This window comes from Physella acuta, unplaced genomic scaffold (assembly GCF_028476545.2).
Source record: "Physella acuta isolate Inbredline_101_S28 unplaced genomic scaffold, ASM2847654v3 ptg000007l, whole genome shotgun sequence".
In the NCBI taxonomy this organism is placed as follows: domain Eukaryota; kingdom Metazoa; phylum Mollusca; class Gastropoda; family Physidae; genus Physella; species Physella acuta.
The window spans coordinates 1,697,290-1,761,573 of NW_026731527.1; the positions used below are offsets into that span (position 1 = coordinate 1,697,290).

At 34.7% G+C, this 64,284-nt stretch overlaps 3 protein-coding genes across 7 annotated transcripts; 2 read left to right on the forward strand and 1 right to left on the reverse strand.

Moving 5' to 3' along the window:
- The first annotated feature begins 2,795 nt into the window (after positions 1-2,795).
- Positions 2,796-8,409, forward strand: LOC131943253 (serine-rich adhesin for platelets-like). 2 transcript variants are annotated; one of them, XM_059303307.1, is made up of 3 exons: positions 2,796-2,926; positions 4,946-5,438; positions 5,850-8,409. In XM_059303307.1, the coding sequence occupies exons 2-3, from the start codon at positions 4,984-4,986 to the stop codon at positions 7,273-7,275; spliced, it is 1,881 nt and encodes a 626-aa protein (XP_059159290.1). In that variant the 5' UTR covers positions 2,796-2,926; positions 4,946-4,983; the 3' UTR covers positions 7,276-8,409. The 2 variants fall into 2 exon arrangements, with proteins under 2 accessions (XP_059159290.1, XP_059159369.1); XM_059303386.1 differs by lacking the exon at positions 2,796-2,926 and adding an exon at positions 3,018-3,097.
- A 2,874-nt stretch (positions 8,410-11,283) lies between these two features.
- On the forward strand, positions 11,284-32,795 carry LOC131949114 (sorting nexin-4-like). Of its 2 annotated transcripts, XM_059310915.1 has the most exons (15): positions 11,284-11,413; positions 21,129-21,235; positions 21,322-21,460; positions 21,644-21,721; positions 22,323-22,394; positions 22,534-22,581; positions 22,767-22,822; positions 23,145-23,217; positions 23,335-23,462; positions 24,251-24,340; positions 24,868-24,958; positions 25,254-25,289; positions 26,783-26,940; positions 27,839-27,953; positions 28,586-32,795. In XM_059310915.1, exons 1-15 carry the CDS (start codon positions 11,291-11,293, stop codon positions 28,631-28,633), a joined length of 1,362 nt encoding a protein of 453 aa, XP_059166898.1. In that variant the 5' UTR covers positions 11,284-11,290; the 3' UTR covers positions 28,634-32,795. The 2 variants fall into 2 exon arrangements, with proteins under 2 accessions (XP_059166898.1, XP_059166974.1); XM_059310991.1 differs by lacking the exon at positions 25,254-25,289.
- A 1,224-nt stretch (positions 32,796-34,019) lies between these two features.
- On the reverse strand, positions 34,020-60,599 carry LOC131949254 (serine/threonine-protein kinase DCLK3-like). 3 transcript variants are annotated; one of them, XM_059311103.1, is made up of 8 exons: positions 60,317-60,599; positions 54,088-54,424; positions 52,530-52,547; positions 42,004-43,883; positions 38,869-39,015; positions 37,932-38,064; positions 37,388-37,555; positions 34,020-36,947 (listed from the first exon to the last, which is right to left on the reverse strand). In XM_059311103.1, the coding sequence occupies exons 1-8, from the start codon at positions 60,377-60,379 to the stop codon at positions 36,697-36,699; spliced, it is 2,997 nt and encodes a 998-aa protein (XP_059167086.1). In that variant the 5' UTR covers positions 60,380-60,599; the 3' UTR covers positions 34,020-36,696. The 3 variants fall into 3 exon arrangements, with proteins under 3 accessions (XP_059167086.1, XP_059167243.1, XP_059167163.1); XM_059311260.1 differs by lacking the exons at positions 52,530-52,547; positions 54,088-54,424; positions 60,317-60,599 and adding an exon at positions 48,167-48,405; XM_059311180.1 differs by lacking the exons at positions 52,530-52,547; positions 54,088-54,424; positions 60,317-60,599 and adding an exon at positions 44,531-44,573.
- Positions 60,600-64,284: the final 3,685 nt, after the last annotated feature.

Consider the following 64,284-nt stretch of genomic DNA (forward strand, 5'->3'; position numbering starts at 1 on the left):
GACACCAAGGCAAAAAATAGCAAAATATATAGAGAAAAACTTGAGGGGGGGGGGGGTGCAAATCGAAAGTTTGAGGGGGGGGGGTGCAAATCGAAAATTTGAAAGTTTGTCCCCGGGAAGGGTCGCTACGCCGCCTCTGGGGGGAGGTGGGGTTGACACCATTAAGTGCCGCACCGGGTGACACCCGACCTCGCTACGCCACTGGTCTTGATGTGTACCTAAACACAATAACAACATGTGAAGAATCTACTAATGTCAAATATAAAAGAAATATTTCATAATCTAATTTTAAAAAAATATTATATAGACATAATATGTTTTTTTTATATTTTAAATTGTTAATATTGTAATTGAAATGTCTTTTCCAAATAGAAATTAATATGTAGTGTATTTTGATTAAAATGGAACACAAATTTCAGCTTTGGTTTTTTTGTTTTTAAAGAAAAATTAGCACATTCATTAGTAATGTTACTCAAGACATGACGCTGGGAAAACTGGAGTTGAAAGCAAGTCTAAGATCTCTTTCTAGACATAAAAAACTCAGTAAAAGGACACTCAATCGAAAACATGATATGTAGATTTCTCAACACAATTGCAGCACAACAAAACAAAACAATCGGATAGTTACAACAGGGCAGGGAATGGGGGATTTACTCTTTCGAAATGCCAAGATAAAGGCCGGTAACTCCGGGCACTTTTTTAGCTTATCTTTCCCTGGGACATTTTTCTTCCTGTTGTCAAGGCTGGCTTAGCTGTCGGCACACTAAGATTAACGTGCAGGTAATATATGATGCGTGACATATACTGTTACAGGAATGTTCTTGGCTGTAAAACAGCCCCTATACGTAATGTATATGGAAGGGAAACATTGCTATGTAATACAGTAGGCCTATATATTTTAGGTAGTAAACTAATACATAAAATCATTGTCTTGAATGTGGGGGGGGGGGGGGGGGTAAGGGGATACGTAACGAGTTAAAATAGTATACATTTATAAAGCATGTTTACTTGTGAAAGCGTAGGGGAGGTACCATAGTTTTTTTTTATTTGGAGAGGGGAATGAATGAAGGGGGAAGGGCGAAGTGGTATCAACATGCTAGTGGCTTTAGGGGGTGGGTGGGTAGAAAAATTGAGCAATGCAAAGCGCAATGGGTGGTGCAATTAAGAGACTAGCTTAATGGATGTCGAGGTTAAAGCACGTTTTAAACGACGAGGCTACGCCACGTCCCCTAGGGGGTAACACGACATTAGTTCATGTAGTCACTTCTTAATTTCAACAGTGTGTTGTAGTGGGGGGAGGGAGGAAGTTGAGATCGCAGATGTTTTTTCTAAAAATACGTGTCTGTAGAAATTTAGACGATTATTTTCTCACATGAATAATACATTTTCTGTTGCTTTAGCTTTTCAAGAAAATATAGACGGGAGGTTAGGTAAATATTCCCCCCAGCTTTCGATTCACACTTATTCAGGCACGAAGTATGTTGTATGTATAGGTAAGTGTGTGTAGCTGTTAACCTATCAGACAACTTACTTCCTTCTAGAGATAAAGTTTTACTTAACTGCTTTGTTTTTTGTTTTTGGTTTTTTCTCTTCTAAACTTGGACGAAAATGAGTCAAAGTTCACATAATGTTTATGGTAATGATGATAATTATATAGGCCTGTATATTGCTTCCTTAAAACTAGACTGTTTTCACTCAAGTTTTTAAATTATTCACAAGAAGGCTTCACGGTTTTGTTTTCCCTTTACATTTCTTTGTGAAGTAATTAGGGAAATACAATTGTTGTGTAATAATGGAAAGTGATATAGCCACAAATATTTCGCAATACCACTTTGGTAGTTTTAAAACAAAATTGTGTAAAAATATAGAAGAAATCGAAAAATGGATCTACAATAGCCAAGTTCTGAGCAAGATATATATATATATATATATATATATATATATATATATATATATATATATATATATATATATATATATATATATATATATACATATATATATATATATGGACAAAAATAGCAAAAAGCTAAGAAAATGAATGTTACACATCAAATGTACACACGTTTAGTAGCAACACAGCACAAATCCTCCTCACAAAAAACAAGACCGACACACCCAAGGATATTGGCGGCTAGGGCTTTGTCGGAGATGTGGTTTGAATTATACGGGCAGTTTATAACAATACCGTCGTGTTTTTGTTGCATTGCTCTACTGCTCAAGCGAAAATGTGAATGTCATGTGTGTGTATGTGTGTTTGTGTGTGTATATATATGTGTGTGTGTGTTTGTGTGTACGCGCGCGTATACCCTAAATATTTACATTTAAGTGGTATTTATGTATTTATTTATTTAACAAAATCTTGCAAAGACACACATTCTATTCACACACCCATCACTCAACCTGGTTCAGTGAGATTCATTGAGATAAATTTGTTGGTTAGATTTCTTGTGGAACTGTACGGATATGTTAACTGCAGTATTCAATCCCGTTTAAAATGTATCAATTTGTAAACGGTGGAAAAAGCAATTCTGTTATAAACTTCTAGGCTATAATTTCGCACGCAACCTTGTACGTTCTAAGTAGAAAACCTACTAAACCAGATGTCCATTGAATAGAAAAATTTCAATCTCTTTTAAATGGCAACACGTGGGATTTATACAGTTAAATAGCGTAACAGTTGAGTAGACTCTATTCAAACGTATGGTTGAAAATACGACAGATTCTTATTTAAAAATACATTAATGCTTCCACAGAATTAGGAAGGTTTAACAAAATGCAAATTAAAGAGCCAACATAAAAACAGACGTACAAGAAAACATACGAAGCCTGTACAAAAGACAAACAGCTGCATCAGTGTGCTTGGTGTTGTGTGGCCTTCGCCTGCAGACGACAACTTTAACGTATTCAACTTCCTGATTACAGGGTAAAGCATTTCATTTCTTTCGTAACAGCATTTAAAACTTGCTGTGCAGGAAAAGAAAAATGGAGCAGAGAAGGAGAGTTACATAGCCAAATATATAAAAATAGATTTGGGCAACGTAAATATTCTAAAGACTTAAAATCATCAGGGATTTTCAGTTAGCACTATTTCAAGGTAAATATAATTTGCTTTTTAAATTAAAACCTATATGGATACTTGGGATCCTTAAAATATGTATGCAATATATTGTGTGTGGATTTAAAATTTTGGGTATATATTGAGCGTAATACAATAATGTCTTATATATGACCTAAAAATATAAAAAGGCATGTTTTTTAAGCTTTCTTTAAAGTTTAATCACCCTGTCATACTTTCCTTCGTCTAGGGCTAGGGTGTAGGCCTACACGAGCGAACTAAATCTCAAAAAATTCTACCTAACCTATTTGTTTCAAAAATTCTCATATATTTCTCACGAACCGTTGACTATGCCATTTGGTAAAAACTGAGATAATTTCAAGATTCATTTATTTTAAAAATATTTATTGATTGTTCTCTAAATTTCACCTTTTGTTGCTCACTAAGGCAAACATTCGGTGCATTTCATTGTACAAATATCTTACGTCCTTTAATTTTCTCGATAATAAAAAATTAAAAAGCATTTAAAAATAATAACATTTAAAGCGGTCATTTCTAAAAATAAGGAAAATCATTTTATTTATTTAGTAATATACATTTTATTTATTATGTGTTTCTTTATTGAGGTTTATACAAAATATTCAAACAATGCAGAATAACTAAACAATTATTCGCAACTCAGCAAACAACGTGAACACTATTTTTCTCTTAGTGTGGTATTTTGGGGGCCATAGTCCAGCCTTTGCCTGTTAGTGAAAGGTTATGTCTTGTTTGGTATATCCCGGGACAATGCTGCAAAGGCGATGTCGGCGTGGTCGACACGGTAAAGCTCATGGTTGCTAAACCGAAAAGACCAGAGTTCGAACTACCGACAGCCACCCGTCTAAAGAGGAGATTCCAAAATGAGAAAAAAAAACAACTGCTGCTTTGTAGTTTGTTATTGGGTGGGCAATGACTATGGAAGCAAATCCGAAAGGAAAAGCAGGCTTGGAGTTAACAATGGGCATAACAGGTTGACAATTGATACTTAATAAGGCTGATAAGTAGGTCACCAACCAGTTCTAAGGCTCAATAAAACCTGCATGAGCTATAGAACTGGTTGGTGACCTACTTACCAGCCCTATTGCGTTTGGGGGAGGGGGATCTCGTCCAACTTTACAATTAAAAACGGAGAAGAAGAACCGCAAATGCATGCTTTGCTTGGACTAACGTTTACTTTGTGAGACGTGTTGTCTCACTATATTGTGACCTTGTTGTACAGATCGTTGTAATAGGGTGTGATCCAGGATCCACTGTAACATTGTATGGATTGTGTAGGAGCTGCTGGACATTTCTGGCACCTGTAAGGCAGTCTACTTGAGAAATGGTTAGGCGGTCAGGAGGTTTGCATCTGTTTGAGATACGCCAAAGTTTGTGACCACCTCAATTGACAGTTGTTTAGAGTTCCAAGTCAATTTTCTTTTTTATTGCGGTTAGATCATACTTTCTAAACGCTGGGTTTTCTGTTTTATATTATTTCTAACAACGGAGAGCTTTCAACTGTCTTACTGGTGAGGAATTTTTCTGAAGGTTTCGGGACAAGTTTGGGGGGTGGATGTTTTTGTTTTTTCTAGCACTTCTTGGAGTAGATTTTTTTGGCTGCTACATGACTTGTTTTGTACGATTCGTTTAACTGGTTGTTTCTTGACGTGTGAGATTATTTTTTGTAAATCCATTGATGGAGGAGAAGGTTTCTCTTGGTCTTCTAGTTATGTTATGATTAGGAATCATCAATGATTAGGTGTAGCAATGTTAAAGTATCGTAAGTAGTGATTTATGTAAACCAATAATTTGGTTACGAAAATGCTAATGTAAATAGCCATTTTAATTATTTTTGTTTTGTTTCAGATCCTTCTGCCATCGCTTCCACGGCCAGCGCTGTTGAAATGTATACATGCACGTTCATCATTATGGCTTCTTTAGTTTTTTTCAATTGTATAACCTCTGATGCAGCGGCTACCTCGCCTAAAACAGAAACGACGACAAAAAACACAGCAATAACAACAACCCCTCCTAAAGCCACTACAAAAAACCTAATAACAAATACAAACACACCATCCACCTCAAGTTCAACCACACTTACTTCCACAACAACAACCAAACCAACAACAACAACAGCAACTAGCCCGAAAACAACCACCACAACTATGTCTACAACAAATTCCACAACAGCAAAATCTGCACCCACATCAACAACCCTTAGTACTACAAAGCTTACTGCATCATCACCAGTCACCAGTTCTGCATCTACATCAACTACATCACCGACTACTTCCTTAAAGATGACACAACCAACACCAGGCAATGTAAACAACGCAGTTTCGATCAACATACAAGAAGTGTAAGTAATAAACAAATATATAAACGAGTATTATATCGAGATATAGCAGAGTATGGAGAGGCAGTAGAGTGCATGCTTACACACGTACTGTTTATACAAATACATAAACATAAGGGTAAACGTTAAGTTAAGCGTATGTATTTACATAAGATATACATGCACTTTACGCTCAAATATTTAGCCTCTATAGCATTCCATGGCACGTATAAGATTTCACAATTTGCCGGTAACACACATAAACAAATATAGACGTAAACATATAGTTATGTACAAATACATTTTCTATAGATAAATATAGACGTAAACATATAGTTATCTACAAATACATTTTCAATACTTATGTCTTATCTAAGGTAGTTTTGACCTAATTGCCGTATGCCTATGTATTGTCTTATTAATATTATTTTTCAGAATGTCTGAATGTTTTTGCAACCTCTCCCTGTCTCTGAAGTGTGAACTGAGCCTGAATTTAACACGGGCTAACTTCGCTTTCAAATTAAACAATACAACGAATTTTCAAACTGGACCTAATATTTCTGGAATTTATATTTGTGAATTCACGGATCTTAATAGTTTAGCCATAAGTAATACAAGTAGGAATAACTGCACGTTGTATAACAATTCAAGCAAAGATGTTTGCAGTGCGCTAGATCCAAACACAGCGCTTCACCTAAACAATTGTTCTGGGAATAAATCAGTTACGTGGAACATGAACACATTTATCAACATACAGTTTACGGGTGCGGTGGTTGAATTGCAAGTAAATAACACTGAAACTTTGTGTAGTGGATTTTTCCGTAACTCGCAGACTTCATCTTCAACAGATGCTGGGAAAATCGCAGGTGCTGTAATTGGAGCGTGTGTCGGTATTGTGCTTGTGGTTCTTCTCGTTATCATCCTTCTTAGGTTTCGAAGAAAAAGGTCAAGGGCGTTGAAACAACACACTTCCGCTCCAAACAACGCCCTCGCTGGTTTTAGTAATGACACGGCCTATCGAAATTCTGATTCTGATTTGAAAAACTATGAGCTGATTAGCGTAGATGACGATCAATATTCTAAAAGCCGAGGTTATCGGGCTTTCCAAGACAATACAGATGGGGACACTAACAATACACGCTATACTAATAATAGACCTGGAGATTATGTCCAAGCGGGAAGGGGTACCGGAACTGACGTCATCACGTCTGAAACAACACCTGCTGTAAACAATATATCAGTTGGCCAAGCGGACAAACATCCGGATGACTGTGAAGCAGACGACGGTTATTCGACTTTTAACAACGAAGCTAAACACGATTACTCCGTGTTGCGATACCGTGTGGTAGAAACAACGAACCCTTATAATGTCTTGCTCGGAGAGAAACAAGATCCCAAATATCGGGATCCGATTCCTCAGCCTAGACGCTATTCTGACGTATCGTACGAAGGAATGTCCCCTTTCACAGAACCGATTACAAATTCGGACGATACTGGTGTTAAAGAAGTGGATATTATCGATCTATCTAAAATCAAACCTGACGATTACGACTACCCGGTAATGGTGTGTGATAATAAAGCTAATGAAATTGATGAAGATGAATATTCGACACCGTTAAGCGTTGACAATTTAGTGAGAAACAAGGAGAGAAATGCCACTATAAATCCTTATATTGTATCTAAGACCACACAATCAGCACCCACACACCTAACTATAACAGAACCGGCACCCACACATCAAACCCACACAACTACCAACACAACCGGAAATGAGCATGCTTCCTCCCAGCAGCCAGTAGAGGACGAATCACCCACATATTACTACACACAGCACAGCCTCTTAAAACATCTTCAAGTCTAGCGTCAGGCTTGGTCATCGTCACCATAGCAACGGATATTTTGTTCTGGTGTTTAAAGGGACTAAATGAACACAATTGTGATATTTTTTTCTCTAAAAACTCCAGCACAGTTGTATCACCTCCTATGAATTCAAAGAAAACATATTTAAGCGAAACATAATTCAATATCAAAACAACTATACACTTTTTCTCGTTTGTGTTTGTAAAGATATTTTTTTAAAATACTCATTGATAAAGTTTGCAGATTATGTTCCAATTCTTGTATTAATGGCTGCATGTTCGCATGAGTAGCATTCCTTATAACGAAATGTTACCATCAACGATCTTACACTATCCCTAGCGGTAACCATAACAACAAAGACTAAAACACTACCCGCCAGTCTGTGATTCAAGCTGAATGGGGTCTCTCCTTCCAGATAATGTAAATAAGATCAATTTTCTAGTTGAATTACCGCTCTGTTTTTAATTATCCATGGTCTAACTGACAATTTGATGATTGCTCATTGATAATCCAAGAAGTGCCTGAACACTATGATATGAAGTGTCAGTGTTACTCATACAGCTGATTGACCTAAGGGACAGTTACCTTTGCAGCTTAGAATCAGCAGTTGCTAAAAGGGAACCAGATTCGTTTATAATGTACATAAAGTATATAAAGGACTGCCGTTGAAATAATATCAATTTTAGTTTTACTTTTAGCAAGAGTGAGGACAGAACCATAACTGATGCCAAATCAAAAAGGAAAATAACGCGTGTAGTATATAATAGTAGTAAGACTTTTGTGACGATGTGTCGCGAAATAAAATCGCATTCATTTGACAATTTTGGATGAACTAAATTAATGATTAAATAATGAAATGCACAAACGCGTGCCTATTTTAGAAGAAAGGGCGTACATTTGTGGATATTTTATAGGGCTCTTTTTTTATTACTAACTATAGTACGGGGATAAAACTAAAACTCGGCTTTAACTAACGGTCTACCGTCATTTATAAACACTCAATACTGAATTTGTTTTCTTTTTTAAGCATTGACTCGTTTTATTTCTATAAAATTTTGATGAATTTTTATTGCTTTTTGTTTAGTTAATTACTGTTCTACTGTGGAAAATAAACCAAAGATGTGTTTCGTTGTTTTGAGATGTTTTCTTCATTATTTTTTTAAATTTCTCACAAATGATTTTTGTTCTGATAATGCTATTTTCTTTATATTTATTTTTAGTTGTAATTGTGTAAACAACAGTCAAGCATATATTAAATGTAACGATTTGTAGTGATGTGTAATACGTTGGTAATTTATTATTATAATACGGCGTGTTTTCTCCAAGAATTTGCTTCATCTCTTAAAGATTAATTTAGAGATAGCTCCTAAGTAATCAACTTTACACGAATAACCTAAACAAGCACACATTTATTTAAATTCATAAAATCACATTATCTTTTGTACTTTTATTGTTTTCAATATGAAGAATAATGGAGGCAGGACAGACACATCGACATTTTTCTTTCTACATTTTGTGTTTACTCTACAAACAACTCACAATTACTTGACTTGACTTAGCCCTCTTTGCTCCTTATGCTAACTATGACAGTAAATACTTCATTGTTGTGTTGTAATACGGCTGTCATCAAGTTTTTGGGAGTGTTTATCTTATGTTTGAACAGCACTGTTGCTATGCATTAAATCTGCTATGTTTTAATTATGTGAAACGAATTGATAAATATATATCAGTTGCTCAGAAACCGCAAACTCAGACTATAGCTTTGCGAAGCGCGAAAATCATAACTGAAATTAATTATATCAAAGTAAATAGGCCTTGATATTATTTGATATGTATGCAAATAGTTGCAATACATCATCGTTTATAGCGCACATCATAATGAGAGTTTCAAAAATAATGGTTTTATCTGAAACTTTGACGTAGTTACTTACCATCTTAAAAATTAATTATAACAAAGGAAGACAACTTATAACTATGTTGCCGATTGTCATTACACACATGGTTAAATTCAATCAACACAAAATAAAATAGTGGATTATGGTTTTACAATTAAATAAATATAAGTATGAAATATAATTTATGATAAATTTTCCAATTTACAAATATATATGATAAAAGATATAATGGAATATAAATTTAAAAAAAGAAAACCACTAGCGGTATTTATTTCTTATTTGGTAGGGAGCAAACGTTTGATTTTTACGTATAATTTGAGCCTATCCTAAATTCTGACATTTTTTTGTGTGTGTTCACAAATGCCTAATTTAAATAGTACACAATGTATGTGCTTAACGGAGGATCCATCTTATCTATGCAATATTTGTCAAAGGGTAGAAAAGTACAATGAAGCGCCCTTTTATTCAGTAATGTACACAGATTGCTAATATGCACAGCCACTACAATTGTACATAATGAAATAGGTCGAACGGTAGAGCGCACGGCTACTAAACCAGAAAGTCTCGAGTTCCGAACCCGGGTTCGAATCTGTAGAGCGTCACTGAGTCTATCCAAATAAAGCAGCTGGGTATAGTGCTGACCTTTCACATGCCGAGGTCACGGTGACACGTGGAATCTACTTCAACTGCCCCATGGATCATCAGTTTTGGAAAGGTAACTTCACTTTTATATAAATAATTACATAAATAATAATTATATAAATAATTACATTTTAAAATTTAGTTTTATTACAACTCGAGCCGAGTACAGGGGGGGGGGGGTATATAGGCTGTGGAGATGACAACAATTCTATTTTTAGATTTGAATGGAGGCTCAGTGACATACTTTTTGAGAACCGATGAATTAAAGGACATTTTAGCACTGTGCAGTGTTAACCTAATATGGGCTTACCTACTGCATAGAATCTAGGCCTAAGTCTATTCATTCAGTTCTCGTTGCTTACGAGAATAACGTGATTAGTTCCTACGTTTATTTGAATTCATACAGGACAAATAGAAATCGTTAACTTGAACTCTAAAAAAATAATTTTACGTCAATTGTAATCCAAAGAAATAAGTAGGTCTTCAGATGGGGGGAGGGGGGAGGCTTTAATTCTTCAGGGGAAAGGAGGGGGGGTGTCACTTACATTTTCGGATAGCGGACACTAGTTAACATAGGCCTATATATTTACCATTTCGTTCTTCGGAGGGGGGGGGGGGTGAACATTCTTTCGGTAAGGGTAAAGGGTCATCCATAAATGACGTCACGCTTTTTTGACAATTACCCCCCCCCCCCCCACCGTCACACATCGTCACAAAAAGCCAGACCTCTCCCCCCCCCTGATAAAATTATGTTAAACCTCAGCCTACATGGCTACATCACCCACTATTGCAGTTGAATTTGTCTGTTAAACATCATGATTTTTTCTAAAAATCGTGTTTGAAATCTGTCCACAATGAGTATTTTAATCAATTTCTGTTACAATAATTATTTATTAAAACAGTTTTCTGAAGGGCGAAAAATCATCACAAACCGTCACAAAATTACGGACCTCCCCCTTCCCTACGAATTTGACGTCATTTATTTAAGGACGACCCCTAAAGATGGGGGGGGGGGGGGTATTTACTAATGACATGTAATCTAAGCAGTTTTTTAATTAGAGTATATACGTATATACAGATCGACAAAACTCATGTTTTCTCTCCCTAGCTTGTTACAAATGTTTAGACGTCATGAGCACTATGAATTTAAAGGCCCCAGGCCCATGAATGAATTAATGTTTCTGTCTGCTAGACATAAACAAATAATAATATTAGGAGAAAACAAGTATTGTCGTAATCGAATGTCAATAAAATGCTATCCACATTTAAAAAAACAAACGTATCTAGAGAGAGTGCTATTAATAACTTATAGCTACCAGCGTTGCTATATTTTTCCAACCTATTTTAAAAAAATCAAACCTAAATAAAATATCTTATATCTTAAATAGCTTAGAATAATAAATCTAGATCCAGATCTATGTTAGGAACGATATTGTCGTTATATCACGGTCATTTTTATTTGCGGCAAATTTAATCAAAATGGCGGAGGAAGGCGTAATCAAAACTGATCCACTCTCCGAAGAAATAAAACCCATTAAAAATGCCTCAGCTTTAGTTGTCGATGAAACTGCTAAACAAGATAGAATACAGAGACCGAAAAAGGTAGCGCATTTGTATGTATACTATAACTATGTCCCGAAGTTGTACCATTTTATTGCAGACGCTTTTTTTTTATGAAGTGACTAGGCCCTGCCTACTCGGAAAAAGATTTTTCGCCCCAGCGTCTCCACTTGGTCGGCAACAGATAGTTCTAGCTAGGGTTAGGGCTAGGATTAGGTTAGGGATAGGGTTCAGCGGTTGTAAACACATGCATGCGCATTACCATCGAAAACATCGCCGAGAATGCAAGTCGTAGTTTCCCTCCATTGCGCATGCATATCTTTTTCCGGTAATCTATCGTTTTGGGTACGTAAAATCGCCCGCGACTAGTAATGTGAAAAACAGGTGACTCCTTAAGTTTTAATAGGGTAAAGGAGGGCGTTAAGAGCCACACTTTTTAGCACCTGTACATTTTTAAAGATTTCTACTAATCTAAGAATTTTTTAGTATTGAAAATATGGCAAAATTATTCTAACATATCTTACACAATATAAAAATAATAACAAATTCTATTAAATATACTTTAAATGGGTTTAATTGAACATTTATTGTCATACCCCCAAAATCAGCATTTGGGGCGAAAGGAGCCGGGCAGTGGGGCAATAAGTATTATCTCCTAGTTTAGACTAACTCGGCAATAAAAATAATTAATTTCTAACCCCAAAATAGTTAATGCTGTGTACACACACTTTAACTGATACTAGCTATCACTAGGCCCCAATGGGCCCAGTCTACAATTGATACAATTGCAGGTGTACATAGGGCTTAGTCTAGTAGTTTACAGTAGGCACATTAGTATGCCTAGTGTGTAGCTAGTATACTAGTGTGTAGCTGTCCAGAGTTAACATTCTTGTATGTAAAAAGGGTGGTACTAACTAATCTGCCTTAATGCTTTCCCCTGATAAGCCATGTGTGCTATACATTACATAACATTACATGGAGGTGAGAAATGTTGAGGGGAGAGCAGTGGTACTGGTTTCCCCTTTGTTCTCCTTGCTGGACCCTGAGGGCCATAAATTACATAAGGAGATGCTATCTCTGGTTGGCTGAGATCTAAGAACTAAGTCCATGCTACCTACAAAGAGATAAGTTTTATGGTGGGTTAGATACAGGTGGGGGCTGGGTATCATGGGGGTGAGAAATTGTGAGGGGAGAGCAGTGGTACTGGTTTCCCCTTTTTTCTCCTTGCTGGACCCTGAGGGCCATACATTACATAAGGAGATGCTATCTCTGGTTGGCTGAGATCTAAGAACTTAGTCCATGTTACCTACAAAGAGATGAAGTTTTATGGTGGGTTTGATACAGATGGGGTCTGGCTATCATGGAGGTGAGAAATTGTGAGGGGAGAGCAGTGGTACTCATTCCTCTTTGGTCTCCACCCTGCTAGAACATGAAGGTCATATATTACATAACATGCCACCCCAGATTGTCTGAGATCTGTAACTGTAATCCATGTTACCTACAAAGAGATGAAGTTTTATGGTGGGCCAGAAACTGGTGGGGGCTGGGTATCATGGGGGTAAGAAATTGTAAGGGGGGAGCAGTGGTATTAATGTGTCTGTTTACTTCCCTTCTGGACCATGAGGGTCATAAATTACATAACATACCACCCCAGATTGGCTGAGACCTAAGAACATTTATTCCTGTTACCTACAAAGAGATTTGAAGTTTTATGGTTGGTTAGAAACAGGTGGGGGCTGAGTCGGCTGTATTGCCCCTTAGGGGTAATAAGTACAAGTACCATTTTAAAAATTACATTGCTAACATCAGATGGCTGAATTTTTACTTTTTAGCAGGTTAGAATTGTATTTCTATCATTTAGACACAAGTCTGTTTAACAATTAATACATTTTGTGTTAACTATTCCTATACCAGTGTCATATTCAGTGGTCTAATAAATGAGAAACCGCACATAGGGTTTCAAGAGCCACATAACAGTATCTGTTATAACTTTTCTAAACAGGCAAGCTAGTGAACAAAATTAATGTATTCATGAAGATTTAGTTATTATCTAACAAATAAAACCATTATGGTAATGATCAGTCAAGTTTTACTCTGATAATGATAAAAACTTTATAGCATGGTAAAATGGGACAAATGTCGGCCATTTTGTTTTGGCACCAATAATCACTGTGCAAAAAAAAATTCACCAAAATAAAACTATTCTAGCCATAGCTATAAAAATAGTGTTAAAATGTACAACAGCCAATGCTCTAATATAGGAACAAAGAATGGGTTTGAAAAACTTATTTGGTTTATTACAAAGTGAAGTTTCCCAAGATATGTCTATTTGGAAAAAAAGTTCACAAAATGGTTTTATGGAGATGAGAAATTTTAGGGAAAGAGCAGTGGGATTAAATCCTGTCTCATCCTCTCCCTATTGGACCAAGTGGGTCATAAATTACATAACATGAATCCTTTGCTTCTCTGTTATCAAAGAACAGCAGTGGTTGTTACCTCAGAAGTAGATTAGCAGTGTTATTGGGGGTTTTGTGGGGGTGGGGTGTTGATTGGGGCTTAATACCACACGGCTCTTAACGCCCTCCTTTACCCTAATTATTTCACATTTTGAGGAGGATTTATGTTTTTTAAAATACAAAAATGTTTCCTTGTTTCATTTATGTACCCTAGGTTTTCTTATTAAATTTTTTAATTAAAATTGTCTGTCACTTATGATACATCATTACAAACTATATCACTTACTGGTTAATTTGAGACCAAATTTAATGGTCTAGCTTAATTAGGGGCCAAGAAAACAAACAAAAACAAAATGACCAATTAACTTCTTAAAATGCGAAACTCTTTTTCGCCATCAAAAAAGCTCAGAAAGTTACGTTGGTTTGTGTTTTCCATTCGTAGCATGATGTCATAGCAATTACGACAACATTGGGTATTTTAGTTACCAAAAAAAAACCAAAATATTTTGTTGGAAATAAAACTTTATATTCATTATGTTTATTAAAGAAATATCAGACATATTTATTTTAAATTCTATGTATAATGTACAATTTAAGACATTAGGCCTTCCACGATGAATTGAACAATCAATACCCATGAAGATGATAATAAAATTAATATCCAAAACTAAAAATAGATCTGACAGAAATCTAGATCTAGGCATTCTAACTGTAAAGACAATACATTATTAGGTACGATGATAAATCAACTTTTTTTAAAACTTTAAAATAAATACTCTATAATTATTTTTCTCTTCTGTAGTAGCATTAGGTTAGGCGAAGTTTTTTTTTTTTTTTTTTTTTTTTTTTTTTTTTTTTTTTTTTTTACCAGCTATGCGTAGTAAATCTATAGTCCTGTAAGTTTGCATGAACTTAAAATGACCCTAAGTTGTTTTACAATTTGCTTGGTTTATGAGGGGAGGGGTGGGTTTGCCCACCGACGATCTCTAACAGCAATCGTTAATGCTGTGACGTATGTATGGTAGGCCTGCTGAACTCACGGTGAACCCTCGACCGTGTCAACATTTTTCTCGCGCAGACAAGAAAATGTAAGCAGTCGATCTCGCGAGCGATGCGAGCGACGATGTTTGAAAATCTTGAATAATTATTTTATAAAATATTATTTCGATCAAAAAAATATTGTTAAAAAAGAAAGAAAATAAAGCCGCTCGTTGCATTTCCAATGTGAAACAATAAAATAAAGCACAACTGATTTACTTCAGATTTGAACTCGGAGATTCTAGGTCACCTACCGCACCGTTCTGTTTACTCTGCCACACACCACGATGTATTGTAAAATAAAATATTAGACATTTTGTATCAATAGATTGCTAAAAGGAAATAAATACTACTTTATTTATTGATATCGTATTACGTAGTAACTGAGTAACTGCGTAAATTTTACACACAATTCCTATATGTTTAACTAACACAACAGCATTAACGAGGTTGACCAAGTCTAAAAATAAAAAAAAAATTGCCAGTAGGCCTGATTAGATTTAGCACAAAAAAGGCTCGGAATGAGCATTGTTTAAAATACAATACTAAGGCCTAATTAAAAACTACATATAATTTCATATAAATTATGCAGTCGGGTAGGCCACGTAGTATTTAAAAGGTTTACGACCGGTCACGATTTTATGTTCAATAAAACTAACAGTACAGTCGGCCTACTTGGCTTGCAGTGAAGAAAAAAAATCAATATACTTATAAAATTACTAATACTTTAATACAATAATAATGTCCAAAATTTCTACACACGCTTCAACTGAATTATAATTAAAATACTAGACTTAACAGTGCATTCCGCAAAAAACAAAAATTAGTTGTTTCTATCTGACAACTAGCGTAACAATGACGTAACGTTACTAAAAATAGCAGAGGCATGGTATTTCTATGGTGAATTGGATTTTGGAAAGGGGAACCATCATCATTGTAATTAATCATGGTAAATATCTCAAATATATATTTATCTAGGAGCTGTCGAGCGCTGATGCCCGGTGGTCGGTCGTTTTTCGTTGCAGTTCAGTTCCTAATTAGAGTGCTCCATAAGAAATGCTTGTATTAATTATTACTACATATCTCGCAAATGTTTCTGGCATTTAAGCCATAGTATCCATTTCCTTAGCATTTCGCATTAAAATAGTGATGAGATATTGCTAGATTAGCAGTTTTTTCATTTTTGTATATAGGACCCCCCCAAAAACACTTAAAATGCGAAAACTAAAAGAGCATGACGTTTCAGGGTCAGGTTCTGACTTCCGGTTTTGGTAAGGAGATCGACTAATGTACCCGTTTTTAAACAATTGAATTAAAACTTTTCTGTAATAAATGAAGACTAGCGATGTTTCCAACAAATGCATCCATGCTCATTTACTATAGCAGCCATCTTGTTTAAGTTTTATTTTTATAAGCTTATAGCGCAGATTCAGGGGGAAGCCACTCTATTTTACAAATGGCTGCTGTTTATATAGCAAATCTTGCTCTCAGACACTGCTGTTTAAAGTTAATTTCTGGCCTATATCGATATATTTAGCCATTGATTTAGGTTTATTATTCATGTATCTATAATATTTGACACAAATATATGACAATTAACTTTTATTAAAGCCTTGACAATGAGGTAACGTTTTCGTACATTAATAGCCACGGGCGATTTTACGTACCCAAAACGATAGATTACCCTTTTTCCGGCTAGAATCGGCCTTTTTTAAATATTATTATTTCACTGACGTAGATTCTAGCTATCTAGTATCTAGATCTAGATCCTAGACTCGAGTAACTGTACTACTGTAACAGTATAACAACTGTAGTGACACTGTTCAGTGTATCTACTATCTAGTCAAGTCTGTAAGCCTGCTTGGTATCTAACTGTTAGACACTGTGATAGGTAGAATGTAGTATTACTCGCTAACCCGGTGGCGTGGCCTGTTGCTAACAACAATATGGCGTACGGACCGGATGCATGACTTCCGACGATTTTTCGCCTTAGTTCCAGAGACCTTCTTAGAATTACTTTTAAAAATGTTTACCACGAGTAAAATGGCAGTTTTCACGTTATAAAAGCATGCTATAGGTGGCTAGACTAAATATGCCAGAAAAGTATTTTAAAATTTGCTTTGGAGAATGAAGGCTAAATTTAAAAGTCGGTCTCATTAAAATTAATAGAACTTCTAAAATATCAGCCCGGAGGGTACAAAAAATTAATTGGAGGTTGTATAACTATTAGGTTTATCATTATATGAAGAAATAAATCAAATATTGCAAGCACTTTTTAAAATAAGACACGACTTTTGAATGACAACCAAATTTATTTTTTTAAACCACGTGAACGCTATTTGATGATCACTAGTGATGGGTACATCGCCACTTATAAAGTCTAACCGCATGTGTGGTTTTCTTTAGCTTCAAGCGTAATAAGAGTTATTATGGAGAGGTGTGTTGTGCATTTTTGTGAGTGTCAATAAATATTAAATTAAGTAGGTAATTTAGTTTAAAACGAACTAAAAACTTCAAAATTAGTGCCAAATGGATTAAATATGGATGTCTATCAGTCAGTAGTCATGCTTAATTTGAAATTTGGGTAAATTCTAGATTTAGTAAGAAAAACTAGTAGATTGCCTTTATTATTGTGATGCTCACTAACTTGAAAGTGTCGCTGGTTGCTAAGAACAACATGGCTACCACACCTTGGCCTACGATGGGCGATTTTTTCTGCTTTGTTTGAGAGACCAACTTAACATTAAATTTAAAGATAATTATCACGCAAAAAAATGGCATTTTTTTGCGTATTTTAAGCTATCTGATGACGACAAAGTTATTTTTGCCAGAAAAAAAATTAAAATTTGCTTCCGACAATGTAGGTCAAAGGTAAACATGGGTAAAGTTTAAGTTGCTTAAAAACTTAAAATATCGGGTTCTAAGGTTCCAAAATTGCTCTCTTAGGTAGGGTATTATTTGATTGATCTATTTCTGAATTAAAATTGTAAATTTACTGTACTCATTTTGAGAAAACAGAATCGCAAACATGTCACTTAAACAATAATTTTTTTTTGTGAGTGACGCCATTGCTATTGATACCGAAGCTGTGCAGTAGTATCCTCTGTCGCTGCTTATATAATTGTGTTTTCTTTTCACTTGACACTAGCGTAATTAGGCTAATTAAGCCTAATTATGGGTATTTTACCTGGTATTTGGATTATACTAGAAGGTCTCTAAAAGCCCTTAAATCCCAACGATCTGTTATTTTGTGTTCATCCCTTGAATTAGTAGTGAGTGTTGGTCTTTGTGTGCTTTTTAAGGCCTAATTATTTATTGTTTGCAAATTAGTTATAGCTTAATTAATTTGTCTTAACCCTTTGAGCCCGCCAGGCCGGTAAACCAGCTTCAACATTAGGCATATATGTCCGAAATATCAACAAAAGAAGTAGAATGACTGCATCTCAGGCAATAAAGTACTTATTGATTCTTATGAAGAAGATAATATTCCTGGTCTATATTATGTTGATAGTGACGTTGAATTTGAGACTGAACTCATTGACATTGAAATTGACAGTGACAATGAAACTGTTCAAGTACGTTCTGATGCACGTGGTGTCAAGGACAAAGACTTGCCAAACCAAAAAAAAACTGTTTACTGGTGCAAAACATGCGACGTTTTTCTTTGCATCGGGTCCGGCAGTGATAATTGTTTTGAAAGTTATCAAACAGAAGTGGACTTCTGGCGATGAACTAGTATGGCCAGGTATCAATAATAACAAAACAATTACTAAATGTAAATTGGTTTCTTCTATGTTCTATCAAAACAATAATTACGTGTTCGTTTTATATACATGGTTCTGTTCATACATTGTAAACAAATAAAGAATTTCAGAATCTTTCTGCTATGATGTTTGATCCTGAGTCTGGATACCAAATTTGGTCTGATTATCTCAAACGGTTCAAAAGTTATAGGCAAAGTTAGAAGCAGATAAGTGAAAATTGGTTTGGCCCTGGGAGCTCAGGAAATGGGAGAAATTAGGCCAGGGCTCAAAGGGTTAATTCTTATTGATTTCATATATTTTAATTAGGCTAATTATAATATTATTTTCACTGGTCTTCATTGATACTTATATTAGGCTTAATAATGTTTATATTATTAAGATTTTAGAGGCCTGACAACCGCGAGTTGTCACACTTTCTCTAACACTCCAAGCCATCGCTCACCCTCACTACATTACCAAATTCCACCTCCTCCCCCCCCCCCCCCCCCCGCCCCACCTTTGGCAGCATTATTATGCCTTTTAATACTTTTATTCAGTTTAGTTGAAATTGGAACACTTATTTGTACAAATTGTGCATTTCTATTTTTTTAACCAACAAACAAAGCATATCAGTCAGTCTCTTTGTAGTTTTTATTCATTTGTTAAAACAAAAATACAATACAAATAAATACATCGTGTTTTCCTAATGTTTTGGTGTGTTTCGGTTATTATAATAAAATACGCTCAACTGGAGGTAAACGAGAAGCGGAGAATAAAATATGCTAAAATGGAGTTTTACCCCCTTATAGGATGAAGATACAGATGCCAGATATGTGTGGTAGGCTGTTGGTAATATTGAAATGTAATCTCGACTAGATCTAGTTTTATGGTAAGAAATTAGGGTTAGGCGTAACGTAGGACTAGGGTTGGGGTTAGGAATTGGGCTAGTATTGATATTAGCAAGACATGTGTATTTTAGTTAACTACCAGTAACATAACACCCCCTTTTTAGGCTTTTATTATCAGACACTGGTATAGAAATTCCCTTTAATTTTAAATAAAATTATTAAAAAAATATGATTTATATCATTGTAAAGTATGTGCTTTATATAAGTTCACAAAACACAAAATTTAAGGCCCAAACTGACTTAGAACAGGGCCTGAAAAAAATTGACATTCGAATAAATTAAAATTATAAAATTGATAGGGGCCTAACTAAGAATTCATTTGATTGCTGTTGCAAATCGTAAAAAGTGACAGTGCACTTGTGGCATACCTGGATCTCTATGGCCTATGGAAGTTTCATGTTTATTATGGTTTCACATGTTTGTTTTATCGCATCGTGAAAATTTATTTTGAATAATGAATTGATTCATTTTTAATGCTGTAAAGTGTATCATTGTTTAGTTTGCACTGTTTAAATAATAATGCAAAGAACCAATTATTTATTTTACTTTATTCTTTACAAAAATATATTTAACAAGTAAAAAAAAAAAGCTGAAAGAAAAGAGATTTCTAACGATGTACCTCCCAATAGGAGATTTTTCTTAAAATTAGCTGAGCTAAGTTTTGAAAAAAATTGCAGAATTCTCAGTAAATAGATTTTTTCATTGGGTATACTTGAGTAAACGGATAGATGGCTGATAAGAGAAGGTGATTCAAGTTTTGCTTATCCCAAATAGTGTTGATCAAGAATGCTCCATGGAAGAACCCAAAGTCTTCATTTAAATTTAATAAAAAAAAAAAGTCTGGCATAGATACATTTCTTTATAATAAGCAGTAGTCAGCGAGACTTGGAGATATGCCATTTATCCCATTGAGGATTCCCCCTATGGATGAAAGTGAAACTAAAACCAGAAGCTCCTATATAGCATCTTGGGACATAAGCAAATATACCGTATCACTGTGTATAATTAGTCTGAAACTTTATCAAGAGCAGACATATGTTCCTAAATTGTAATTTATTGAATAATCAGTCAATTACTATTACGAGCGACTAATTAGATTCTAATAGGTTTTCAAATATTATCATGAATGCCTGATTAAATCTTTTTATAAACTAAACCAATGTATGCTATCAGGCACATGACAGTCCATGGTGCAAATAAAATTGATTCAAACTCAAGACTTTCAGGTTAGCAGTCTAACGCACCTACAGCTAGGCACACTGTCCCCCAGGCGGAATTACACTGGACTAGTTTAATTAATTGTTTTGCAAAAAAAAAAACAAGTTTTTAAAAAAGACTTGAAGGGGATGTTGTTCTTCCTAGTATATGTTAGACTTGTCTACAGACAGTATGAATTTATGCAGTTAAAATAGGTTGTCAGTGAGTTGAGCATCTATATTATAGCAGACAGTACTGTAAATACTTTAATGTATTATTGCACTTACAACCATACACTCAAATACCATCATTGAGATCAATTTCACATCTGTTCTTTAATATTGTGCTTTTATTTATCAAGAAGACAACATATTTCTTTGCATTTCTTATTTGAATATTTATCATCCATTTTTAGACGCATCTGCTGCAATGGATGGAAATCACAGTGACAGAACCAGAAAAAAAGACCATTGCATCAATGAAGATGCAGGATACTTTTGTTGTATACCTTATAGAAACAAGGTGAGGAGCTGGTTTAAAGAAAATATGTTTATGTTATTCAGTTAATGAACATAACATTAATCCATGTTTGTCTTGTTTTGGTTTAGGGTCACAGATGAAAATATGCAGGGTTATGGAGAAGGCGCCACATCTGCATGGAGACGATACAGTGAGTTTGAGCTACTGCGTAACTACCTGGACGTGACATTCCCAGCTGTCATTGTTCCACCTCTACCTGAGAAAAAGGTGACCCCATCTTTAAATATTACATGTTTTGATTATAATATTACATCATTAAGCCTTGGCGATTATGTTCTTTTATGATACATTTATGTTTTAATCCTATTTCCCAGATTAAAGTTAATGCTCAAGTCCAAGTATTTATTTTTTCAAGTCATACATTCATCAGTTGTTTGATATTTATTTCAGGCTTCCTATGCCTGGCAAAATGTCTCAATGGACCGGTTTGATCCAGACTTTATTGAAAGACGAAGAGCTGGCCTAGAGGTGATTATTTTCTGTGAATTTTTTGATAAACTAAACTTTAATAAGCATTTTTTTTTTAAATAGGCATTTTAATTTTTATCACAGACCAGTAATTAATTGTAGTATTAGCACTCCAAACTAAGAATTGAAAACCATAGGGTTGCTACTTCCAGTAACATTTATATGTAGATTCTATTTGTTTCATATTTCCTTTTTAGTATTAGTTACCGAATTATCCCTCTGGCATATAGACCAATAACAAGTATCTTCCAGGCTACTTGGTCTTTTTTTCCCAGCTGTCACCAGTGGAAATCCATTTTCCATATGTCACTCTCCACACTGCATTTCAAAGTTTTTCTTGCCCTACCTCTGTTTTAGCTGTTGGTGAATTTTTTAAGTTCCTCACTGTTAGCAATAAGTGGCTTTCTCCTTCTGAAAGACAGTACAAAAGAAATATTATATAATATATGTAAATAACTATTTTTAAACAATATTCATTATAAAGGAACCACTTAAACTCGCATGTTTTATTATTAACTCGCCTTGTATTAGTTGTGCGGACTTCTTTATCCAATACTTTAATTCACCTTTTAATAGCATAATGTATTCATCCCTTCTCTAGATCTTTCTTTTGAGGTGTGCTGCTCATCCAAAATTATGTCAAGATAAAATTTTCATTGGGTTTCTACAGCAGGTTAGTTTTTATCAAGACATTTTTTAATGAAAAATAGTTTCACTTCTTCTGTGTAGTAAATTCATTTAAGATTAATAAAGCTTTTCCTTTGTTGTTTTTTTTTTAAAATTGGTTAAACAATTTATTTTTGTCACTACAGGAACAAGGATGGAGAGATACAGTAAATGCCACAGATTTTTATAGTAAGGTAAGAATGGATCGAGGTACATGGAAAGTTATTAGTCAGTAGCTTACCATTTGCTGGTTGAAAGATATTGAAAGATTCAATTACTTAAGTATTGATTTTAATTATATCGGAAGCTTACCACTGCTGGTTGAAAGTTTGAGTTAGATTATTGATCTTAATTATGTTTTTGTATTGTTGGTCAACAGGCAGAATCTAGGCTGAAATCTTTGAATGCACAATTTCGTTTGAAGAAATCAGACAGGTAAGTCTTTAATATTTTCAGTTTAAAATTTTTTCGGTTAGTGCAATATTAGGTAATGAAATCAAATAATTATATTATAAGGGTAGCATTTTATGGTCTGCCAGGTAAATAAATTTAATATTTCATTATTAACCATATAGTTATTTTTAATTATTCATGGTATTAAAGAATTTAAGAATTTCAATGAACTGTAATTTTATATAAATGTGACAAATTCGTGATACATTTATACATGAGCATTCAAACCATGTGTTTTTTATTTTTATTAAGAGTAATGTTATCATTACTATGCATTGATTAAATTATTTATTTTCCCTTATAGACGCTTTGAAGAATTGAAAAATTACTGTACAGAACTACAAAGCAACATTGGAAATATTCTTAAAATCCGTGCAGTGAGTAGTACTGTACTTAACTTCTGCATGTTTTTGTGAAAGAAGATTCTGTTTTCCCAAATATATCTGCTGTCTTGGTTCATTCAAATGAATTTTTCTTGTTGCCACTTAACCCAGAGACTCTGTGATAAGCTGTATGGGATCCACAAAGTCCATGGTAACTACGCCAGGGTGTTCAATGAGTGGAGCACCATAGAGAAAGAGATAGCAGAACATTTACAGAGTGCCAGCCACTACATGGATGTGTGAGTTGAACTGAGCTCATCATTCTTTGTAAATTTAGAGCCTTGATTTTATGTTGGATATGTAATACAATTAGTAGTCAAAACAGTTCCTTAAACAAACTGTATGGACAGTTTGATTAAATTTTAATGTTGAAATCATTTTATTTTTTTTCTACGATAAAGAACTCCATCTTGAATAAATTTCACATTGTGTTGGAATTGATTTTTTCCTTGAGCTTTTTATAATTAACCACACAGTAAAAAACCTCATGTTTATCCGGTTGTTTACACCTGCCCATTATTTAGGCTACATATTAAAATCATAATAAAAAAATTGTTATTTTAAGCAGAGTTTTTTTTTTATCTGGTTACGAAAATGTGCTTAACATTACACTTGTGAAAAAATACACACCTGTTGGTAAATTATTTATAGAAAATGAAAGTAGCCTACATATATTTTTCTATATACTGTATACATTTTTAAAACAGAAACAAAACAGTTATACATGAATGGCAAGTGCTTGTTCCAAAATAATAAGATAAAATTCTAAATCAACAATGTGACGAATTGCAATAAGAAATCACTATAAAATGGCAGTTCAGGATACATTATGACTTAGAAAGTTGTACGATTAAAAGCCTTGACTCTGCAAAACAATAGTGAAATTATTAAACACCTTGGGTTCATCGTTATAGTACTGTCGGCCAATCAAGCAAACTTTATGATAATCAGTATACTAAAGTTAACAATCAATTCATTACTTTGCTATATATAACAGGATTATGTTAAAATACTTTTATTTTGTCAGGTTTGCTTCAACCATTGATTCTCAGCTAGAGGAGGAAGAACAGTATGCTGACCAACTGAAGGAATATTATGCTTTTGGGGATTCTGTCCGGTGAGCATGGCTTTCAAGAATCCTCTTTAAACCTAGCGGTCCATTGGCCAAATGAAGTAGAGTTCGCATTTCTTGACCTCGGCATATGAAGGGAAGGTGTGGCCAGCAGTATGCCCAGCCACCTTTACTTTACCCCTTGTTAATTAGGTACCCATCAGAGCTGGATGGACTCAGGGACTTGAGCCTGGATTTAAACTCCAGACTTTTGGGTTTGCAGTCTAGCCCCTACCCCTATGCCACACTGTCACATTAGTATGGTTTTAATTTTCCAGTTATTTCTTATTGACGAATTTGGCAGTGGTGTAATATATCATGTTTTAGAGCAGTTCCTATGACTAGTTTCTTTTCCAGTGTATTGTGCTCCTTAATGACTTAATAACATCAAAGAATGGTCTTTGTTTAGTATTTGTAAAGCATACATTTGTAGCAAAGCCTTTGTTCAATCAAGTACAAGCTTACCCTACCTATCTTTGGACCAGATAAAATATTATATCTGAATTTTTTAAAACCACCTAATATTGTTACAGTGCTGTGTGTAGGAGGTATGAAAGTGCTCAGTATGACCTAGAAAAAGCTGAAGAGAACCTGATGATGAAATCAAGCCAAAAGGAGACCTTGGTGAGTGTACAAAATTCTCAGATCTCTCATTGTTTGGAACACCACAGTCAAAAATGTTGCTTCTGTTTTTCCTCACCTACATTGTAACATTTTATCAATTTGTAATTTATGTTTTTATCTTAAAAAGTAAAAAAAAAAATTTTTCATTATTTAAAAAAAAATACTAATATTTGTATTATAGTTTGAAAATGTGCTAATACTGGTGGTGTTGTTTTAAAAAAAGTAATTTTGTATGGGGGTTAAGAGTTCTAATAAATTTGTGACATGTCTCTCTTTGTCATGCTGCTATAAATAGAAACAGCTGATGGCAGAGAGCCCTGTGTCGGAAGAGGTAAAGGTAGTGTCACAGTTTGCATGCTTATTGTTGTCTTGTTGCTAGCACTCTGTTACAGCCTACCCAAGCACAGCTCGTCTTTCTATTGCCATCGTGTTAGGGACTGATGTTTCTCTGCTGCAAGTCTTGGACCAAGTTTTCAACACAATTTTGTAGAATTTAAGAAATGTTATTCCCTTCTGTTTTCATGATCACATTTGAGCCCAGTTTTCAACTCAATTTTGTGGAAATTGAAGAAATGTTATTCCCTATTGTTTTCATAATCACCTTTGAGCCCAGTTTTCAACTCAATTTTGTAGAGATTAAGAAATGTTATTCCCTTCTGTTTTTATGATCACCTTATTACTTGGAAAGTATAATTATTGCATTTTTGTGCTTAAAGTTTTGGGTTAGTTTCAACTCAAGCTTATAGAAATCTACAGAATCTCTTTAATTCACACGGATTACCTTAATTCGTGGAAAATATAAATATTGCATTTTTGTGCCAGAAGTATTTTGGTAACAGTTACCAACCCAATTTTGTAGAAATATGAATACTTTCAATTTATATGATTTGACAAAATATGGGAGCATATAGACAGATTTTTGTTGTAGCATAACCTCTTCACATATCTTGTAAAATTGTTACTTTTTTGTTATCTTTATAAAATCTTGTTATTGAATTAGATTTTACAGTGGTTGTTTTGGCTAGAAATTTTTGTAGATTATAGGGATTTATAAACTATCTTCATGAATAAGTAAATGATTTTAAGGCTGCCAGGAATTGCTTCTCCTTAAGAAGAAGCTGATAGTTAACTTTTATGTAACATCTCTCTTTAAAACTACAATATGTAATTAAACTGTTCAATTTCTTTCAAGTCACTATGAGCAACACCTAGGCACTAGTAATATCCTAGATTTGTTTACGTTAGAATAATGGAAATAATATTTCTAAAGTATGGCTGTCTTTTATTTATTTGCCATACTTAAATTTTTGTATATGTAATATCCATTATTAACACAATCTAAGGTTGAGCATCTCTTTGGTTTTAGGTATAGCTTTTAGGTATACAATACATTATGATTTGTTGGTATATGTTATACTTTCATATTACTCAGCTAGGCATGCAACAAATATTGATGTTAGATCAATTTCTTTCTTTATCTTGTAACTCACAGCAATATTTCAGGGAAAAGCATCCAGTTCATCTGCAATTATTTTTCAAACCACACATTAAGTATTTTATTCCTTATAACTTTATTAAAACCGCATGTCATAAGATCAAATTCACTCAAGTTCCACTTGGACAACTGCACTTTCAATTTCTTTAAAGATAATTCTTAAGTTTTAGTTAAGATTGTTTCATGAATTTTGTATTTCTAAAAAACTTAATGTGTTCATAATTTGCCCTTATGGATACATGTGTTTGCGTAGGTATTGAAAACTCATGTATATGTTAAATTATGTGGTTTTCTGTCCCCAAATGTTTAATTTTGTGGTTTTGTGTCAGGCCAACAACCAAGCCAAAAGTGGGTTTTCCCTGAGTGGAATGAAGAGTAAAATCTTTGGCAGTGAAACACCAGAACAGAGAGAGGTCAAACTCAAACAACTGGAGGAACAAATTATCTCGGCTGAGATGGAGCTGAAGAAAGTTCAGGAAGAATCCGAGTGAGTCTTGTGTCTTAACTTTTAGATCTAGAGCTAAGTATCACTACCAAGATCAGATAATGTAGGAGTAAGTTTTGGAGTTACAAGCTTACACCGCATTTACACTTGCAACATGTGTACTATACATGTCTAGAAAAAAAAATAACTTGCAGCAAGTAAGTATACATGCTCTGTGATATATATATATATAACTTTCACTTGTTGAGAGTTTGTTTTTCTAGACATGTAGGCCTATAGTATTTATGTCGCAAGTGTGAACGCGTGTTCCTCTCCTTAGCGAAATCTCACAAAAATTAATTTAGAAGCATCTATTGAAAAGGTGATCTTGGTATTGGAAATAGGTTTGGACATTAGTTGTGGTTCTGTCAAATGTTATGAAAACAGCATCATCTTTAGCTGTATAATACATATTCTTACTGCTATGAAGAGCATACAAAATTTATGACATTTCTCCAATTGTTCCCCAAAATAACCACAATGAAACAATTAGCAACCAAAATCTGAAATCAAAAATGCTAAAATACAAATTAATTAGTTTTATACACTAATTATTCACTCACAAGTTTTGCAAAGATTTTTTATTATGCCACATATTGACTTAGTCCTCTTTGCTCCTTATGGAACAAAGGGCCTCCACCATTTCCTTCCATTTCTTCCTATCCCCGGCTATTAATTTTGACATCTCCCAAGACATCCCTATTGGCTTCAATTCTTCAAGAAGACTCCGCCTCCAGGTCTGTCTTGGGCGCCCTCTCTTCCGCTTTCCCTGGGGGTTCCACTCAAGCACTTGACGTGTAACATTATGCCACATATTACTTATGGTTATTCTTTGTTAATCTGTGCAGAAAGAAAAAATTCCCCCCTTTAGTTATAATTTCTGTTGTATTTGCATGCACAGGTTATTTATAGAACAAGCCCTCCGTGATATAGACAGGTTCCAGAGACAAAAGACTAAAGATCTGCAGGAGATATTCACTAACTATGCTGTCATGCAGATTAAACAGTGCAAGAAGGTTTGTCCAGCTTTTCTCTACTGATTGAACATAAATTTGTATGTTTTACCATATTTATGGTGCTGCTTGGCCTAGCGGTATCCTCATAGTTTTGAGTTAGAGTCCTGGTTCAAGTCAGTACAACGTCCCTGATACCTGCGAGCTTTGATGGGTACCTAACTCACATTAGGAAAAGTAAAGGTGTCTGTACATAGTGCTGACCTCACTATACCTACACTTACCACAAAGACCATCAGGTTTGAAAGTAAAGTAAGTTCCATTTCAAACCTGACGGTCCTTGGGACAAGTGAAGTAGAGTTCACTTGTTTCTGTGACCTCGGCATATGAAGAGATAGTGTGGTCGGCACTATGCCCAGCCGCCTTTACTTTCCCTAACGTGAGTTAGGTACCCATCAGAGTTGGGTGGACTCAGGGATCGTCTACTGACTTGAACCCGGATTCGAATTCGAGACTAACGGGTTAGCAGTCCAGCTCTCTACCGCTAGACCACTCCGTCCCATAAAGGTTTGAAAAGGGAACTTTGATTATAGCCTAGAATTTTCATGAAAAGTATGCTTGAGTTCTTCATGATCTTATATGTATATTAATTTTTTGATTTTGTAAATAATAATCGTTTTTTTTATTTATTTTAGGGTATAGCCATTTGGACCAGTGCAAAAGACTGCTTCAGTAAAATGTAGTGAGATAATAGATTTATCTTTTTCTATCATTTCTACAACTGCCATTTGCTGAAAGACTCCAGTTCTGCTTGGATATTTATGGTGTACATACCCATGTGGTTATTCTCATACTGTGTAATAGTTCTGGCATAATTCCAAGAATGTTCAACAATCCTGGCATCATTCCAAGAGTGTTCAGCAGATAAAATGTTCTGAAATATTCCATTAATTTTTTTTATATTTATCACACTGTCCAACATTTTTCTTGTCATAGGGTTACTGTCAAGGCCTGGTTGATTTCAAGGCCTGATTGATACAGGCCTTCAGAGATACAGTTTGGATGGGTAGTGTAGACACAATTTAGTGGAAACTGTTACAGGCCTATAGCGAAGTTCAGCTGTTTACTTGCATGTTTGACATGTAGTGTAGACACAATTTAGTAGAAACTGTTACAGGCCTTTAGCTAAGTTTAGCTGTTTACCTGTATGTTGGATATGTAGTGTAAAACACTAGTCAGCTGAAACTGTTAAGGCCTTTAGCTAAGTCCAGCTGTTTACTTGCATGTTGGATATGTAGTGTAAAACACTACTCAGCTGAAACTGTTAAGCCCTTTAGCTAAGTCCAGCTGTTTACCTGTGGGTATGATATCAACTGTTGACACACCATTTAGTTTCAGCTAAGTCAGGCTAAAGATTTTTTTGCCTGTCGTTGTGACAAGTAGTCTAGGTACAGGTGAATAAATTTGGTTAAAAGTGAAAATGTTGACCTGTGTTTGCTTGTCAGGAACATATATAAAACTTAAAGTGCAATATTTTACTGAATACAACTAGTCTCTTTAACTGGGTTGTTTTAAAATTGCAGTCAAAAATTTTAAAATTTTCCAGTTTGTTTTATAAAGTTAGGTCTACATGCTAAAAAAAAGCCTTGATGCAATGTTTATTATTTTTTTCTAATTGTTTGTAAAAGTTGTCAATTTAGTGAGACTAGCCAGACACCTTATTTGTACATACCTAGCTGGATAACTTATGTGTATATATCCACTGTTTATTAGATTTCACATGGTTTCAGTTTTGTGATACCTATAGTGCTTACATTAATTCATGCAGATAAATTGTGAAGATTTATGAACACTTCATTTGGAGACATCTGTTTTTCCTTTTAAGTATTACAATCCATCTATGAGATAAATTGTATGTAATGTGATATTATTATTGCTTTATAAATCACAGATAAGTGCTGCAATTATAGATTACAGATTTAATTTTAAGTTTATCAATATTGTAATGAGATTAAGTATTTAAATGGGAGATACTTGTTAAATGGGAGATAATTGTTTTATTAATTGACAAAAGATGGGATGATATGGTTAAGTGGTAGAGTGTGTATGCACAGGGCAGAACATGCATGTCCACTTAGCTCTAACAGATGGCTGACCCAGGTCTAGGAAACTAGAGCCAGTTTTGCATCTGTCTGACCACATATTCCTTTTTCCAGCTAGCTGGAAGAGATGTCTAAACCAGATCTACAATATGAAAATTTAGTCTTGAAAAAATCCAATTATTGCCAAAGACAATTAAATATAAAAAAAAACAGCAAATAAGATTTATTTTGAAATCTAGTTTAATTTATATTAACACTACTTAACAACAAATAATACATTTCATGGTGTATGAAGGGAAATTATTTAATGCATGTATAATCTTGTGAGAAAATTTTGTAACTTTGTTAATTTGGAATTTAGTCCAATGTTGTCATTTCAAATGTATCTACTTAAATTGTTGGTTTACTGTATTAACAGTGGTTTTCTTTTTAAGTGTAAGTCAGAAAATTAGTTCTCACTTTTGCAAAATTTGACGTCCTTATGGAACAGCTTAATAGTCTCGTTGATATCATAAAACTAATAAAATCACAGCTACGAGTATCTGGGATGTGTGGTTTAAATTTGAACTTAATGAGAAAGATTTATTTTTAATGTTTAAAAAATTCCTCAATGTAAATAGTAATGTTTTCACTATGTGATTTTGTTGTACTCTTCATTGACTGGTAATTTAAATCACTTAATTAAATTAAATTAAAGAATTACTAGAACAACATCATAGTTTTAGTTAGTTGTGATGTTTCATTCTGTCTTAAAGATTTTTTCAACACTTTATTTTTAATATAGATGTCCATCCGATTGTACAATTTTTAATGTATACAGATTTATTGTACTAATATGGAGGAAGATATTATTTTATTGTATAACTATGTGTGAAAGAAAATGGTTTTATTGTGCAAGAAGGGAAGGATGTGCTGTTTGTGAAGGTAGAAATGATTTTTATTATATAACAGTTAAAAGAAAATTATTATGTTTTGTTCTTTAAGTTATGTCTGTTGGTCCATTGAGTTCTTTGTCTAGGACAGTGGTTCTTAACCAGGGTTCGATCAAACCCCTGGGGTTCAGTGAGTCAGCCTCAGGGGTTCAGCGGAGTTCAAGTCACACACCTGAGTCATATAATTCACGATCGGATTTTCTCGGTGTGGATGATAGAACTATTGAAAGTGCTTGGTGAATGCACATGGGAAACTGTTAGGGCTCTGTACCTCCAAAAAGGTTAAGAACTACTGGTCTAGGAACTATATTCATCTACATGTTGGAGAAGTAGATGTAATTTCTTGTATATTTTTATGATATTAGTTATCACATGTACCTGTTGTCTATCAATTAATGGTAGTAGCTCACACTTCTATATTTGTTGATTATGAGTGGATAATGTTTTTTGGTTTTCTCTGTGTGGTGAACATTTTGAATGCTAGATTTAGCTAGTGGTAATTTAATGGTCCTTTTATCTGTAAGTTCTTTTTTTTTTCAATGTTCCCATTTAATCTTCGGTTAATTAAGTTTTATTAGTTGTAATGCAGCAAAACATTGCCATGATAATGTCATAGTTTGATTCTTGATACTTCTGATGTAGTCCACAGCTACATTTATATTGACTGAGTTATATAGAAACAGTTAATTGTAGTTTTCCATTGTATAATTCTTAACTTGGCCAAAATCTTTTTTTTTCTTGATAGATTAAATGCCTCTGGTTTTCCCACAGGACCTTATAAAAAAACATATTTTTAATTTGTGGGGCAGCGTTGTCAAATGGTAGATCATACAATGGCTACGCCTAAAGTCTTTGAGTTCAAATCCGGATTCAAGTCTGTATAATGTCCTAAATGCACCCAGCTTTGTGTGTATCTGACTCACATTAGGGAAAGCAAAGGTGGCTGTGCATAATGCTGACCACACCTTCACCTATTATGTCGAGGTCATAGAAACATGTGAATTCTACTTCACTTGATGCAAAGATCCTTCTGCAATGTGCTCAAAGCATACAAAATAGACCCATTTAAAATTTTTACTTAAAAATTTAAGTTTTTGTTTTAAAAATCATTTTGGTTGTAAGACTAGTTTGAAGTTGAGTGAATAGGTATGAGTGATGTGCCTTATTTATTTACCTTGAGAGTAGCGTAGTCTTGGCATAGCTGGGTGACTGATTGATGTAGGTGTCACTGTTTCTTTGTTGTGAGAATAGCTCAAGTTTATTACATGGTAGACAATTTTAAATGTAAGGGTTTTTCTAAAGAGTACCATAAAGATTTTAAATCTATTTCGATGTGTTTGTTTTTATCTAGACATGTATATTTTGTATTTATTTGGAACTCTTTTTTTTCATTCATTTACATCAGTTATTTTCTTTTATTGAAAATTATAATAATATCATTTCATATTTAGATTTAATTAAACCTTAAAATCTAATTAGGTGGTATCTTTTTAATGAAAATAAAATTTAATTATAAATGTTATTTATAGGTTATCTAGTTGTATTGAATAGCTAAAATTTTGTTGCAAAGCCTTAGATAATTTTCATTTGTAAAATTTTGGATAAGAAAAAAAGTTTTACTGATGTGTGTTGATTGAAAGCAATCAAGGAATCTCCCCTTACCTTATTTTATCAGTATGTTTATCAGTATGCATTTTATCAGTCTCAAGTGTTAGGATCTATGGTGGATCAGTATGTTCTAGTCCCATATCTTGTGTGCTCACCTTCTTATGATTGTTCTAGCCATTTATTTGATTTATTCCTTCACCAAGATGTTTATGATTTTTCTTAGGCTTGGTTTAATGTAAAGGTGAATAAACCAAGATGTTTTGTGATACATAAGTGGTGCTCAGTTATTTTTATTTTGAGAGGGGGGAGGTCATGCTTAGTGGTAGAAATGTAATTAGATATTGGAACTTTTGACATTAATTTGTCACATTCATTTTAATTTAATGCCCAAACTGGCAAATTTCTTCAGATATTGGAACATTTGCCCTCAATGTGGCACATTCGTTTTAATTTATTGCCTAAACTGTGGCAAATGTATTCATTTTTTTTTAAATTTTTCCCCTAATAAGGGCACATTAAAGCTGATAATGGAAAATGTGTCCATAAAGTGGGCAATAATGTCCTATTTGTGGCACATCTATAATAATAGTTTCGCTGTCTGTGTATCTATCTATCTATCTATCTATCTATCTATCTATCTATCTGTCTGACAAGAATGCTCTAGAGAAAACATAAGCAAATTAAAAACATGCATAGTTAAACGAAAACGAAGTATGATGTCATATAGTAGAAAATAATATCAAGCCGGAGAGTGCACACAGCAATATGACGTCATTGATTCTGGCGTAAACATTGAATAAAAAGGAAATGTTGTCTAATCTAAATGGTTTGCGTGAAGAGTTTCTTTCATACAATTCTTCGGGTAGGGACGAAGCCCCACCCACCCCGCATAAGAACGTCTAAGCCCCCCCCCCCCCCCCCCTCCCCAACTCAAAAGAAATCTCTTCATCGATACTCTATAATACAATTACCGCCTAATTAATGTGTCTAATCTAAAAAGTGGTTTTCTTGCAATTTCTTTAATGCAATTCTTCAGAATTTTTCCTCCCCTTGAGAGGGGTGGGGGAACTTGAAATTTTCGGGGTGGGGGTAGAATTTTCTGGGAGGGGGCGGACACTGGAAAAAGTATATAATTATATTTTGTTGAATGGGACGGTAGACATGTTTTGGAGTGTGTGTGTGTGGGGGGGGGGGGGGGGGGGGCGAAGCCCCCTCCTCCCAAGTAGAATAGCCTGAAAGAAACTCTAAATGCGACTTTTGTCATGAATGAGATTAGTGCATGGTTTAGGGATATGCCTATGACTATATTTTGTATAAATTAAAGTACCAAGAAAATAGACAGCACTATCAACCTAGCGCCCGTTGTACCCTTCCTCAACGGGCCATTTTTCTCGTTTACATAATATTTTGCTAAAAAAATTGTCATGAAGATCAAAATAACATGTCTAACCATACAACAAATGAACAATAATATCCTATTTCAGAACTTCAACTAGTTTATTGAAATGATAAACTATGTTTCAAGAAACATGTTCAAACATTTAATTAATACATTTTAAGATGAAAAGATATATTTGGACGGAGTCATATCTTCAACAACAAGTAGCTATACTTTTGGATTGAAATAAAATACATTTCTATAACATTACAAGATATGTAACTTCTGAATTTCATATATTTTTAAGTACTCAAATTATGTGAAACTTTAAAAATGCTCAAAGGCAAGCAGTACCACTGTAGAATAAAACAAACTTAGATACCTACTGAACATATTCACTCAGAATTTAATCCCACACACAAATCAAGTCAGCACTGGAGATGACTTAAGTCATATAATCCCTTTTTAATTTTAAGCAAATACTACATTTCCTATTAAAGAACGCTACACCTTGGTCAGTATTTTCTGGTGTAGCCTGTGTAAAAAAAAACATACTTTTTTTTTGGCGTAATTTTTATAAGTGTATCATTTCTTTTTTCTACACATCAGTGAACATTTGCTTAGTAAACACACCTTTTCCAAGTCATAAAGTTGTGTATGATACAAGTGTGAGTTAATAATCAACAATAAATAAATAAATATGTAATAATAAACAAGGAAAAGTATCTCAATAACATCCATGTTAAGAATGGAATTATAAACATCTTTACTATATACATTTATAAACTTTTAAAACCTCTTTGAAAACAATACAGAAAGTACACAATTTATTGGATGGGGGAGTGGAATTAAATTTGCCCAAATTTACAATTAATAATAAAACCTACAGTAGCAGATTATGGGGATGTCAAGGTTGTCATGGTTACTGCTATAAATAATTTCTACATGTTGGTATAGGTGACAAGACACTGATGAAGGTAAAACTGCTTGTTTTGGTTGTACAATTTATGAAGTACACACATAAAAATGGTAATGAAGTTACTAATTTTGATAAAAAATGAGGATATTATGTAAATGAGTTTACTCTGAAAAAGAAAACGGATGAGGCTAGTATATGGTCCTGTATCATACACATAATTAGGTCTACACAGCGAGTGGTGTGTGCAGTGGGTATAATTATTTAAGTTAAATAGAGTGTGTGCAGTACATGTTGGTGTGTGTTATGTTTATGTTGGGGTAGTGAATGTTTGTTGGAGTGTAGGTAGGATTTTATGGGATATGAAATGGGGCGTAAGTAGTGTGTGTGGTAGATCTATATGTTGGGGTGTGGGCTGTATATACTTGTGTGTGGGATGTTTAATGGGAAAGTTGAGTTGAGAGGGGTGTACACTAATATGAGGGAAGACTTAGTCACATACACAAACATTTTAGCTTTATGCATTTTTAAAAATGGTGCACAAAGCTAACAAAAAATTTATAGCTTGATCTTATAAATTCCTCCAACAATTTTTAAAAATATACAAGTGGTGTGTGTAATTTTGCATTTCATAAATTCACATAACTCTCAACATATTAAACAATTGTAACAAGAATATTTTTGGCCTAAAGAGTAACACCAGGTAAAAGAAGAAATATTTTTGTTCAAAGTCAGCACTGGCCAAGAGGAAACTGACAAGTTTGAGACAGAAATCCAATACTGCCATGTAATCTATATACAAGGATATCACAGATGATTCAAAGAGTTAATTAAAAAGTTAACCAATTTGTACAATGACAAAAGTGCTTAGGATAAGTAAAAGTATCCAAGTTTTTGCTACTTTATTTGCTAAATCTGTTAAATTTTAAGATATTTTTGTTTGTCTTGGAAAATAAATTTGACAGCGTTGAAAAAAAAATACCTTTGGTAGTGAAATTAATACAAAAAATCCAAATTGATGGTTTCGTTCTGTTGGTATATAAAACATGGAAACAACAATGTTAACTGGGAGATAATTGACCTAATAGTTCAATAGTAATAATTATTTTAATATTATACCAGTAATCTAAAACAAGATCAACTAGATGGTATTATATTTTTTTTCACCTAAGTTGAAACACAATAGAGGTATATTTCACCCATCTATAATGTTGTAATGTTGTAATGTACAGTTTCTGAATTAAGCTTTTTTATTGATTTATTATTTTGAAATTTCTAGAGGCTTTCTTAAACAAATGCAGTTATTTTTATTGTGTAAACAAAAATTTTGCCAAATGAAACAATAAAGAATCCATGAAGCATTTTTGCTATATTTTAAAAAAAATATTTATAATTGAAATATCACAATCTAGCTTATTTAACCATTAAAGCTGTTTTGACATTAATATTTAGCAAGATAACAATTTACAAAAGTTATGTAGATATCACAGAATTAATGCAGACCTATGTGCAGTAGAAAATCAAAACACTTTAGAAATACCAAGTTATAGTAGCCATAAAAAGTCTGTTAAATCATCAATAGCAGACCTACTACAAAACAAGGTGTTCAATAATGTGGATTTTAGTAAAAAGAAATATACTTTCATAGTTAGTAACCTATTAAAATATAGGATATAACACAATATGAATTGTTTTTTAAATAGAGGAGTAATACTTAATTTATTCAGATAGACATAGTCTTATGCAACAATGTCACACAAATTTTACATTTATAACAATCTATTAAAGTTTACATACTAACTTATGTTTACTTAAAATATCCTTTATCACAATAGAAATCAAAACAAATTTATTTCATAAAAACTCATATTTATTCTTCTATCTTTTCCCTGTCTCTTTTCTTCTTTTCTTTTAATTTCTGGTAATTTTCGTAATGAACCTTCGACTGAACTTCCAATTCTTTTCGTACTTCTTTGCAAGCGACCTCAATTGTTGCTGCCCGGTTGGCTATGATGTCTGTCTGTCCATTGCAGACAACCCACCTATGACACAGCACATCCACTGATGTGTAGCGCTTTCTTCTATCCACAATTAACAGTCTGCTGATTAAATCTTTGGCACCTGGAAAAGAAACAAATACTTTATTTAACTGTGATGCAACACTTAATTTTATACTTAAGATTTTAACTCTGTTTATAGTCCAGAATAGATGAAAAACAAAGAATTATTTTAACAACTCAATTTTTTTTTTGAAAGTTCCATTATATAATAATTTTTTGTATATATTGGTTTGTAAGATAAGTCTTTTCTTTTTTTTAAAATTACAATGAAGTTTCCAATAGTTTATTTTCTCATAGATAATATTTACGCCCACTTGATTAATTTTAATTAATCTTGAACTATATATAAAAGCCTATGGCCTATACTGAAATATATTTTTTTTTAAATTAAATTAAATAAAAAATACATCTATACCAAATTTTTAAAATTATTTTTTACTAGAGGTTAGAAAAGAGAGAATTATGAGCAGTAAAATAATTTTCTCTGAGTATGTGACCTACTTCTGGATGTGTTGTCCCAATATGGAGACAGGAACTGGTACTCTCCAGCTTTGATGAATTCAAAAAGTTCTGATTGGTTTCTGTCTGGGGACCGGAAGGGTGGAAACCCACACAGTAGGATGTAGGTGATGACACCAACTGCCCACATGTCCACCTCCAAACTATAGCCTGCAATTATAAAACAAACAAAACTATATATCGAACCATACCTAATTTTAAAATTGTAACTTTATCTAAATTTGTTAAGACTAGTACTTTTAAAACACAATTTTTTTGTTTTCTGGCAGGAAGGGGGAAAGAGGGGGGTGGGGGGTTAAGAAGTAAAAATGTGGTTTCATAATCACTATTGATTTACTTGAGACAGTTGTCTATTTGAGGGTCCCGAACGAAAGAGATTTTAACCCATCTTAACACCCCCTTTGAAATGCATTAGATTATTTCTACCTATTTCTGTAAGCCTACTGTGCCACATATGCAGGTATTTATAACCGATTTCTTTAACAATTTTGGTGTAACATAATAATATGAGTAGGCTATATGTTACCTATTTCTGTCAGAATCTCAGGTGCCACATATGTGGGTGTGCCACACACTGTGTAGATAAGTTCTTTCACCTCCATAGCCAGCCCAAAGTCTGCAAGTTTTAAAGTGATTGTTCCATCTTTGTTTCTGTGTACCTGCAGGTAGATAGATATTTTTTTTTAAATCATTAACCTGTGTCATAAGTTGTTTTGTTTTGTTTTTTGTTGTTTTTTTTTAAATCGTTAACTTGTGTCACAAGTTTTTTTTTTTTAATTATTATACTAGAATGTATTCAAGCATTATTGAGGATGTATTAAATAAAATAATGCAAATTCAATGTTTCTTTTTTTTATATTTTGAACTAAATATGATTCACAAATAATTGTTCTCTATAATGTTAGCTAGCCAAAATAATTGTCAAAATAGATTTCTATTTACTTCTGAAACACTAATAACTATGTATCTATCATTATATTTCTTAAACACCATTCCATGAGAACCTATCAATATAGTCCTAGTTATCAAAACCTATTCTATGTGAACAGTCAGTATATTTATCAAACAGTGAGCGGATCACTGTGAGCCTATCAATATATTTCTAAACCACTATTCACTGCATTTCTCAACCCCTTTTTCAGTGTGTAATTATTAAATAATTTTAGGCCTCTAGGCATCAAGCACTATTGACTGTGAACCTATCTATATAAATATATGTATCAAGCAAAATTCACCCTGAACCTATCTTTATAAATATATGTATCAAGCACTATTCATTGTAAAGCTATCTATATAAATATATGCATCAAGCACTATTCACTGCATTTCTCAACATCTTTTTACTGTGAGCTTATCTATATAATCATAAAATAATTATAGGCCCCCAGATATCAAGCACTATTCACTGTGAACCTATCTATATAAATATAAAATGTAGTAAGCACTATTCACTGTGAACCTACCAGCAGATTCTCTGGCTTGAGGTCCCTGTGAACTATGCTCCTGGAGTGCAGATAAAAGAGGGCGTTACACACATCCCTCACCATCATGGCGGACTCCATCTCCCCAAATTTGACACTCTGAGTAATGGCATCGAACAAGTCGCCTCCCTGTGTTGGTGATATTTTAAACAAGGAATAAATAAATAGTCAATGGCATTAAGTTAAATGAAACCTTTTATTGTTAGATAAAGTAAACTCAACATATGTTAGAAATTTTAAAGCTGTGTAGCTTCAGCCAGTGGCGTAGCGAGGTCGGGTGTCACCCGGTGCGGCACTTAATGGTGTCACCCCCCCCCCCTAGAGGGGGACAAACTTTCAAGTTTTCGATTTGCACCCCCCCCCTCAAGTTTTCGATTTGCACCCCCACCCCCTCAAACTTTCGATTTGCACCCCCCCCCCGTCAAGTTTTTCTCTCTATATTTTGCTATTTTTTGCCTTGGTGTCACCCCCCTAAATGGTGTCACCCGGTGCGGTCCGCACCCCCCGCCCCCCCCCCCCCTCGCTACGCCCCTGGCTTCAGCATAAGCAAAGAAGCCCATTCTATGAAATGAAATGTATAGATTCATACTGTTTATACAGCCCACACAAAAAAAATACACTAGACATGAGCCATAGGCCTATAGCAATCGTTAATAAACGACGCCATCTCGCTACACACACGGGGGAGAGAATGTTTGGACTAAGTGACAATGTTTGTTAAGGATGAAAGGCATTAAAAAAAATAACACATTGTTACATTCACCAGTTATTTCGCGATGTTAAGATTTTCTTTAATTAAAAAAAAAACAATTGTATTAAAAATTAATCAATACACTCAATGTTGATTGAGCTAAATCAATATTATAAAAATAAATCTGTTAAAAAAACAAAGTTAGCAGTTTCGAGAGAGATTGTAAACATTGGTGTAATATCATTTTAAGAAGGGGGGGGGTCTGGTATATTTATGACGATGGGGAGAGGGGATATTTTTAAAACTCTGACGTCCTTTCTATATGACCCGCAGAGGGCTTGATACAAATTTAAAATCCGTTTAAAAATATTTGTCGAACTAATTCTAATTATAGTTTTAGACTGTTACTTAAAATAGAATAAGATGCACGAGCTAAAAATAGCAAGTCGGTCACGACCCATGTGACTTCTTCAGATTCTCAATAATTACTAATTATTAGGACGAAAAAGATAATTTGTCCGCGTCTTGACCTACGCCCAAAGCACGACCTATATTGCTGGTATGTTAATGATGTAGGGCGGAGTTTTAGGAGCTAAAGATATGCTTGTTGGGAAAGGGGTGAGGAGGTGGTCGATGGCGACAGTATTTCATACACATCATACATATATATATATATATATATATATATATATATATATATATATATATATATATATATATATATATATATATATATATACTCAGAGTATTCAGTGCTAAAGAGGTGGCACCAATACTAGAATAATTCAGCAAAAATGTCAGGGTATGCTTGTAGGAATGTGCCACACTTTAGGCAGGTCTATAAGGATCGCAGACGAATAGAAATCAATCAATGAGACAGATCGATCGATCAATACACAACTGGTCGTGTTTACTGTCCCCTGGTCGTAGTTAAATAGGGAGGGGAAGGGGGAGGTAATCGAAGGCTGAAGTACCGACTGAGTTATCTCGCTCTCTGTCATATATAATGTAAGGTTTCTTTTGTGAAAGGCCATAAGGGGGAATAATTCTAGCCACAAACCATTGCACAATAACACATTACTAGTTATTTTTTTTCTTCTGTATTAGGTACACAAAACAAACATTATTTTTTAAAATAAAATATTAGAAAATATAATTATATTCTCTAATTAAAGATTGAGCTAGGGTTGAGAAAAAATTGAAGGCGTGTACGAGTGGAGTTGCTCTAGTCTAATACCTAGCAAAACAAACGCAGAAGGTCAGCATTTTTGTGATTATGTCACGCAAGGCGTTAATTTTTAATGAGCTGACGTCATTGAGAAAGTTGCTCAATGCATAGGATTTTTCTCTTTACTTTGTTGATTTGTTTTACAGGATGAGAAAGTGTGCGTTTTTTTGGTGTCGGTTTAAAGCTGTCTGAGCTTATTAGCGAACACCAAAAGAACAGAAAGAATATATGTGTGTCTGTGTGTTTGTGAGTATATGTGTTTGTGTCTGTATTTGTGTGTCTGTGTTTGTGTGTCTGTGTTTGTGTGTCTGTGTTTGTGTGTCTGTGTGTTTGTGTGTATATGATTTTATGTGTGTGTCTGTGTCTGTGTGTTTGTGTGTTTGAGTATATGTGTTTGTGCTTGTCTGTGGCGGTGTGTCCGTGTGTTTGTGTATGTGTCTGTGTGTCTATGTGTTGGTGAGTAGGTATATGTGTTGGTGTGTGTTTACATGTGTGTGTGTGTTTATGTGTATGTGTACGTGGTTCTATATGTATGTGCGTGTGTCTATGTGTTTTTGCTTGTGACTATATGTTGGTGTGTGTCTGTGTTGGTGTGTGTCTATGTCTATGTCTTCATGTGTATCTATGTCTTCAAGTATGTATGTGTGTCTGTGTGCGATTGAGTGAGTGAAGAAAATGGATGGTAAGAGTGAGTGAAATGAGGGAGTATAGGGAGGGAGGGAGCGGAAGGGGTAAGTGCTGAGAGAGATGTGGAGAAAGTGAATGGAGTGAGAGAATGTGGTGATTGGAGTAAGTGAAGAGAGATGACGTGGGGTGACTGCGGAGATGGAGGGAGAGAGTGAAGAACAAAAGGGAGTGGAACTGAGTGCAGGAAATAAAATGAGAGAGGGATGAAGAGTAGTGAATGCAGAGGAGAGGGTAATGAATAAGTAGAATGAGTAGAATGATGAAGTAAGGGGTCATCCATTTATGACGTCCACACGTGGGGGGGGGGGGGGGTGTGTGTAAAAAAACCGACTTTTGTGTATAAGGAAAAAAAGTGGATTTTTGTGGACGGGGGAGGGGGGTCCAAAATCCCAAAAATGTGTGGACGTCATAAATGGATGACCCCTAAGTCTAGTTGCTCAATGACAATTTGAACATATACATCAACATCAAAAGATGGTTTAAACATACTCAAAAAATAACAGTAACCCACCTTGACAAGCTCCATGACCAGGTATATCCGTTCTATCGTCTCAAACTCCTCGTACAGACGCACTATGTTGGGCTGGCTGCAGTCTTTCATGATGTCGATCTCGTTCTCCACCATCTGATCCTTGCCTTTCAGCTTCGACTTGTCAATCACTTTAATCGCCACCTCCTGCCCGGTTTCTTTATTGCGAGATAACCGAACGATGGCGAAATTACCGTCGCCTAGTTTACGTCCCAGGTCGTAGCGCTGCGTGATGTAATCGTCGGAGCCGACTTGGCGTTCTTCTTTCGTTTTCCGCACGATTCGAGTTTTGACTCGTTTCCGTTGTTGTTTATCCTCGCGGTCTTGTTTACGTTTTTCTTTGGGGTTTTTGTTATTGTTGTTGCTGTCGGGTACTTCCGGTTCCTCTGCTGGTACATTAACTGGGTCAGGCTGGTTTTCTACAGTGTCTGAGTTTGTGTTTAGAACTTCCACAGTGCCGTTCACGACCTCGTTACTTTTCGGCACATTTTGTGTCTCTTCAACATTACTTTCTTGATCTTTTGTGTTAGGTTCTTCTTCAACTTTCCGCTCGACACTTTGTAACTTTTCTTGCTTTTTCTTCTCCTTTTCCGCCTTTACTTTCTCTCTTCTTTCACTCTCTAATCGCGCCGCTTCGAATTTTTCTTTTTCAAGTTTCAACTTCTCCTGATTCTCTTTCTCCGCCTTCTCAGCTTGAGCCATCCTTTCTCTCGCCGCTCTCTCCGCTGCTTCTCTTTGCTCTTTCCTCTCCAACTCCGCCTTCTCCTTCAACATTTCATCTTCAGCTTTCTTATCAACCACTTCCTGATCATCTTTAACAACAACTTCCGCTTTTTTAAACGGACCTTCGCTCACTTTCTGCGGGATAAGTCCCCTCTTCCTCCTTTCCTCCTCTCTAGCCCGTCTCTCCGATTCCACCATTTTTAAACGTCTTTTCCTAAACCTCTCCCTCTCCTCATTCACCAGCCTCATTCTCTCTTTCTCCATCCTCTTAAGCATATAATACCCATGCGAAGGCATTGTCGATTCACCGTGCTCGAAATTCGCATCAAAATCTTTCTCCGTTTCGTTTTCTTTTCCGATTTTTCTCTTCGGCCGATGCAGTCTCTTGTGTCCAGGTACCGTCGCCTCACTTTGCCCAGCCATCACCGCCTCGCCTGGTTCCGAACGGTGAGTACTGATATCGCTGGAATCGAACCCACTGTCTTTCTTATCCGGCACCTGCGTGACCAACGGATCCGTGGCGGGGATCTCATTCCTGGCACCAACTGCCTGGTTCTGTTTCAAAGCCGCCCCCGACGGGCTGACCTTTCTTTTCCGTTTCTGCGATCTTTCCCATTCCTTCAGTAACAATTTCGCATCGTTTCCTTCTGGGAACAATTCTTTCAGAATATCAGACACTACGGAATCTAATAAATCTGGATCCCCGGGTCCCAAAGCGATGAAAAAGTTATCATTTCGAAAGAAATCCGAAACGCCTTGAACTTCTTTCCCACTGATTCCGAATAACCTTTGAACTTTATTGTTTTTCGACTTTTGACTAAACGCCTCGGAAATATCTGAGATTAGCTGTTCGTAAGACTGTACCGATCGTTTATTCAGCAAAATTTTAATATTGTTTCGAGGTTTGGGCCCGTGACGGACGATGGTGATGAGTTTGGGTTTGTTGGCCAAATTTTCCGAGCGGTTGGTCGGGGCAGGGCGATGGGTGCTGTTGAAGGCTTGCCACCGGCGCTGTTGGTAGGAGTGGTTCGTGCGGAAGTAGCGCCCGGGGTGGAAGGCGTTGGTGACGTAGCCGCGGTACCGGTAGCTGCCGGGGTTCTCAGCTTCCAGCTCGGAGCTCTGGTTCCCCTGGGGTCGGGCTGTGGGGACAGGAAGAAAACGGTTATATAAATAGATAAATAATTACATGTATATATTTATATAGTGTCCAAATATCTATTAATAACGGACTTGAAATGATAGAAACTAATCCAAATAGTGTTTTTTATTTTAAATTGATTAGTGTATAAGGAAGGTAATACAAGTTAATGATAGTGGTTAGTTTAAAAAAAAAAAAACAACAAAAAAAAAAGGATTAAAAAGTAATTGCAAACAAATATTGTATTAAAAAAAACAACACTAGAAAACAATAGTATTTAAACGGACACTATAGTCTACTTTTCAAATTTAAAACAAATTCATTTTGTATATTTGTTTACTAGAGATAATATTTTGATTGTTTTCTAAGAAGCAGACTAACACATTAAAAAATAAAATTAAAGTTGACTAGCTAAGCTACTAGCCTTCAAAGTTAGATTTTCCTACTTAAGAAAGTTCAGATGAACAGTAAGCGATGTTAACATATGTTAATAAAGTATCTATATATCAGCTAAAAGGTAAAGTATCTTAAAGGCCGACGAAGTAAAATAACCTTGACGTCAACATGTACATAAAGCAATATTAATCTACTTTCTACAAAAAGTAATGTCTATCTAACTTCTGCAATATGCAAAATGCAGATACATACCATCGCTTGACTCAAAACACTGATACATTTTTGATTACCGTCTATCACAAACACAAATGTAAGGTTAGCCGTCAATAGAACATTGCTCTCTACACAAAAATCTCATAGCCTCTGTGCATTTATTATAACATTCAGCCCGTTAGAGACTATTTTAGATTTTGTAGGATCACCGTCTATCAATAAAACAAAATGCTATCGACAATTTATATTTGTCAGAAGCAGATGCCTATCACATAACAGCTCTCTACAGAAAATAATCCAACTCTGTTTATGTTCGGCATAACATTTAACCCATTAAAGTCTATTTTAAATTTAGTAGACACTGACGGCTGTAGTGTATTTAACTCAATGCCGATATTTCCTAAGTTTTCTGGAATTTCCCCACTTTAAAACACACTAGCGACAGTAAATGTCTTCAACTGTCTGGCAGGGGTCTCTCAGTTTATAGCGCCCGTAAAGGGGTTCATGTAAACAGTCGATGTAATTGTAGAAGCAGATCCTTGTGCCGTAAAAGTTGTGACAAGTAAGGTCAGGAGTTCCATTGTGTCGAGATATCAACACACTTTCACATTCAAGCAGTAAGTGACGTAACTGAGTGTGTAGGGAGCCCATGGGGGGGGGTGTGGAGCCCTCAATGAATCCTAAAAATAAATTTGGTCTTGCGTAATGTTTAAAATGTTAACATTTGAAATTTCATTAAAAAAAACAACAAATTTTACATTATAGAGTAGAGGTGAATAACTTGAAATTAAATCAAGAACCCAGGATTTCTTTAAAACTGGATTATTTTTATACCAGCTATCCAAGCAATATTTAAATTAAGGTTTCCAGATGGTTTTAAATCAAGAATTCATGATAAATTTTAAACCAGTCTAAACGTGATCCGCCACTGAGTTTTATTCACCTACTCACACTCCCCAACTCTACATTGAACCCCATTTAGATTCCGACCCCCCCCCCCCCCCCCCCCCGTAAAAAAACTTGCTATGTTAATGTTAACGGCTGCATGTGTTATACATTGACAAATGTTACATAGATATATTGACATAACACTCACACAACGTAATCGATGAGAGTTTTAGTTGTTTTTTATGATTCCATTCAATAAATACACAAATGTGGATTAACAAAATGTATGGTGTCTTTTTAGTACAGGCGGAGTAATTACTGGCATTTTAACTAGATCAGAAATTTATGGTTTAATGGTTATGGTAGAGTTGGCAGTAATAAACATTTCTCGTAAGAGACTGGGCACGAGAGGGCTATGTGGTGGACGTTAGTACTTTGTTATATTGTGTTATATGAAAGAGAGAGAGCGTTTGCTATAAAGCAATGTTATATTATTATAACCTATGATATACTTTATTTTTATCGTCAAAAAAAATCTTGCTAATTTGAATAGATCAATGAATGAGTTGACAGCATTAAATTGTAAGTTTTTCTTTACTTATTACTAGGCTTCGCAACAGTGTTTGATAAAGATTAAGCTCACTTTTTCCTCTAAACTGAGGCGCCTATCATAATTTGTTTAAAAAAATAATTATGTAGTATAAATTTGAGTTGTGGTAGTGTGTGTGTGTGGGGGGGGGGGGCAGAGGTGAATATTATATGATACAAGAGCCGGAAGGGTTTACACGTAATTTTAGATAAAAATCGTGGGTTAAAATTAAAATGGGTTAAAATATGTCATTTTACATTACATATGTGCTTAATCTGAGAGCTTAAGAATATGTATCACAAACACAGTTTCTTATAACTATTTGGTAACCACTTTAAAAGGATTTCTAATTAACAGAGACAAGGAAACAATTATTGAATACATGATTTTAATCGGCTCATTTAAATTGAGGTTATAACAGTGGCTAGATCAATAACTATAGATCTATTCACGCCGAAAAAAAAATCGATCGCTATACGTACAGGTACGCCGGGTATTTAATGAGTCACGTGTATACGTCACAATGGGGTTTTAAAATTTCGTGGGCAGATTGTTATTGGCACAGGTCTACACTGTCATTAATCATGGTATTGTAAGCCTTTTTAGATTTATCAGTTGAGACGGTTAAAGAAGATTTTAATCATGACACAGTAAACCTTTTAGATAGCAGGCGAGAAAGCCGTAGAGTATTTAATCATTGTATACTAAACCTATTTGATATATAACATAAGACAGCAGGATATTTTAAGCTCCCCCCCCCCCTTTTTTTAAATACCAGAGCGTTTGGCAGATAGCCGGATGGTCTCGAGTTTGGATCAATTTTGATATTTTAAGCTCCCCCCTTTTTTAGGCAGTCCCGTTCTTAAGGATACCTGACTTACGTTGGGGAAAGAAATGGCTGCTGGGCTTAGTGTTGACCACACAATATCTTTAAATGCCTAGGTCAAGAAACATACCTCTACTTCATCTGCCTAATGGATAGCTAAGTCTAAAGAGTAAATCTTTACTTTTACTTTATTAGAGTAAAACTTTTATATCTTTCAGGCGAGACTGCCCTAGAATAGACTAGTCTGAGATGTAGGTTTACTGACGTTAATTACCCAGTTGACTTTCTAGGCCAGTGAAAAATTAGGAAGGCCATGTCAACGAACATGAGAAATAGTAAAGAAAAATATTTATAAACAACTATTAAAAATATACACTAATAAATAATTGTTTACACAGCAAAGTTGTGATTGAATAAGCCGCTAATAAGCGTATCGTGTATAGAAAAGGATTCCTCAATGACTGACGCCCGATGCTTTCAACGATTTTTCCCCAGAACTTATAGCTATATAACACAAACAGCTAGACTTTACGTGAATTTTTACTGCAAACTTTTAGAAATAAAGATTAGACTAAGAAAATAAACATGTTTATTTTTTCTTAAAATACTAGATCTTTCTCTACTACATTTGTGACTTCACATTTCATGAACCCTTTCCGAGGTTGCATATCGTTACAGATGTCTGACCCCCCCCCCCCCTCCATTGGCATGAGACGCCAGTCATGGATAGCCTCAATACCTAAGTAACTGTAAAACTTTTTTAGCTAAGTAATCTTCTGTCTGTCCCGCTATTACCTTTTACCTTACACATTCAATGTTTCACACATTGAATAATACATGTAATTAAATATTTATGTCATACAACTTCCTGGTATGTTAAAAAGAAATATTCTAAAAATAGTACATTTCTAAACAAGGAATTAAAACCATGCGGCTAATTGATCGAGTGATGGGATATTTAATTTAAGTGGAAAGAGAGAGGGGGAGGAAGGAGAAGAGGGATGTGAATAGGATTAGAAGATGTGCAAGAAGGTGTGAGGGACAGAAAAGAGGAAGGAGGGAAGAATTAAAAAAAAGGAAGTTCCAAATGTCTTGCTACATCGGATTGACTTTAATACACGATCACTTAGTTCCTAGTTATGGGACTGCATTACTGCACTCTTTTTGATTTACTTACACGGTCCTTATATCATTCTCAGTGCACGCAAATCTAGTTAAAGATATAGACAAAATCTGCTCGACAGCGGAAATCTAGTAACATATTTTCTAATAGTCCATTATCGGATACTGGTATACATATATAATCTACAATAGGTATAGTGTAGTGTAAAAAATGAGTTGAGAAAACAAAAAACTATTTTAATCTACTTACAAGTTCCCAAAGTCATTGTGAACACAACTCCCCGTGAAGACAACTACAGCACTACTCAGCGAGTAAACTCGTGAAGTCTGGTTAACTCCACGCAAGCGACGTAACTAATGATAGAGAATCTTGTTTGTCTCCCCCTTTTTAATGTCCACACGATCACGTTTCCCTCCCCTTACACCGTCCACTCAATGAAGTATCGCGTTTGTCTCCCCTTCTATTGTCCACTTGTCGCGGGATCAAATGTGTCTCCCCTTGTTTACATACTCAAGGCGGTGTCGCGGTTTTTGCATCCTTTACAGCAGTTCTCGCCGCACAACTGGGTTAAAACACTGTTATTTTATTTGTAAAGATGTTACACTTTCGATCTTACATGACCGGCTTATTTGGGAAGTAGTGAGTGTATACAGTAATACCTTGCAATTTCGCGACCTGCTTTTCCCTGTCAAATTTCCTGTTCTTGTTTTTAAATGTACATGATTATACGGTCAGATTTATGTCGATCCATAATGAAAATGTTTGGCTAATTAGATTGCGATGCTAGATTCGAGTTTAGATAATGTCTGGTATAGGCAGTGAACATCGATTACATGAGCCAATGAGAAACCAGCTTGAGATAATTACAATATAACTCAGTTTATTTAAAGAAAATAAAAGCACTTATATGTCATTACGTTAAAGCACTATACGAATGCTAATAAAGAGAACTGCTCAAAAACAGTCCAGTGGAGAGGTGTGGCTGCAGCCCTTTGCTGTCCAAGGGGCCACATAAGAATAATAAGAGGAAGAAGAGTTCTATAAAATGTACAAATACTCGACCGCAGTGGCAGAAATGTAAGGAAGTGCAATGGTTATATAATCTTCTAATGAGAATTTCAAGAAAGAGATTGGTAATACTGGCATGAAACTAAACCAAGTCATATTGTGGTCATTTATCTCTAAAGTGATGTTTGTTGAAAATAAAAATAATAAAGTATTCCTTGATTTAAACGAAAACTATGCAGTGATACCATTTTTAAAAAGCCCAAACAAAAAAGGGCCTAGAACCAAGAATTGAGGAGGGGGAAAGGCATACGATGCGTATGCTGCATTATTTTAAGCTTTACTGTATTAGCCACTCAAAGTTCTATTTTTAGGTAAGATGACACACTTTCGCCCCCAGCCAATCAGCTTACGCGTGACTCAATGAAGCGGTTGTAAACATTAACATTTGTAAAACCCACGGCTAAATGTAGGGTACTTGAATTGTACATAAATGTTTCACTTTACATCCTCATTCACAGAAAAAAAAATAAACATTCAAGTGTTCCTAGATGAGCAATGCAGAGCGAAAAAAAACAACTATAGATCTATATCTAGCTATGAATGAAATCATGCAGAAACTAATGCGTCTTGGTGATTGAGAAATAGAATTTCCGGGAGTAGGAGGGAGAGGGGAGAGGGGAGACAATTTCGATTGAAGAAAATAGTATGCTAGATTCGATTTTAGATAATGTCTGGTATAGGCAGTGAACATCGATTACAGGAGCCAATGAGAAAACTGCTTGGGATAGTTACAACACAACTCAGTTTATTTAAAGAAAATAAAAGCACTTATATGTCATTACGTTAAAGCACTATACAAATGTTTTGAATTACTTTAACTTTTTAATATATAAGTTGACATAATAAGAAACATTGTAAACCTAAGTACATTAAAATATATTTAAAGACTTGGAATCTAATGTGTATGTACTTTGAGTTCAATGAATCAGAAATAAGCATACACGTTGTGTAATCGGAATCTAATTTGTTTATAGATTGTGTACAATGAATGATAAATTCTACATAATATTTAGTATACAATTTTTCAGATTACTAAACTTTTAAGTCTTAGAACTTTGGCATATTTAGACATACCCTACAAGACTGGAAAGCGTGTCTTGTATCACTATACCTATAGGGCATGATTATTATTATTTTGTTTTGAAGAATATAAGAACAGCGTAATCGTTTAAAAAAATTTCTTAGTAATAAATGAAGGCATTTTTTTTCTTTACAACATTGCCAGAAATATTATTGTTTCAACACATCTAACAAAACTTATTTTTTACGAAAACAAACAAACAAACAAACAAACATACCACAAAAAAAAACAAGCAAGCAAACAAAAACAAACTACAGTACGTCATCTTTATAAATGCTTATAAGCAATTCCCTCTACCTTGACATATAATTTTTACAGCGAGATTAATTAATGGAATAATTATTAATTTTAGGTGTTCGCCGACAAAACTATATCAATATTACTTTTTCACTATTATCACTCTCGCAATTAACGTAACTTTATAAATAATTATAAACAACTATCCATATCCCTCACCCTATCATTAAAACCTCTACATTTAAGAAGCATAGACGTTAGAGTAGTGTCAAACAGATAGAGAATAAAGCACGAAATCTTGCTCAATTACCGTTAGAGAATGCAACGAAATCGATAATGGTTGCTAAATCGAAAAGTCTCGAGTTCGAACCCCCGGGAAGACGAGTCTCGATAGCTGGGGACATAAATTCTTCTAGGAGAGACAACTCCTAAATTAAACAACTGATGCCTTATAGCAGTGGCGTCGCTAGGTCGGGTATCACCCCGTGCGAAACCTCATAGTTTCACCCCCACCCCCACCATATATATATATATATATATATATATATATATATATATATATATATATATATATATATATATATATATATATATATATATATATATATATATGCCTCCCAGGCAACGTTTTCACAGCAAATTATTAGATATGGTGACATACCCACCCTGGTCGTTCATTGACTTTAATTACCAGTAACTGAAAATATTCAAGTTAACATCTTTTCCTCTGTGAATTTTACATGATAGCTTTATAGTGTGTACAGTTAACAGTAGCAATGTTTATCTAATGTAGGTAATTAATACAGCTGGATGTAGCATTGGTGTCTCTATAGTTAGCAGGTTTACGTCATTTACTCACCTCCCCACCATTGTCGGGATTTGTCAATTTGTATTTCAAAGACTTTTTCACTCTAATTTAGCATTACTCAACTGGCACAACCATTTTTTCATCTTTATATAATATTATAAATTGTGTCACCCGGTGCGGTCCGCACCCGCCTCGCGAGTCGCGTCGCCTCTGCATTGTAGTTTGTTATTGGTTGGACAAAGGCTATAGCAGAAAATCAAAAAGAAAAGCAGGTTGAGAGATCGGAGTCAACGGCCTATATTGTGCATAACAAGTTGACACGTAATACCTAATTGTGTTGAAGCGAATCCCTTCCAACATAACAATTAAGAACGAAGAATAACAATTCTATTTTAACAAAAAACAATTAAAACAAAAAGGAAACATCGATCTACTTCATGTAGTTCATGGTCTATCGCAGCAAAGGTAACATCCCCTTTCGATATCACTGCTTTGTTAGTGCATAATGTGTGTACTTTTTTTTATTTTATTTTAAACACAGTCATCACGTGACACGTCCAGTTGCCGCCATCTCACGACCAGAACAAACATCCACCGCGAGATAACGAGCCATGGTGATGACGTCATTTGTTTACTGTTGTCATGCGACCGGGGAGGAAAGAAAATATAACAAGCATGGCACGAATGTGGCCGGGATGATAACATACAAGGGGATTAGACAAGTTTAGGGCGGTGTTTTGATTGCCTCCCTCTATGTGGACTTAAGCTAGGTCAGAGAGACACGGAACAGGAATTTATAGATGGAAAAAAAATTAATTTAATTAGTAGATGAAAATAATTGACATGTTTGCAGTTTTGTTGTCGATATGTGTATATATATATATATATATATATATATATATATATATATATATATATATATATATATATGTGTGTGTGTGTGTGTGTGTGTGTGTGTTTATGTGTGTGTGCATTCAGAGAAATATGTTTGTAAATGTTAAAACCTTTGTTGGACTTTTAAAATCTTCTCGTTTTATGTTTGTGGAAATGTCTAATACTATTTCATTCAAAATTATCCCCCCCCCCCCCCATTGTTACTTTTGTGTACCAACGGCAGTAAAGTAATAACAATAGAGTTAATATAGGTTGAAATACAATCTAGCACACACGGTTTCAATATAAGTGGTAGTGGGTGTAGAACAAAATATTAAACAGCTGTGCCAAGCTAATCAAAGCATTACGTGATGTATTTAATAATTGTGTTAACTAACGAGCGAACATACACAAGTGTAAAAATTTTTTTTTAAAAAACAAAAACAAAAACCGCCATATTACTTATATGGATAAAAGAAAAAAGTTGAAAATAATTGTTAAAGCATCACACATGAAAAATAAAACCAGCTCCTTGCTATACATACCAGCTTCTCCTCCTGCTCCTTGAAAGAAATGTAAAGTATAATTTTAAAACAAAAAAATTCTAATGGCTACAGTTATGTAATGTGCATGCAACCATCTGATTATTAGTCAATGGTATATTTATTGTTCTTTAGAACGATGTCGTTTTTTTATTGTTGGTGTGTGAATGTGTGTGCGTTTGCATCTAAAAGATTTATATTTGATATTTAAATATTTATTACTAATTTTATTATAATTGCCCCACGTGGTTAATCACTAGCCAGGAAATCTCTAAACATTTTTTTAATCTCAGACGTATAATCGCTAAGCCAGACAGTTTTCTAAAGAAGGATAACGACGAATTTAAAAACCATAAATATGAGGACTGTCATTGGATCTTGAACAACTTTTTTGCACCAAAAATATATACACTACAATGCTTTTAGGACGAAAATACGACATTTTTAATATATTAACTGTATAATTGTCAAATCTAATCTTGTGTATGTATATATATATATATATATATATATATATATATATATATATATATATATATATATATATATATATATATATATATATATATATTTAAAGCATGATTTTTTCTCGTTTATTTACTAGACATGAACATTTTCAAGTGTATAAGCATAGAATATCGTTAAACTTGATAAAGACAAAGAATAACATTTAAACCAGTTTATTCCTTTTAAGAGCGATAGCAGACATATCGTCAGCATTTAGATAAATTTCCATAAACCCACACGTAATATGCCCAGCTAGTCTAGCATAATCAGACAGAGTGAATAGAGAACTGGCACTTAAGTTATTGAGGAGTTACGCTTCACTGAACAACAGATACGTGTTAACGGTGACACAAGTCATGTTAGATCACTTGACTTAACAAATCGAGTTCACAAACAGGTATGTGTTCTCGGTAGTTACAGTACGTTTTGATCTACGTAAAGCCTGGGTTTGTGTTGAATGGCTTACACAACAAGCTGTATAGCTCATGACAATTTTGTTCAGTTCTCTGATTAGATCACGATCCCTAGTTCAGTCAGGTACACATCAGAGTTGAGTACCTGACCCGACCACCCACGCTTAATTGGTACCTAAACCCAACCCACGCTGCCTAGAGTCTACTCATCTGTAGTAGATACCCAGAACTAGTAAACTCAGCTCGAAAGAGCACCTAGCTCTATTCTACCCAGTTCAATTAGGTACCTAGCATTATTCTACCCAAGAGATGTAAAATATTCTGTTAATGAAAGATCTTGATGACTAATTACCTAATAAATAATTAATATTTTCATAATATTTTAGATGTATGTATCTTTTTTAATAAATTAATATTTACATAATATTTTAGATTTTAGATGTATGCCTATGTATCTTTTTATTGTAGTATTTTTACTGTACACATGTTTGTTCAAAACATTATACCTCACTACATAACAAATCATGCATATACAATTATAAATAGAAATATTTAACAGAAAAGAAATTGCGAGAAAAGAGTGCAATAATGAAAGCCAGATATGAAAAAGAAATAAAGTCCAAAGACAAAAGTAAACTGACCCATAGACCAGGGTTCCAGGTCAGCCCGACCGTACTTGATCATCTTAAAACCCTCGAACCCGGCACAGACGTACGTCTCCCCGTCCGACAGGTCCCCGATATCGTGGATCCGACGACCGGAAGCCGGTGTAAATATCTGCCGGACGCCGTAGGGGAGGTTGAAATTGGACGGCAGCTTCCCGGTGAGGTCATTGAGTAGATCGTTGAAGCTGTGGTAGCGGTTGGGGGTGATGTAGATTTTCTTACCCCGGAAGTACCTGTCGCCGTTGACGTAGAATCGCAACTTCCGGGGACGTCGTAAATCGCGGAGTTTTTCCTCGGCTCCGTCCTTCGGGATCTGGGAAGGGTACAATAACAGTGTTGATGAAGGGGAGAGCATTCAAGAGATGGAGACACAAATCTTACAGGGATAATAGAGTTCTAAGAATAGCCGAGTCTGTCTCGAGTTGCGTCCCTGTAGCGACGGCGCGATAGTTATCTTCCTCGGTTAATTATAAGAACAAAAGGAATAAAGGTTAGACTGACCCAGCTCGTGGATCTTAATGAAGCATCTTAATTAGGTCATGAATGTTAAGTAGTAAACATCCTTTACGTTTAGTAGTAATCACATACATATGACTTTCTTTTAAGCTCGCCATTAGGATGTAATTAAAAACATGTTCAAACGCAACTCTTTTTACAAGCTTTTATTTAACTCACTTCCTCTGTCGTCAGTCGTCAGTCGTCAGTCTAGACGGAAACGCAGGAGTGAAAATTCGGACAGTTCTACTTGACCGATACGATTCACAGTTGGCACGTGGGTCAAGACATGAAGACAATGCAATCTGAAACTAAATTTGACTTAATTGGATGCCTAATTAATTTTTTATGAATTAATAAAAATTTGGACCGAATTATTAGGCATGTCTAGCCAACCACACCACACGCGTCATCACCTTCAATAGCTGCGCCATCACGTAATGGCTGCGTTCAAAAACCATTGCGCGCCTACTGAACGTGATGTTCAGTAGGCGCGCAATGGTTTTTAGTCATGTAACTCTATTGTAAATAAAACATGTAAAGTACTGAAAAAAAAATTCATAAAAAACGTTTTAATAACAAGCTTTTATGTAATGATGCACTAAAAAGTAGAAAATAAATTATAGACTACTATTTAAATAACTATAAAGAAAAGCGTGGGTGTCTTCCTTAACATTAGTAAAGGTATCCAATAGATACTAAAGTGACCCACGCTTTTCTTTATAGTTATTTAAATAGTAGTCTATAATTTATTTTCTACTTTTTAGTGCATCATTACATAAAAGCTTGTTATTAAAACGTTTTTTATGAATTTTTTTTACAAGCTTTTATTTAACTCACTTCCTCTGTCGACAGTCTGTCGACAGTCTGTCTAGATGGAAACGCAGGAGTGAAAATTCGGAAACTTCTACTTGACCGATACGATTCACAGTTGGCACGTGGGTCAAGACATAAAGACAATGCAATCTGAATCTAAATTTGACTTAATTGGATGCCTAATTAATTTTTTATGAATTAATTAAAATTTGGACCGAATTAGTAGGCATGTCTAGCCAACCACACCACACGCGTCATCACCTTCAATAGCTGCGCCATCACGTAATGGCTGCGTTCAAAAACAATTGCGCGCCTACTGAACGTGATGTTCAGTAGGCGCGCAATGGTTTTTAGTCATGTAACTCTATTGTAAATAAAACATGTAAAGTACTGAAAAAAAAATTCATAAAAAAACGTTTTAATAACAAGCTTTTATGTAATGATGCACTAAAAAGTAGAAAATAAATTATAGACTACTATTTAAATAACTATAAAGAAAAGCGTGGGTGTCTTCCTTAACATTAGTAAAGGTATCCAATAGATACTAAAGTGACCCACGCTTTTCTTTATAGTTATTTAAATAGTAGCCTATAATTTATTTTCTACTTTTTAGTGCATCATTACATAAAAGCTTGTTATTAAAACGTTTTTTTATGAATTTTTTTTTTTACAAGCTTTTATTTAACTTGCTTCCTCTGTCGTCAGTCTGTCTGTCTAGATGGAAATGCTGGAGTGAAATTTCGGACATTTCTATTTGACCGATACGATTCACATTTGGCACGTGGGTCAAGACATGAAGACAATGCAATCTGAAATTAAATTTGACTTAATTGGATGCCTAATTAATTTTTTATGAATTAATTAAAATTTGGACCGAATCAATAGGCATGTCTGTCCAACCACACCACACGCGTCATCACGTTCAATAGCTGCGCCATCACCTTCAGTAGGCGCGCGGTATCACGTTCAGTAGGCGCGCAATGGTTTTTAGTCATGTAACTCTATTGTAAATAAAACATGTAAAGTACTGAAAAAAAATTTCATAAAAAACGTTTTAATAACAAGCTTTTATGTAATAATGCACTAAAGAGTAGAAAATTATAGACTACTATTTAAATAACTATAAAGAAAAGCGTGGGTCACTTTAGTATCTATTGGATACCTTTACTAATGTTAAGGAAGACACTAACGCTTTTCTTTATAGTTATTTAAATAGTAGTCTATAATTTTCTACTTTTTAGTGCATTATTACATAAAAGCTTGTTATTTAAACGTTTTTTATGAATTTTTTTTTAAGTCTTCAAAAAAAAAAAAAAAAAATTAAAAAAATAAATAGATAAAATTAGTAGAATTTCTTATAATTAGCAATAAAAATAGTAAAAAAATAAATAAAAGGAAAATTTGATTTGCTTTAAAGGAATATAACTATAAATGAAAACGTAGCTGTTTTACAAGGTTGAATAAATAATAAACATTTTAAAACATTGAAATCAGTTATTGTTAATAAAATGAAATATTTTATTTAAAGATTCTAGTTCACCATTTAATTAACACATTTTCTTCTCACCAAACTAACGATACCTTTATTAACAGGCAGAATTTCTTAAATACTAACTGACTTCTTCGTTTAAATCCTAATTGATATTAACAAACTGCACACACTTGATACGGGCTAAGAACTGCACCACATACGAATGAACTAACAACAACACTACCGTTAATTTTGTTGTGTTGTGTTGGTCTTTAAATAAGTTTTTTTTCGTACAGGTAGGGAACAGGTTTCAGGTCGATTTTTATTGATAGTAACGGTAAGAGCGACAGGAAAAGGTTCTGATTGAAAAAAGATCGATATTGATTGACAGGTGACGTCGATTTTTTTTTTTTGGAGCTGTGATCGAGAGCAGGGGTGATCCGTTAGTCATGTCGAGCTGTAGGTGTTGGTGTTTGTGTGTGTACGTGAGTGTGTTTCTATGTATGTGTGTGTGTGTGTGCGTCTACGTAAGTTTGTATGCGTTGGTATGTGGATGTGTGTGTACTTACTGCTGGCGGAAAAGCTGGACCGTTACATTAATAGTTGTTTTTTTTTGGGGGGGGGGGTGTGGAGGTGGGGGTTGGGGGCTCTTATAAGGTAGACTAGTATACGAATTGATACATTGAATAGGGTAAGATTGTAATATTGACTAGATTGGTGGGATTGTTAACTAAAGCATTGTGTGGTATTTGAATAATAACTAGTTTGATGGGATTGATTTAAAAACAGCGTGGGATTGTGGTAATAACTAGATTGGTGGGATTGATTTAACAACAGCGTGGGATTGTGGTAATAACTAGATTGGTGGGATTGATTTAACAACAGCGTGGGATTGTGGTAATAACTAGATTCGTGGGATTGTTTTAACAGCAGCGTGGGATTGTGGTAATGACTAGATTCGTGGGATTGTTAAATCTTACAATGTGTTGGATTGTGATAATGAACACGGATCGGGCTCTTTCATCGATAGCCAGGATTGTTACGATGGCTAGGGAGGGATCGTTATATCGACCCAGGGGTAAGATCGTTAAATTGACAGAAGACGGATGTAGTATTGTTAGATTGACTGATGTAGTATTGTTATATTAACAGATGTAGGATTGTTATACTGAGAGATATAGGATTCTTATATTGAAAGACGTAGGATTGTTATGCTGACAAATAAAGGATTGTTATACTAACAGATGTAGGATTGTTAAATTGACGGATTTAGTAAAATTTGACTTGGGCTAAAATATGTATATTTACCAAGTGTAATATGTTTACAATGAATGATAGTGTATAGATTGTGGCATAAAGTAATGGTGACATTTTTTAGTTGCCCTGTTTTGTTTACATTACAACACATGAAGTAAGATTCGTATGTTTTTGTGACTACATCATTTAGACTCTATTGGGTCGGCGTGGTCGAGTCGGTAAAGCTCATGGTTGCTATTTCGAAAAGTCTCGAGTTCGAACCCTCGGGCAGTTGAGGTTCGTTAGCCATAACTGATGCCTTGTAGTTTGTTCTTGGTTGGACAAAGGCTATGGAAGCAAATCCAAATAGAAAAGCAGGCTGAAATTACAACTAACAGTTTATCTTCGTTTTCAGTTTTGTTGGTTCAGCGTGACCTTTAACCCCAATCTAGGGCTATTCTATATATGAACTCAATTCTTACTATATCGTAAAGTGCTTGTTTCACTACAACAAGGCAATAATGTTCTAGTACTACACACTATACTATAACGACGGACGCCACTCCAGTCAAGAATCTTACATTCAAACTGTTTCTCCAGCATGTACTAAAGACATAGCTCTCTCCTAAAAAAATGAACACGGGAAAAGAAGTGACACTAAGTATTGCATAACAATTGAGAGGTTCTCAAGATATTCACTGGCATATTAAATATGCAACGGGACGTAACCGAGGTGAATGTGAAACTAGTATCGATTTCTGAATATCTAACCCAAACCCTCAATACAAATCCTAACAATTACCATGATGTTTATCTTACTACTAGTTTTATCACTAACTCTTGCTTTAGCACTAAACCAATGGTAACCCTAACTGACAATAGGGAGAAATAAATAAAAAAAACTCAATACGATACTATCTTATAATAAAAACTTCGATACGATACTGTATTGTCAAACCGGCTCTACTGTAAGAACCCACAATAGACTAGCACATGAAGCTGCGACCGCTCACGATGTCACTAACGATACTGTATTATTATAAAAACGTCGATACGATACTGTAATGTCATAAAAACTTCGATACGATACTGTATTGTCAAACCGACTCTGATGTAAGAACCCACAATAGACTTGCAAATGAAGCTGCGACGACTCACGATCTCACTAACGATACCGTCTTATTATAAAAACTTCGATACGATACTATATTGTCAAGCCGGCTCTGAAATAAGAACCCACAATAGACTTGCAAATGAAGCTGCGACCACTCACGATCTCACTGTACCACCGCCCATCTACGACCGAGGCTATTTATTTAATTGTATTGCCGAGGGTCGGGTTCTCTTGTCGTGTAAGTGAAGAAACAAGGACTCGGTAATTAATTGATCCTCAACAATTGATTGACCTTGACCTTGTGTAGTGAACTCCGTGGGAAAAGCCGTTGTTTAATTTTCGTTTATTCTTCTTCAAACATATTGTTAGTTAACATATTTGTATTAACATATAGGCACTAGTTATTGTGTTTACGAGCGAAATGGTTCTGAAAAATATATACTAACGCTAAATAAGTGTTACATAATCCGAGATTTATAGAAACAATATCAACTTTAAAAGGACATATATGAGCCTACAGCGTAAAAAATAATGTGCATCATCTAGATAAAACAAAAGAAGGCAATCAATATATAGAAATCGGCTAAACTGTTAATTAAGTTTCAGAAAAAAAAATTGCATGAAATAACCGAACAGCAAAACAGTATTGATACAAATATTACGAAAACCATCATCTCCATATAGATCTATGAGTATCAAATCAACTTTAGGTTTGAGATTTTTTAAAAAGTGTACATCACTTAGGCTAGAGATTACCATCCCCATCACACGCCATTTACTAAAGATGGTCATCATGCAAACGTGACAGAGTAGCCTCAAGAAATATGAGATTTCGTGTGATATTAGGAAATGGTATGTTCAATCAAAGACAATTTTAGAGATTAATGGATTATACATGTAAAAGTAAAGTTCCATTTTCGAAACTGACAGTTCTTGCGGAAAGTGAAGTAGACTTCACCTGTTTCTGTGACCTCTGCATATAAAAGAAATAATGTGGTGAGCTCTATGGTAATATATTTTACATGCGCCAGTAAATAATCAAAGACAGATTGGTTTAGAGATTATCTTCCTACCTGTCCCGTGTTGGAGGAGGTGACAATACCTCTGGAGATATCCTCAGCAACCGACACCGACATGGCAGGGGCGGTAACTCTACCTCCGGTCCCAGACAACCTCAGAAGTCACCACAAAATTCATGCTTGTATTTCTCGTTGATATTCTCCACGCCTCTGTGTTGTCTTATCTCTTCTTACATTTTTGTTGTGTGTCTGTTTAACTTACTTCTACTTCACAGTTTGGAATTACGTATCTTTTTGTTATTAATCTTCCTACGAATCAGTCAAGCAACGAACTCTCCCATTGCTAGTCTCCCTTGCTCATCGCTATTACAATCGCTTTCATTTTTAAAAATTCGTCTATCGCCGGTACGTGTGAATAACGTCTGAAAGATAAAAAAGGGGAGTTAACCATACAATAATTGACAGGTAATTATCTATATAGATGGTATGTTTGTTAGTCCATTTTTCGGTCACGTATGTAGATGCTTGCACTTAGTAAACGTATAGGTTAAATAGTATTGATCTTATAAAATACGTGTTAACAACTCAATGGAAGCCATGCACTAATATATTTAACTAACTACTAGCACTGGTCTCTCTCTCTCTCTCTCTCTCTCTCTCTCTCTCTCTCTCTCTCTCTCTCTCTCTCTCTCTCTCTATATATATATATATATATATATATATATATATATATATATATATATATATATATATATATATATATATATATATATATATTCAAAACATGAATCAATATCACTAAAGGAAATAAGTATGTATGCGTTCAAGTAAATCAATAGCTATATATAAATAAATAGATGAATATGAAACCATGGTCTGTGTTTCAAACTTAAGATTGAGTTTCAGCTTTATGGAAGGTCTTATAGACCTTCGGGTCTTATAGACCTTTGGGTCGTATTTCAGGTAATAAAATCCAGATATTTTTCGCCTCACAAAACTAGCTGGAAATAATAAATACGTCATGGTTCATTGATTTCAGAAAGGATCACAAGGATTCGATTCTTCTTTCAGGTCCGGTAATCAAATTGAAAATTGTATGAATCATTTGCCCGGAGGGGAAAAAATATCAAAACAAGGTTCAGATAAAATTGCATGACGTGGCTTTATGCTTTGTTAACGAAAATCTATAAATCTCGGTTTGATTTATTTAAAACAAAATATAGGAAAAAAAATGAATTTAACTTAGTCGTTAAGGTACTGGTAAATTAAAAGCACTGGTTTTGATTATTATTAATAAAAGCTTCATAACTCAAACAATAAGTATAGGGTCGAACGATTCTGTGACCATAAAATAATACTAGAGAAAATTCTGTATTTGACGTTTTTATGTAGAGAAGCCTAAAAATTATTAATGTTTTTTTGTGATTTCAACTAAAAAATATAGTGTTGCCGGGTTTACAGTGCAGTGCCTTTTTCCCCTTAACTTAAGTACCACAGAAGCTTGATGGTTAACGTGTATATAAGTCTATAGTGCAAGACAGTGGAACATTCTAGTTTTGAAGTTAGAACTTGTGCACACTAACACACTTAACCACGCAGTCTCGAAACGAAACCTTACTCGCTACATAAACACTAGACATTATTTTAACCATGCATGAAATTCAGTTGCAAAGTTATCCTTCAACCTAATTCCGTCTTAATAAACACATATACACTTCAAGGTATCACAGACTCAATTTTTAAGCTTATTTCTCCAAGTAAATCACATTTAAATCTAAAACCTGTAGATTCCACCCTCCCCCGTAGTAAAAAAAAAAAGTTTAAAGAAATATAAACAATAAGCAACAACAACAACAACAACAAAAGAACCAAAATCAGTCAATTGCTTAGCTTACTTTTCCAAGTAAATCACACGTAAATCTAAAATTTTAAAACCCCTCACGAAACAATCCCGTCGTAGTAGAAAGGTTGTGTAAAGATATGAAAACAATAAACAAAAATAAAAATAAAATAAAAACAAACATAAAAACTTGTGAGTGTAAAGATATCAAAGGCATCACAGAAATATTTCTAGCTAAAATCTAAAATTCTTAAACCCCTTACGAAACAATCCCCTCGTAGTAAAAAGTCGTTTAAAATATATATTAAAAAACAAACAAAAAAAAAACATGTGAGTGTAAAAGAAACTATTTGAATATATTTTGCGAAACTTGCATTAATTAAACATAAGAGTGTAAAGGTATCAAAGGCATCACAGAAATATTTCTAGCTAAAATCTAAAATTCTTAAACCCCTTACTAAACAATCCCCTCGTAGTAAAAAGTTGTTTAAAAATATATTAAAAAACAAAAAAAAAAACCATGTGAGTATAAAAGAAACTATTTGAATATGTTTTGCGAAACTTGCATTAATTAAACATAAGGTCACGCATCTAGTCTTCCCCACTTAACCCCAATTATACCACTAGTAACAAACCCATTTTGTGTAAGTAAATCACGCACGAACTTAAAAAAAGCTAACACTATTTTACGCTTGCCTTTAGCAATCAACGCAATACACTGCTACAAACAGGCGCACTTTGCACCTTACACTTCGTACAGTAGGACACACACATACATAGGGAATTCTCCACTACAGTTGTAAGAGATATCACATGATTAGGTTGTTGGTCTACGCGTGTCCAGTGGAGTAGTATTATATTTTGTCTGACCGAAGTCAACTCAACATTTGCTCCACACATACCCTCCCCTTGATCAATGTGTATAAAAATGATCTTTGGTCACGAGTGTGTGACGGATAGATTCCTCGTAGACAGTGTTTCTTTCAGAATTTTGTTTTCTCCACAACTTCCGGGGGGGGGGGGGGCGGACTTAAATTTCCAGGGAAGGGGGGCGGACACCAAATATTTGGTATATATTTGGTAAATACATTGTATATTTTTTTCTATTTTCTTCAGAGGATGTAGTGGGGGTGGGGGTGGTAGATTTGCTTCGTTAAGGGGGGAGGGAGTACGAAAAAAGACCTGCTTATAGATTTGGTCAAATAAATTGCCGCCCCACCCCCCCAACACACACACTAAAAAAGCAACAGTACACGGTGTTACAGATAGTAAGGCTGGTATTACAGATAGACTGGTGTTACAGATAGGCTGATATTACAGATAGACTGGTGTTAACGATAGGCTGGTATTACAAATAGACTGGTGTTACAGATAGTAAGGCTGGTGTTACAGATAGTAAGGTTGGTGTTACAGATAGACTGGTGTTAACGATAGGCTGGTATTACAAATAGACTGGTGTTACAGATAGTAAGGCTGGTGTTACAGATAGTAAGGTTGGTGTTACAGATAGACTGGTGTTAACGATAGGCTGGTATTACAGATAGACTGGTGTTACAAATAGACTGGTGTTAACGATAAGCTGGTATTACAGATAGACTGGTGTTACAGATAGACTGGTGTTAACGATAGGCTGGTATTACAAATAGACTGGTGTTACAGATAGTAAGGCTGGTGTTACAGATAGTAAGGTTGGTGTTACATATAGTAAGGTTGGTGTTACAGATATACTGGTGTTAACGATAAGCTGGTGTTACAGATAGACTGGTGTTAACGATAGGCTGATATTACAAATAGACTGGTGTTACAGATAGTAAGGTTGGTGTTACATATAGTAAGGTTGGTATTACATATAGTAAGGTTGGTGTTACATATAGTAAGGTTGGTATTACAGATAGGTTGGTGTTACAAATAGTAAGGTTGGTGTTACAGATAGTAAGGTTGGTGTTACAGATAGTAAGGTTGGTGTTACAGATAGTAAGGCTGGTGTTACAGATAGTAAGGCTGGTGTTACAGATAGTAAGGTTGGTGTTACAGATAGTAAGGTTGGTGTTACATATAGTAAGGTTGGTGTTACAGATAGTAAGGTTGGTGTTACAGATAGTAAGGTTGGTGTTACAGATAGTAAGGTTGGTGTTACAGATAGTAAGGTTGGTGTTACAGATAGTAAGGTTGGTGTTACAGA

Bases quoted from the DNA above. Each gene is read 5' to 3' on its own strand.
- LOC131943253 (XM_059303307.1), top strand. From the start codon at position 4,984: ATGTATACATGCACGTTCATCATTATGGCTTCTTTAGTTTTTTTCAAT. The intron at 5,439-5,849 runs GTAAGTAATAAA...ATTATTTTTCAG, and splicing joins TCGATCAACATACAAGAAGT to AATGTCTGAATGTTTTTGCA.
- LOC131949114 (XM_059310915.1), top strand. From the start codon at position 11,291: ATGGCGGAGGAAGGCGTAATCAAAACTGATCCACTCTCCGAAGAAATA. The intron at 21,722-22,322 runs GTGATTATTTTC...TCCCTTCTCTAG, and splicing joins GACGAAGAGCTGGCCTAGAG to ATCTTTCTTTTGAGGTGTGC. The intron at 26,941-27,838 runs GTGAGTCTTGTG...TTGCATGCACAG, and splicing joins AAAGTTCAGGAAGAATCCGA to GTTATTTATAGAACAAGCCC.
- LOC131949254 (XM_059311103.1), bottom strand. From the start codon at position 60,379: ATGTCGGTGTCGGTTGCTGAGGATATCTCCAGAGGTATTGTCACCTCC. The intron at 38,065-38,868 runs GTAGGTTCACAG...ATCTACCTGCAG, and splicing joins TCAAGCCAGAGAATCTGCTG to GTACACAGAAACAAAGATGG. The intron at 37,556-37,931 runs GTAACATATAGC...TTATAATTGCAG, and splicing joins TGAGATTCTGACAGAAATAG to GCTATAGTTTGGAGGTGGAC.